The sequence below is a fragment of the Nycticebus coucang genome, chromosome 1 (genome assembly GCF_027406575.1).
Source record: "Nycticebus coucang isolate mNycCou1 chromosome 1, mNycCou1.pri, whole genome shotgun sequence".
NCBI classification, from domain to species: Eukaryota; Metazoa; Chordata; class Mammalia; order Primates; family Lorisidae; genus Nycticebus; species Nycticebus coucang.
This window is the reverse complement of record NC_069780.1, coordinates 28,954,714-29,026,802: the sequence shown is the minus strand read 5'-3', so window position 1 is coordinate 29,026,802 and position 72,089 is coordinate 28,954,714.

Below are 72,089 nucleotides of genomic sequence, written 5' to 3'. Positions count from 1 at the left end.
GTGCCAAAATAGTCCCACACACCCATCTCAGAACTGTGTCACTTTACTCTCAAATTTTGTCACATGGCCACTCCTGAAATGTGTCACAGCATCACATTGCCACTGCAGGACTTTATCACATCATACCCCATGACTATGTCACATTACCATCTCATAACTGTCATGCGGCTATCCTAAAATTGGGTCACATTGCCTCTAGAAGAAAGATAGCTGGGAATGTAGGTGACTGACAGCTTAGCTTCCCTTGTTGGAGGAAAGCTCTCCTAGCAAAAAGAAGAGGGAGAAAATGGGCAAGGAACCGAATATTGCCCACCACAAAAATGCACATGTGTTTACATGTGTGTGTGCGTGCCTATGTACGTGCATGCCTATGTGCTTGCATGTGCATGGAGAACAAGAGCCCAAGAGAGAAATAGAGAAATCACCTTGAGACTCAGAGAACATATTATGTCACAAGTTGGGTTGAATTGCAGAGCATGCAAAGCCTAAATCAGTATTATGAGGAGACTGCATTTGCTGAAAGAAATAAAGAGGCAATGAATGGAGTAAGACAGCAAATGGGTGGCTCTGTTATCCATGTTCCAGTTACTCTGTGCTCAGATGGACCTCTAGTACCATCAGTCCTTGGACTCGCACCCGACCCCAGTGTAGGGCTCCAGGAGTTTCCTCCAATTTGTTCTTTTAATAGGATAGCAGTAAGTTTCCCTACGTTCACCCAGCAGGGAGTGTAGGAAGTGGAAGTGGTCTGTGTTGATCCTCATCACTTATCTCTTATTGCTAACGCAGAATGGCACTGATTCTTCTTTAAAAAAAGATTAAAAATTGTAGGTGGTGGCTAGAATTTTAGCACAGAAATCAAGAAGTGTTATCCAGATGAGGCCCCATCATTGCAATGAGGAGGGAGCTGTGAAACCCACTTTGTTATCAGAGCAACAGCTTGCTGGCTGATACTCAAGATACAGTGTTCTGCTTAACAGTGGTTGGCTTGACATGGGTGATCACAGTTTCTTTAACTTTCTTTGAAAAATCAGGGATTTTAATTGAAACCAGTAGTCTTTACAAGGGTACATGTGAAACTTAGTAAATGTACAATATAAATGTATTAATACAATAACTAAGAAAATGCCAGGAAGGCTATGTTAACCAGTGTGATGAAAATATGTCAAATGGTCTATAAAACCAGTGTATGGTGCCCCACGATCACATTAATGTACACAGCTATGATTTAATTATAAAATAAAATTTAAAAAAAGAAACCAGTAGTCATATTTATTTCTATGATACTCTCTAATTAATTGACCTGAAGTAGTATTTTGACTTAATTTGAAAAAAGTCTAGATTTCTTCAACTCATTTCTCCTTTTACTGAATTTTTAATATTTACACAAAAACATCAGGGATTATTTACAACTGGAATTGGCTTGTGATTATGAAAGAAAATACTTTCAGTTAGCTACACAAAAAGTGTAGACCCATGTTCCAAAGGCTATTAAGAGGCATGGCATGTTTTTGTCTGTTGTGTTACCGCTTCTGTGACCTTTGAAATGGCCACAGAGCTCTCCTAACATGGATGGTAGGGGGCAGTGTTCAAAGAATGGTGCAAGCTGGATGTTGCCTGCAGAATCCAGTGTTTTTGCAAAGCCATCTGAGTACAGTGTTTGAGAAAATTACAGAGCAATAAATGTTCTTGCAAGAAGCAGGGACCAGCCCTCCCTCCCACTGCCTAATTCCAGGCTGCAAGCGCCCACTGTGTTCTCCTTCGTTTCTCTTCAATGACAACCTGACTCTCAAAAGTGTCACTAATAAGCCGGTTTCCAATTAGCTGTGGAGGCTTTTCAGGGCTCTTGGCAATGTTCCCACAGCTTCTGGAGGCTGATGCTGCCTACAAACAAACGGAGTATCATTTCTGCTCTGCACGATCCAAAGGCGAGAGCTGCAGGGAAGGCAACACTCTAGTTTCATTATTCTTTGCTAGCAGGAGAACAGAATACATTGCTTTTAGTGTTCAAAAATGTTGCTTGAGGAAAGAAAAAAATCTAAGTTTTCCTGCCTGCACCAGCTCGCCGTTGCTTATTTGTGCAAGTGCAGGCACATGTCCGGCAGCCGGTGATGTTCTCACGGGCAGGTCCTCAGAAAATCCTGCATGACCATGTGGAGATGGCTGGGGTGTAATAGAGGAAGCCAGGAGTGGAGGATTTGGAAGGAGTCTGCAGTAAGACAGCAGCAGGGCCTGCCATTTAGCTGTCAATGAAACAGTGACGTGGGGGCCCCTCTTGAGGGGCCTTTGTGTGTCTCTGACTAGAGGGCTAAGTGGGAGGGCAGCTGCATTGGAGCACTTCTCAGGGGCCCTAGCAGGCAGCCCCAGTCCTCCTCCGCGAGCCACTTTGCTAGTAAAACACTCATCACTTATTTGTGCTTAGAATGTGCTTAGGACAAAGGAAATCCCTTTATCCTTGGAAGGTATCAGTGCCTGGCTGGTTTGGTGTCTGTGGTCTCTAAATGTTGGATTGAATCTTATGTACTCTCAGAGAATAGCTCGAGCTTCTCAGTCCTCCCTCTCAGTTGGCCATCATGAGTCTTCTTGTAGGCACTCTCATCCTAGGCGCCCAGGTGTTGTACGCAGTAGATCGAAATTACTTCGGTTTCATGGATGGTTTAGATCTACATAGCCAGATCACTGGTAGGGCATAGCTTAAGCCCAAATCTTGTTAACTCTAAATATCATGCTCTTGCTACTATATCGTTTATCATAACCAGGGTTTGACCCTATAAAAGACTTTATCTAAAGTGGGTAATGAGAAGAAAAGGAGGAGAGATTCCTGCCATCAGTTAGGACCCTTGGCACGTGGTTACCCACTTTTTAGAAGGTTGTGAATGTGGAATGGTTTTTATAATGGCTCTTAATTTAATTTGAGTGAAATGAGAGGTAGACATTAGAAGTGAAAATGCGTAATTCCTTAGTAAAGGACTATTTATAGGTTCCTTATTTATTCGTTCATTTTATTCAACACTTATTATGTGCCAAGCATTATGCTAAGGGATCTTAAGTGCTTCATAAATACGTGCTCAAAGCTTTTGTCTTTGCCCATGCTCACTCACCCAGAAGTGGAAAGGTTGACATGAACACCTGTGTGTGTTACTTTTCTTAAATAACATTGTGTATACTCCCAATTATTAAATTATTTGTATGAATACTGTTTTCAGTGTTGACTGGATGTTCCGTGAGGGCAGAGGGCATTTGGTTCTCGTTTGATCTTCCTGATGCGTCCTGGGCAGTGGGTGAACATTTGTGAACTAACTGTCTTGTTACCCTGTGCTAACACACACATGGCCAGGGGTGTGTGTGTGTGTTCTGAGAGATTCCAGAAGGACCCTTGTTTCATTTGACTAGGAGTAACTTCAGGGGAAAAGACATATAATAGGAGGATGGAGGAGGACCCCCCCCCGCCCCGCCTTGCCTGCTTTTTGTTTGATGAATCCTTTAGTAGCTTCATTTTGAGAATAAACAGCAGAATTCAATCCACCTTTGAAAACATGCATGATTTTGCCTTGTTTTGCTATCACCTGTAGAAAGTGAAGAAAAAGCTAATTATGGAACTAGAAAAGGCAAAAAATGGTCGTTTTCCCTTTCATTGCAACCTCAGAAATGGCACCTCAACCTTCTCTTCAGGAAGAGCCATCTGCGTTTATATTCTTTGTACTACACAGCAGCACGTTATGGAGACACAGAAGAAATTAGCAAAGGAGGAAAAAAGGAAAGTAGACTTTCGGCCCTTTGGTAGGCCCTGCTTTTCTCCCTTCATCCTTCCTTCTCATTTTATCATTTGTAGAACTTAATTGGAAAATGGTAAAGGAGAAGTGTAACCATTTACTTGCTCAACATTGACACGGCACATATTCTAGACAAGGCACTGTGGCCCCCAAGGGATTAGCATCTAATAGAGGGCACTGGGCAAGACAGAAGGATTATGGTGCAATCTGAATCTATTAAAGTATTCCCAAGTTGATAGTGATAAGCGGGGTGATGACGATGATGATGACACAGAAACAGCCAGCAAGCAAGAGATGCAGAGAATTCTCACTTGCAGGGACGAGAACATTTGTTGGCAAAAACAAATAACATTTGTACCAGGCTTCGAAGGATGGGCAGGATTTTTACAGTAGTTCTATTAAGAAAGGGACTATTTCATAAAGAAGAAAGAAAATCTAACTTGTTGATTCTAAAGAATTCAAAGAACCTGACACTCTAAAGAGTTAGACTCAAGGAGATCAATCTAAGGTCCTTCAGCCTATCTGTGTGGGCGTTTTCATGGGGGGGTCTTTGATGGCTGGCAGAGCAGTTGGTTGGCCATGCAAATCCAGCTGATAAACGTGATTGAGATGGTGAGCAATGTAGCCTCAAGGAGCCAGAAACATACATTTAGGAGATGTGGCCTAAAAGAGTTCTCTTTTAGTTGTTTGCCCCTTAGGGACATATTGGTACACCTGAAAGAAAGTGGGCTGATATAAGAATAATTTTAAAAGATCAGCTGTTTGTAATGCATGCAGAGATGAGTAAAAAGCAGAGGAGGAAGGGAACGCAGGTTATGAGCTTCTGCAGAAGTGTGTCTCCTCACCTTGAAGAGAATATGTTCTCATGAGTTTGCTCTGCTGCTCCCTCTGGGTGTGTGATCAGCAGTGGGTAGTGGGAACAGGGAGGATGTGTCCACGGTCACTGCACTGTAGAGCCTGGGAGGGTAAATTCCCATGGGACATAAATCAGAGGGGCTCCTGTCAAAGTCTTTCTCATGTGGGAAGTCGACATAGAAAAAACTGGTATGTTCAAAGAAAAATTGGGCAACATAAAAATAATAACAAAACGAATATTACCTTTAGGGTAACATTATTCATGGGGAATGAAAAGTTTTAAATTTGTTCTTTTATATGTAACCATCTCAGTAATGCAAACTAGCTAATTAAATCTCTTTACAATTATCCTGAGATATTTAACACTTCACTTGCCTATCTTATTGTCTTCATAATGAACACTAAGCCAGATCCACAATTATATCGGACAGAGGTACTGAGAGAAATTGTCAGATTGCTTTCTCACATGTAACTTCAGAATTGGTGATTTTTTTTTTTTATTTGGAATGAGGTAGGTATGCTGCTGGATCATGTTATATTGTTTTGTAGAAAAGTCAAGATTTCATTAATCGTTTAGGCAAAATCCTGGGTTCACGAAATTCCTTTCTCTAAGGAAAAGCACTTTCCAGACTTTCCAAATCCTTATATCACCAGGGTGTGGACCATGTAGACAAAGACAGTCTGTATTTACAGAGGCATTAGTTGAGGCACTGCACGATTCAGGGTGTGGTTTTACAAAAATACAATTTCCCAATGCAACTTGAAATTTATATTGCTGTGTTCCTCACTTATGTTGAATTCCATCGCCTTAGGAACAGGAACAGGTGTGAAGAATGTTCACATTTAATTGGCCATGTAATTCGCATAGGAAGTGGGTTTTCAATTCCTGAAGACTCACAGCAGAGTGGGAAGCTGGTGTGGCCTCGCCTTGGAGCATCCTCTCTCCTCTCCCTGCCACCTGGGCCCACCGTGGTGCTTTCCATGTGTTCCTCTGCTGGGATTTCTTTCATTGCCAGAGGGAGCGTCTCTTTGCATTTTCCTACCTATGTTTCATTTATAATAGAAAGAAATACGGCAAGGAGAGGAAGTTTCATTTATTAAATTAACTACTTTTTGCTAGAGGCCTGTCTATGTAGAAATTTTGTTTTGAACCCTAAACAGAAGTAAGTTGTTACCAAGACACATTTGATTCGAATATACTTAACATGGATGCCCTAGACTTACAGGGACTTTGAGAAAGTCCTTTTGAAAATTTGTGTTCAATTTTCAGAGAGGGCACTGTTCTGTTTGCACATAAAGTGAGCTTGAATTAATACTAGATACCTCATCAGGCACTCAAAATGTTGCTACTTTGTTGCAATTCATTTTATATAGCTACCACAAATTTTTAACCCAACTCAAATAAATTGAATAAAGTTTTACAGTGTTATATTAAGCAACTGTCACCCACTCACCAAATTCAGAATTCATCTTGAATGGTTTTTTTCAAAAAGAGCAATTAAGTGAGTTGATCACAAATCTTTATTCATAAATCTCCCAAACTAGTTTTCATGTTTCCAATATAATAAAAGTGGTGGTGTTTTATTTTTGTACTTTATATCAAAAGTCTATGTTTCTCTTGAGATAGAAATTAACTTTGGCCATATCATTCAGTAAACAATATTTCTTATATATTCTTAATGAATTGTAACATAATTACTATAATTTTATGATGATTCCCTTGAAATTTTTTATTGTATACATTTGAGTTATGCTACATGCTCTTTTGACATACATATACATAGTGAAATGACTATTACAGTTAAGCAAATTAATATTTTCTTCCCCCATCATAGTTATATTTATTTTACTTTTTGGTGAGAGGAATACCAAAAGTTTATTCTCCTAGCAATTTTTCAGTATGCAATGCCATATTATTAACTATAGTCCTATGTTGTATGTTAGATCTCTAGACTTATCTATCCCACATTAGTGCAAGTTTGTACCCTCGACCCACATCTTCCCCTTCCCTCCCCTCCCTGGTCCCTGCCCCTGGTAACCACCACTCTACCCTCTGCTTCTGTGTATTCAACTTTTTTTTTTTTTTTTTTTTAGATTCCACATGGAAGTGAGGTCATTTGGTATTTGTCTTTCTGTGTCTGATGTACTTGACTTAGCATAATGCCCACCAGGTACATCTATTTTGTTGCAAATGGCAATATATCCTTTTTTAAAGGCTACATATCCCATTGTGCACTATTTCACAATTTCTTTATCATTCTTTTGACGAACACTTAGTTTGCTTTCTCACCTTGGCCATTAGTAATAATGCCGTAGTGACTCTGGGGTATAGATATCTCTTCCCCATGCTGATTTCCTTTCTTCTGGATCCATACCTAGGAGAGGGATTTCTGAGTCAGGTGGTAGTTCCATTTTCAGTGTTTAAAGGATGTTTACAAGGGCTGCACCAACTTACATTCCCACCAACAGTGCACAGGGGTTCCCTTTTCTCCACACCATCACTCCTCTCATTTTTTTAAACTTCTAACTGAATTCTTACTTTGCTGTTGCTTTTGTTACACAAAACCTTAGAAATAGAATCTAAAAATATTAACGATTTGGAAAGGGTTGTCTAGCTCCCCATCTTCAAAAACTCTCAACCCAGCTGATGTCACTGCTATTCTTTCCTCATTGCTACACTTCTGTATTAGTGGCTGGTCATATAAGTGACGTTTATCAGCCCCTTCACTTATTCTTCATTTATAATTGTGATATTCCGTACCCTTCCCTGTGTTATGTATTAAATTCTTTTTTTCTTCAGGCCTTGCCTTCTTATTCTTCTCTGCACTGCCGCACCCCCACCAATTTGCTTATTTTATTTGGTCATCTTGTCACCATGGTCTTCCCTCCTAAACCTCTTCTTTGTAAAGCAGCTATATTTTAGGTGACTCTATGGAAAGGCTAGCTTCTCTCTTTTTTATCTACTATAGGATTAGCTTTAAGGGGTGATTTGCTTTTTATTAAATCATAGCTGTGTACAATAATGCAATCATGAGGTACAATGTGCTGGTTCCATATACAGTCTGAAATATTTTCACCGAACTGGTTAACATAGCCTTCATGGCATTTTCTTAATTATTGTGTTCAAACCCTTATACCCTACACTTAGTAAACTTCACCTGCACCCTTCCAAGATGCACCGTAGGTGTGGACCAACCAATCGCCCTCCCTCCATCCTCTCTCCCTCTCCCTTCCCCTCCCTTGCCCCCTTTCCCATATTCTTTTACTGAGATTGGGTTGTAGCCTTTGTATGAAAGCTATAAATTAGTTTCATATTAGGGCTGAGTACATTGAGTACTTTTTCTTCCATTCTTTGGATACCTTTCTAAGAAGAATATTTTCCAGCTCCATCCATGTAAACATGAAGGAGGTATAGTCTCTATCTTTCTTTAAGGCTGCATAATATTCCATGGTGTACAAATACCACAATTTATTAATCCATTCGTGAGTCGATGGGCACGTGGGTTTTTCCCATGACTTAGCAATTATGAATTGGGCTGCAATAAACATTCTGGTACAAATATCTTTGTTATAGTGCGATTTTTAGTCTTCTGGATATATACCTAGTAGAGGAATTATAGGATCGAATGGCAGATCTACTTTTAGATCTCTAAGTGTTCTCCAAACATCTTTCCAAAATGACAGTATTAGTTTGCATTCCCACCAGCAGTGTAGAAGTATTCCCTTTTCTCCACATCCACACTAACATCTCTGGTTTTGGGATTTTGTTATGTGGGCTAATCTTACTGGAGTTAGATGATATCTCAAAGTAGTTTTGATTTGCATTTCTCTGATGGTTAAGGATGATGAGCATTTTTTCATGTGTCTGTAGGCCGTGCTCCTGTCTTCTTCAGAGAAGTTTCTCTTCAAGTCCCTTGCCCAGCCTGAGATGGGATCACTTGTTCTTTTCTTGCTAATACGTTTGAGTTTACTGTGGATTCTTGTTATTAACCCTTTGTCGGAGGAATATCCTGCAAATGTCTTCTCCCATTCTGATGGCTGTTTGCTTGCTCTACTTACTGTGCTCTTGGCTGTGCAGAAACTTTTTAGTTTCATCAGGTCCCAGTAGTGTATTTTTGATGCAGTTTCAATTGCCTGGGGGGTCTTACTCAAAAAATATTCGCCCAGGCCAATTCCTTCAAGAGTTTTCTCTGCACTTTCTTCTAGTATTTTTATAGTTTCATATCTTAAGTTTAATCTTTAAAACTTTAATTAAACATTAAATTAAAACATTAAATTAAAAACATTAATTAAACATTAAATCTTTAATCCAGTGAGACCTTTCACCTTTAACTAAGGGGTGATTTTTAAAAAATATATTAGCTTATCTCATTTAGGATGACAGTTCTTAAACTCAGTATTAGAACCATTGGTAGGATGTGACAAGTTGTGAGTTCTGTCAGTGGATTTGCTACTTGATATGGCTAATTAACCATAATTTATGAATAATTTACTCTTTCTTTGGAGCATAATAGATTTAAATTATGGTCTATGGTAATAGCATTGCTACATTTCAATTCATTTTGGAGTTCTGGTGGCATATGGAGAATTGCACAGAATCCTGGGCACAGTCAAGAATTCCTTTGTTTTTCCCACCTCCACTTCTGCCCTTCATAGAAGTATACATGTGGATGACATCTGTCACCACACACAGAGGAAGAAAGAAATTGTTACTTCTTCTTTCATACCTTCATACATTAAGTATCATCTTCACTTTATTGATATCATTATTCTCCATTTGGTTAAAGTCTCCACCAGTAAGCACGCACGTACCAGTTTATGCTGTGGACCTAGCTAGGATTGTTTGGTTCTCTGTAGCAAAATCTAACTCAATGCACACTACTGGTCTCATAGGACTGATGAGAGACTGGAGACTCAGACTTGAACATAGACAGATCTCAAACACCCTGGAAAGCTGTGAGGCAGGAGTCATTTCATCAAATCATCTTAGATTCTCCAGAATTCTGCTTTGTGTGCTAGTGATATATTTACCCCAAATATTCTGTTTATCATTTCTCTGTCTTTCCTACCTATAGACTTCTGTCATCTGATATTTTATTTTTATATTGTCAAGATTGAAACTACTTACATTGGCATTTTCTAATTATTGCCTATAGGTTGTTCCAAATAGAAATTAATACAAAATTGTTTGCATTATTTCACTATTTTGAGGTATAGGATTACTTATAGAAAATGTACTTTCGGCTTGGTGCCCATAGCACAGTGGTTACAGTGCCAGCCACGTCCACCAAGGCTGGCAGGTTCGAGCCTGGCCCGGGCCAGCTAAACAACAATGACAACTGCAACAAAAAAAATAGCCGTTGTGGCATATGACTGTAGTCCCAGCTACTTGGGAGGCTGAGGTAAGAGAATTGCTTAAGTTTGAAGTTGCTGTAAGCTGGGATGCCATGGCACTCTACCAAGGGTGGTATAGTGAGACTCTGTCTCAAAAAAAAAAAAAAAAAAGAAGAAAAAGAAAATGTACTTTAATTACATAAGCTTTATGCAGCTTCTAATTTCCCTTTGTGTTTCTTATACTGTTTAAAATTATCACAGCCTCCGTATTTTCAGTTCTGTATTTCAGACAGGTGTACTATTGACTTACCTTTCCCTCTTCCTTTTAATCCCCCCATGGGTTCCTCTCACCCTTTCTCTGGTATAGACTGGGCTTTTCTGCATTGGTGCTAATATTTCTGGAATCTAAATCTTCCTTAATCTTGGTCCATTCCATTCTTTCACTTTGTGGGTCCTCAGGTAATTTCCTTGGAAGAAAGTATATATAAGGTAAAATGGCTGAGTCTGTGCATGTTTGAAGATGGTCTTATTTTTCCCTCCCACCTGGGAAGGAACAGGTGCTATGAGCAGGTGACCCGCACCTATTTAACATAAAGCATTTCACAAAGAATACCAATATCAGTCATGGTAACTAACGGCCTATTAAGAGCAGGGGCGTTCCATAATTATGTGGAAGTACAGACGATTGAGAAAGCCGTAAACACACCCAACATCCCTGGTTCCAGCTCGCAGGAATAACTATTGCTTCCATACCCGTTATTAAGCTTCAGACTCACCTGTTTCACTTTTCCAGACTTCTAGATGAAAATTATTAATAACTCTAATCATGAGATCATTCCTACCTCCTGACAGCGTGCAAACCCCTACTTTCTTGAATTCTTCCCAAAATCATTCTTTACAGAGTTGCCCATGGCTTCCCATGGGCTGGGATCTTTCATGCTGCTGCTGATATCAATTAATACAAATCTGGTTCAACTTTGGTATTTCTTTGATGGTCCTGACGGGCGGATACTAATATATCTTCTTGATAATTTAGTGGATATAGGATTCTAGGATAAAAATGCCACTGTTCAGAACTTTTAAGTTACTGCCGTGCTGTTAGTTTCAGTCTTTCTGATGAGAAGTCTGGTGCCAGTCTGGTTTTTGTTCAATGATGTGTGTTCAGCTTGTTTGAAAGCTTGAGGGAGAATAACATTAGGCAATGTTTATTGAATACTCATCATGTGTCAGGCATTAAACAATGCAGTCTTCACACCTTAGTGTATTTAATCCTCACAGAAGCCAAGTAAGAGAGCTACTAACTTTCTTACATAAATGAAGTACATGGATCAAGGTCACACAGCTAGTTTGTGGCAGAGCTGGACTTCAGCCCAGACCTGTTCTACTCTTAATCCTCAGGGCTGCACAATTATGCTAATGATACTTTGGGATTGTCCCATGAGCATTCTGGCATAAAGATTTACTTAGTGAAAAACTGAAGCTACTGATTAAAATCAGGATTTGAAATTACATATGGGTTTCATTGGCAGGCTATTCCCAACTTATAAATGGTCTCAGTTTTAAAACTTGGTCATGTTTAGCTGAATGTAATTCAACCCTGGGAAAAGGAAGCCAACATTAAATCCAGAGAGAGTAAAATTTGATGAGCTTCTCTCTGCAAAAGAAAGTTGAAATCATTTGAAACACTGAATTTTTGACTAGCATCCTGGACCATAACAAAAATTTGCATTATAAATAACTAGAAATTTCATTTAGAATGAGCTAAGAAACTCTGCATTATTTTTTTTTTTTTTGTATTTGAAACGCAAATATTTGGTCCTAACAAATGAAAATGCAAAATAAATCAAAGCTGATAGTTCACAATTAAAATATACAAGGTCCATGTAAATTAAGATGGGGTTAGAAAATGGATGATTGCCAAAACTTGACCATGTAAATTAAGGTGGAGTTGGAAAATGGATGATGGCCTAAACTTGACCATGTAAATTAAGGTGGAGATGGAAAATGGATGACTGCCTAAACTTGACCTTTAATGGCAATATCTCTGCCTTACATTATGGTTTCCAGTCATCTATCAGATCATGCAAACAAAGCCTGAAAAACTCATCAACTCATCAAAGTCTTAGAGAAATTAATTTATTTCTTTTTTCATTCCAAATTCCTTGGGTAGACTAGTTTTCTGTGCATCCATGAAAACACAAAACAAACAAAAAAATCAAGTGACCAGACGGAAACTGCTATGTTGAAATCATGTTTCTGCAGATCTTAGAGTTTAAAAGAGTAATGACTTTCCAACAGAGATGACCAGTGCTATTCTTGGCTTAATTATGAGCAGAAAGGACATAGGCCTGGGAATATGATTCCTAGTACAGAGAATGTGGAACTGTTTATTGGCTTAGAGCACCATTCATTTCTGGAGAGTGCTTACTCCAGAAACTATAGATCAATTACACCTTCTATCTTTAAAGGGTCCTTTTCCATGATTGGTTATGATAACCCTTGCTGGTTTCCAGACTAGGATACTGTTGCAGAAAATGGTGTGTGTTTGTATGTGGAGTATGTGTGTGTATGTCTGTTTCTGTGTGTGGAGAAAGAGAGAGAGATTGATTGATTTCCTGAGTGCCTGCTCCTATTTCACGGTTGGCTGACAGCTCTAGTGCTTGCTGTGAGTGACTGTAGGTGCAGGCAGAGGTGAAGATCAGGGCATATTTGCGAGCATTGATTTGCGATGTTCTCTAGGGGGTTGTGGGAGCTCAGCATCAGTGCTAGTACAGCCAGCAGCTTCTGATAATCCTTGTCTGAGCACACACGCAGATTAATAAAACAAAACTATAAATCTCTGCTACAATCACAAGAAGACCAATCAGCCCCATTTTATATAACATATACTTTTGTGGGGACACGAAAGTCCTGAAGATGTCAAGACAATGTAGCAAGCAGCCTGTGAATCTCACACTGTTCTGTTCTGTAGGAGGGAAAGGGTTTTCTTCTCCTAGGAAGAAAAGAAAAAAGTTCCCTCATTATCATTTCTACTGGGTCCTCTAGGTGTCTGCATTACTAGGTTTTCTTTTGTTTTCCCGCAGACCTCTTGGGATTTAGAAGAGAGAAGACATGGTTTCTTTGAGAGCCAAATCTCTAGATATTTCGAGTATGTTACAGCTCAATTTTACTAGCAAATTCTGAAGTAATATTGTTAGAGATTATAAGCGTACCCCAAGGGCCCTTCAGACTACAAAACGAGGCTGGCTAAAAGGAAGCCATTTTGCTTTCAGCTTGTTCTGTCTTTAAAGTTTAGAATTAAGCTGCTGCTTACTTACCCAGCTGTGGAGCACAAGATTAGAAAATGACCTTGAAGAAAAACAAATCAAGAGTCCAAAATAGGCCAACCACAGATGGCTGATGACAAGACCCACCGGAAGACCCATTTGCTTATAACCATCCAGCAAGTCATGATGACTTGCACAAAGCTTGATTTCTGCCACCACCTCCCTTTACCCTTTCCCTTTACAAGCTTCTCACTAGGCAGGGAAACGTGATATGGGTTCTGAGACAATAGTGTGCCATCTCCTCGGGCTGCTGGCACTTGACTAAGCCACCTTTCCTTCACCAACACTTACCTGTCATGTTTGGTTGTTGGGTGGTGAGCAGCCACACCTGCTGAGGGTTGTGGGGAGAGGGAGGAATGAAGGCACAGCCCTGGAATTGACTGCAAGGAGACAAAAGTCCTGTTTAGTGGTTGGGCGCAGTGGCTCATGCCTGTAATCCTAGTGCTCTGGGAGGCCAAGCCAGCTGGATCATCTGAGCTCAGGAGTTCAGGACCAGCCTGAGCAAGAGTAAGACCTCATCTCTACTAAAAAATAGAAAAACTAGGTGGACATTTTGGTGGGCATCTGTAGTCCCAGCTACTTGAGGAGGCTGAGGAAGGAGGATTATGTTAGCCTAAGAGTTTGAGGTTACTGTGAGCTGTGATGTCACAGCATTCAACCCCAGTGTGACAGAGTGAGACTGTGTCTAAAAAAAAAAGAAAGTCTTGTTCAGTTTTTCCTGACAAAAATGTCAATATGCCAGAAAGAAAAAAAAATCACACATAGAACTGCACATCCTACTACTGATTAAACTTCAGATTCTACTCATTTTATTTGCCATTATTAACATGACTTTTCATGACCAAAATCAGGACCAAAAGCCAACAAACTAAAAATTGACAGAATGGACATTTCCTGAAAAAAATACTCAATATTTTTTTCGAAATTACAAAGTCATTATTATTGCATGGAATAGAATTATAGGCTAAAATATCCTGCCAAAAATTCATTACTGTTGCCTGTGAAGTCAAAGTGAAGTCAAGGTGATGAGGGAGATACTTTCTAACGCACCATGCAGCCATATCACAGCTAGTGAGACATGGTGCATTTTGGTCAATTCTTGATTCAGCTGCTGTTATGCTGTCATCACAGACTATTGGAAAAATTTCTTTAGACTCATCTTGAAAAAGCAACCTTTAATTTCTGGGACAAGATGCCACCAGTAATCTTACCTGCCCTGTCTTTATTTATATTTATTTATTTTATTTTATTTTTTCCTGCAGTTTTTGGCCGGGGCTGGGTTTGAACCCACCACCTCCAGCATATGGGGGTGGCGCCGCACACCTGCACTGTCTTTATATAATTTCCCCTTTTAATGTAGATGATTTATCCATTAAACTCTACTAGTGGTACTATAGCAAAGAAATCAGGAAAATCAGCTAACATCAAAATCAGGTATAATGCCAACTTTGTCATAAACTAACAGCTTTAATTTTTATGTTGATAAAACAGGGGTTTTAGTTATATTTACTAATACCTCATGGGGTTGTTGTGAGTATTTACTAAGATTATATTACATAGTTAAATTATGTGTGACATAAATGAATTGCCAAATAAATAAATTGTGGCTCATCCCTCCATCTATGTGAGTGGGTTTTAAGGACAATACAGGGAATAGTTGAAATTTCAATTTTGGCTTAAGTAGATTCAGATTTTATTAACTCAAAGCTTGGTTAAAACCGTCAGTGCAACCTTTAAAAACGTAGCACATATCTGTGTGTAGTTACTTATAGAGACCCCTGAAAGTAGACCATTTACTTCTAACACCTAAATTCACAACTTTTCAAAACCTGCAAGTTAAAACAGAGTGCCATCCCCTCTCTACTACAAACTAATGTTCTTTGTAAACAGAGAAACTTGTTTTATTAAGGAGATTCAAATTCTCTCAAGCTCTTGCCATATTTAATATTTGACCTTTTGTCAGTTCCTAGAAGACCAACAATAAAAGCAGCTCCCACATATATACAGAGGATTAAAATGCTTTTGGAGCTTTCTTTTCAAATTTGAAAAGTCCTGGCAATACTTCTAGAATGGGTAGATTATAGCCACTGAGGTATCTCAATGGCTATAAATTTTCCTGTTTGATTTTCTTCCCAGCATCTCAAAGATTTCACAGAAAGTGTACAGCTCCTATTACCCTACAAAGCCAGAAGTGATTTCAAGACTAGGCAGGGAGCTATTTGGAGGCCTGACACACAACAGGTGCCCCTTAAATGTTTATTGAATCCATGCAGCTTCTTGAACCTTTCAATGTCTCCCCTCTAGAAAATGTTGCTATTTCCAATCATATATGACATATCCTATTGAAATTTTGTTTCTTTGGCATGTAATTTGGATAAAATATAACTTTTCTACCAGCAACTTCCTGGCAGTGTGTTTCCATGTGACCCACAGGCTCCAGTCATAAAGGGCATGTAAAAGTTCTGGTAACAAAATTCTCTGTGACTCATTAGAAGCCTGAGGCCTTGCCTCAGTGGTTAGAATTCACTAGAACTGGACAAGATGAAGGTGTATTTGCAAGTAACAACCTCCCACCCCACCAAACACCACTGCAGAGTGTCTTTTCTCCTTTATAGATGCTGTTAAATTCTAAGCTTTGCAATGCGAGCACCCTCTTGCTTCTGAGTGAAACCTATAAGAGAAAATTGGATTTTATTGAAGTATGAGGTATTCTAACATTCATTGCTTCTGTCTCACTTGAAAAACAGCTCCCTCAATGCTCAGAGATATATTAATATTCCTCCTCGGTAAGTTCTTTGGGTCGCAACTAAGCCAAGAATGAAACTCACTGAAAGTTGTAACTAACAGAAGATCTTTGTCATAAATGCCAGAAAATTATTATGGGGAAAAGCTACATTTCATCAGCATCTTTCAAATGTTGTTTCTTTTCATACTTTTTTCCCTAAAGTAAAGAAGAATTTCATTTCTAGACTGCAGTAAGCCCTGTACTTGCTCGGCCTAGGCTGAAACATGGAGTTTAGCCAAAAAGTTTACAAAGATCTTGCAACTTTTTACTTGGGAAGGTAACATGGGAATGATCTGAGATTTAGGGACATTACATAACAACAAATTATGACTTTATTGCTTTGGAGGTTTACATTACTTTGTCACATTTCAAGTAGTGACAACTTTTGAAATATGTCCAGAATCTTGATGTTTACATTTCAATGAATAAATGTTTGCAAAATATAGAGCCTGATCCTCTTTTTTCGAAATCCTCAGTTGCCCCTGACATTTGTCTAGCATTTTCTTGTTTTCTTTAGTTGTCACTTTCTCATAGTTTACATTTTATTAGCACTAAATAAATCCATGAGAAGAAAATGACAGAAATGAATAAGGACTTAGATAGTTATATAGTTCTTGACAATGTTAAGATTACCAATTTAAATGTGTTAAGTCAGCAATCTTCTCATTGTAAATTGACCCTATCACTTGTGGGTTCCTACAATAAAGTTGTCCAGCTAATAATTTAATATTTACTAAACCTCATGGTACTCTAAACAGGTACTGAAGAAACAAGTCTTTTTTTTTTTAATTTTATTTTTAATTTTTTATATGTAGAAATTTATAGAATACAAAACAAGTTTTTTTAATTTTATTTTTAATTTTTTATTTGTATAAATTTATAGGATACAAGTATAATTTTGTTACATGCATAGATTGTGTAGTAGTACAGTCAGAGCTGTTAGGGTGTCCATCACCTGAATAAAGTACATGGCCCCCATTAAGTCCATCATCCACCCCTTCATCCACCCCTCACGCTCTGAGTCTCTAACATCTGTTATTTTACATTCTACATGCATATGTACATGTTCTCTCCAAGTTTTAAGTGAAAACATAAAGTATTAGTCTTTCTGTGTCTGAGCTGTTTCACTGAAGATAGTGAGCTCTAGTTCTATTCATGTTGCTGCCAAAAATACTATTTCATTCTTCTTTTTATGGCTGGGTAGTATTCCACTATGTATAGAAATCATTTTGTTTATATAATCATTCAGTGATTGACACTTTGGTTGAAAAGAAAGTCATTTATAAGTCAGTTCCTTGTATGGATTGTGTGGAAATATCAGTGTGTGTGTGTGCGTGCGTGTGAGTGTGTGTGTGTATAAACATGCACTCATACAGTGAATTGTCTGGAGGAATATTTGTCCCATTAACACAAAGAAAGCATAACCAATTTCTTCCCTTAATACAAAGAAAAATGACATTATCTTTCATTTTGTGAAGGAACCTATGAACTCTTTCCCTAATACTTTGCATATAATGTTAACAACAACAACAACAAAAATAAAAAAACAACCAAACAAAAAAAGAACATCCCACCTAAATTCTTTACATTGTATTGGACTCGATAAATGTATCTGAGGAGAGATTTCTAAATTATACCTACAAAACAGAAATGTTTCATTTATAACTATTAATATTTTATTAATCACTCTTAAGACCTGGTGAAAGAGCATATGTTATGCAGAGTATGCTATTAATTCTTTTTTTTTCTTTTCACTGTAAAATAAATCAATTTTAGCCTCTCTCAGAGAACTCAAGGCCTTCTTATATTCCAGTAAGATGTATTGATTCTTTCTTCATATGATTTTTCACATACATATATTTTTCTGATTTTTACTGTATCATTATTGCATAAATTTTTTTTTCTTGAGACACAGTCTCACTTTGTTGCCCTCAGTAGAGTGCCATGGCATCACAGCTTACAGCAACCTCCAACTCTTGGGCTCAAGTGATTCTCTTGCCTCAGCCTCCTGAGTAACTGGGACTATAGGAGCCCACCACAACGCCTAGCTGTTTTTCAGCTGGCCCGGTCTGGGTTCGAACCGACCAGCCCTGATGCATGTGGCCCATGAGCTACAGGTGCTGCCCATTTGTCTAAGTTTTTAATACTTCAACTCTTGACTGTTTTATAACCTCTCATCTGATCCCTGTGACTCCCATCCTTTCTCCAATCTATCCTCAAAAATTATGGCCAAATGCCTTTTTTTTCCTGAAAGACTAAGCCCATTATAGCACATCTTCCAAACAAAATAAAATACCAACAAGCAAATCTCTTCATGGCTACAGGATAAAGTTCAGACTTCTCCAAAGTTCCCTCAAAATATGTCCATATTGGTTTTCCCAACTTAGTTATTTGGAACATTAACTTTCTCATCAATTTAGTCTTGTTTTCATTTTTCCCATTGGTCCCCCAATTTGTCTGCATGTCAAAATTTGTACATCTTGTAGTTTTACTTCTTGTTTTTCCTCTGGTCTCATTGAATAGTTGCCAGAATTTTCTGCAAGGCTTTTTCCTAGGCGTTCCTGTGATAGGGCCATGGTATTGCTATAAGACAGAGAGTAAATGAGCTTTGTCAAAAAAAGCGTAAATGAGGAAAGAATAACATTTCCCATACAGAAAAGGCTGAAGTTATAGTTAGTCTTCGTGATGAAGAAATGGAGACAGAGATGACATTTAACCTGCAGAATGAACGCAAAGGCTTAGCAGACCAAGAACATGCAGAAGAAAAGTTGGTGGGGGGGGCCTAATTTGTTAGAGCTGCCTTAACAAAGGACCACAAACCAAGTGGCTTAAACAGCATATTTATTGTTGCCCAGTTCTGGAAGCTGGAAGTATGATGTGGAAGGCTTGGTAGGCTCGGCTTCTTCTAGGGACTGTGAGGAAAGCTTTTGTCCAGGCCTCTCCCCTTCTCTTGTAGATGGTGGTCTTCTTGGCTTCTTCTGGGAGTGTGAGGAAAGCGTTTGTCCAGGCCTCTCCCCTTCTCTTGTTGATGGTGGTCTTCTTGGCTTCTTCTGGGGAGTGTGGGGAAAGCATTTGTCCAGGCCTCGCCCCTTCTCTTGTAGATGGTGGTCTTCTTGGCTTCTTCTGGGGAGTGTGAGGAAAGCGTTTGTCCAGGCCTCTCCCCTTCTCTTGTAGATGGTGGTCTTCTTGGCTTCTTCTGGGGAGTGTGGGGAAAGCGTTTGTCCAGGCCTCGCCCCTTCTCTTGTAGATGGTGGTCTTATATGTCTCTTCACTTCCTTTCCCCTCTGTGTGGGTCTGGATCTGTGTCCAAATTTCTCCCTTTTATAAGGATATCAGTCATATTGGCTTCTGGCCCACCCTCATTACCTCATTTTAAATTGATTTTTTTCCTGTAAAGATTCTATCCTTAAATAAGGTCACATTCTGAAGTACCAGAGTTTATAGCAACCCAACATCAAGGGGATCAAAATTCAGCCCATACCAGAAGGGGAATTGGCTGTGGCTGGGAGATCTAGTGGGAATTGACATAACTAACTTAAGTTTAAATGCCGTGTGAGCTTAAAGGTAGGGCTAGTATAAATATTTATTAGTAAGTATTAGAAGCAGTTTGATGCAAACTGTGATTAATTAGGTTATAGCCAATCTGATGTCGTGGTAAGGCATGCTCATGTAATCAGAACTGCATGTAAACTGATGCTCAGATAGATATGGATTTGAAGGCTAGAGCTTCCATTTGCCAGCAATGTGACATTAACCTCTTTCTGTTACAGTTTCCTTATCTGTAGAATGGGAATAACAATACTTAGTCACAGGGATGTTCTACATATGCAATGAAAACCAGTTGAGAAGAAAATACCTGGAACATAGCAGGTGCTCAACAAAATATCGTTCTCTACTACATTTGTGCCAGAATCCTCTGGAAACATTAAATAGCAATGACTAGAATCACGATCACAATGGTCTAGTTAATCTGGTGTGGATCTTTTCTCTTCTCAGGAAAAAGGGGCAAACATCTGCAACGCCTTTAGCTGGCCTTATTGGATTGCCTCTTCTTCCAAGGGAGCAGTGCAGTGGGGCAATCAATAGGCATTACCATACTTAATTCTGAAAACAAACACGTGATCGAGACACCACAATTGTGATAGCATCATTATCATTTCAGTTTTACAAGTGAAAAACTAAGCCCAAAGAAGTTATTTGCTGAAGTAAGCTGCAAGGTCTACTTCAAACATTGACAACCTCCTTGGGACACGCATTTTGATATTTGTCATTCTAAATGCCCAACATGGCATGTGTACCTGCTTCTGTAAACAGGAAAACTGTGGTTCTCAGTTGAAAGATATTCTAGGGAAATATGTTATAAATTAAAAAATGGAGAAAGTGATGCATCCCTCACCCTAAATAATTTCTATTTTTTTGATCAGCTCTGATCTTCTATGCTGATTTATAATGTCAACCACTGTTGCAAAAAGCAGTAATTGTAGACATTTCCTGCTCCTGGATGTTTATGCAACAGCTGACTTTGTCACCACCTTGTTTCCTACCAGTAAATAAAGTAGCACAGGCCCTGCAGAGGAGACAAGGAGTAGGACCAGATGAGTAGTATTCCCTTGTAGCTGCAGACAGCTGTGTGGTGAGGCAGGGATATGAACATACGTAACAGAGGATTCTATGGTGCAGAAAATGGGGCATAAAGGGTCTCTACCCTTTGTCGGAACTAATAGCACCTTTCGCTGTCCTGAGTAACATAAATATTCTTCTTGATTTTCCTCTCATGGGCACACCAAGTAGAAACAGAGAGAAGCTGACAGAACACTGTATCAGGTTACAGGCATCTAGCACAGAGTAGATAAAAACCAATACAAGATAAAACATTCAAAACTGTGTCAAGCCCATAGAAATGCTATATTTATGAAAATAATGATAATTGAACATATATACATCATGGGTAGAGCAGTGTGATACATGTACCATCCTGCAAACAAGAGTTAGAGAAGGAAAAAAAAAAGGGCTCTATGGATTTTTTTTTTCTGTTGATGTATAACAAAATATCACAAACGTAGTGGCTTAAAATAACACTCATTTATATTTCACATTTTCTATAGGTAAGATGTCTGGTCACTACACAAATAGGCTCTCTTCTTAGAATCTTACCAGGCTGAAATCTAGGTGTCGGCTGGGCTGTGGTCTCAGGAAGTTAATTTCAAGGTCATTTAGGTTGTTAGGAGAATTCGATACTTTGTGGTTGTAGGACTGAGGTTCCTGCCTTCTTTCTAGCTGTTAGCTAGAGTCTGTTCTTGGTTCCTATGAGTTGTTTTCAGGTCCTGAAGAATCTCTTTAGCTTGCCAGAACTGAGTCTTGGTGTAATGTAACATAATCACCCCGTGACTGTACCATCACGATCCCAATTCTGCCTATACTCAGGGTGAGGAGATTATTAGACAGGGTGTATACACCACGGGCAGGAATGTTGCAGGCGGAGAGTAACTTAGAATTCTGAATATCATGAAAGCTTTATGAAAAGAAATACTAGACTGTCATTAAAGGACAATAAAACAGCAATGAGGTCTTCTTTTTAAAACTCTTCCCCAAAACCAAAAATCAAAAATTTCTTTGTGTATAAATCCTATAAATTTGTGGAGACTGTAAGAAACTGTAGGAGGTGAGGGTTAAGAGTGGTTGAAAGTGGTGAGTAAATGAATGACTGTTGTGATTATTGTCATAGGAAAATTCAATCTTTTGTTCTTAAAATTTACATTTTCCTCTAATATCCACAGTTCATGGTATGCTCATGACTTTTGTCGGCAGCAGAGTTTCTATAGAAGTTTAATTTTAATTAAAAAGATGTGAGTGAGGTGGGAAGAAAGAAGGGTGACACGAGGCCCCTTTTGCAGGTGCCGTCTTGGCAGATGTGGCCACAGAGCCCTATGTGGAGAGCACCCTTTCCCCATCTCTCCGGGGTTGAGCTCTGGGCTGTGTTCATACTCTATTCTTTCTCAGGGGAAGAGCAAGATCAGTCCCATATGAATATGGAAATTCTCTCCCTGTTCTCCAGGAGGAGGAGTCCAGGTGACAAGGCATATGGCTGTTTTCTGGAGCCTTATCACACACTGTAACTATACTTGGTGCCACTCTGTGGAGCAGTGGGAAATCACCTTTAAATAGATCTGGCAATGTTGTTTCTCTGCGACCTACCTTGGAACAGTATACTAGATTGGACAATTAAGTTCACAAACTCATCCTAGAAAAAGTGCTACATACCTCATGGCTGAGTATAACTACAGTCACCAGATGGTCAAAGGAGAGTCCTTTGAAGGAGTCTGTAGTGATATTCGACAATGAGGTATGTAGTACTTTTTCTGGATGAGTTTGCAAACTTAGTTGTCTGACCTCATAGGTGAAGCAGCTCTGCTCATCCTGTTTTCTTTTCTCTCCTCAGTAATGAAAATGCTTGCTCTCACCAGTCTCTCACAACACCAACACACTATTTCCTCTCCCTCATGTTGGTTCACCCAGCAGTGGTGGCTCCTCAGCTGGGGTGTCAGAGGATATTCCTATCCTCATGTGCAGGCTCCATGAACCGCTGATGCATCACTTATGTATGAATCTGACCATGGAAGGTGTGTTTCTCAGGCTTCTCAGCCACCAGGGTTCGTATTTCATATTTCAGGGTTCTACTTCCCAATAGGCCCAGCCCTTTAAGTCATAACAGATGTTGTATAACAGACATAGGACCTAATGTCTGTTGGGAGGTCAACCCCTTCATTGAGAGAGGTCATGAACCCAATTCTATGGTGAAAGGTAATTATTATTGGGCTAAGAAGATGCTATTGGGGGACAATTTTACTCTCTGAAAATATTAAAATGATTTCCTCCTAAGTAATATGAAAAGCTTAAAATTTACGCATATTTAAAAAAATATATAGTCCTATCAATGTTCCTGTTTCTTATCTATTGATATATAATAACTCATACGAAAACTTAAACAACTTACGTGCCTTAAAACAAGAACAGCATTTACTTTTACTTTTCCCATGGGTCTATAATTTGGACAGGGCTTGGTAGGGACAGTTTGTTTCTATCCCACTGGGCATCAATGGAGGTGGCTGGAAGGCTGGGGTTTGGAATTGTCTGAATTTCATTCACATTTCAGGTGTCTGGTTTGGGAATAATGAAACATCTGGAGGCTGGAACAGCTCAAACTCCAGGGGTCTCTCCGTCCTTGTATGGTCTGTCCACCTGGTTTTTCTAGCATGCTTGCTTCAGGGTAGCTGCATATCTTACTTGCTAGCTCAGACTAGCAGAGACAAGGAAAGAGGGAAAGAGAGTGCTTATGTGCATGGGGGAGCCTGTATAGCCTTTCCTGCCAGCCTCAGAGCTAGGCCATACAGCATCATGTCTGCACATTCTGTTGTTGAGCTGATCATACAGGCTGACCAGTTGCAAAGGGAGAAGAAATTGGCTTCATGCCTTGATCAGAAGAGAGGAAAGGAAAGTGCAGCCAGCAGTCTTATTATTGGATTTAGGCAGGTGTAAGCATGGAAATCTCCTGAAGGAGCAGATTAGAGGGAAGGACTGGAATCTAAGTCACAAACTGAGGAATGGGGCCTTATGAATTAGTGGAAAGTGCGCTGGGGTTAGAGTGTAAATATCTGAGTGTGAGGAACAATGCTCTGCCACCCCAAAGGTAAGGTCATAAGAATGTCACTAAACCTCAATCAATGAAGCTCAGATTCTGCACCTGTGAAGTAATAATGCTTACTCCTTAGTATTGATGTGAAGACAAAATAATGTACATATAAAAGTGCCTGTTCACTATGAAGTGCTATAAACATGTTAGTGTAACCCGAATGTCAGAGTCTTGGCATCTTTAGTACTCTAGGATTTGAGGGTTACTCTCAAAATTTTTCAAAAACTATCTCAAGCTCTATGGAGAAAAGAATTAACATGGCAGGCCTGCATCTTCTACCCTTAGAAAGTCTGCTTGCAAGGCTGGTCTGTGACTGGTGTTGGCAACTTGGATTAATTGTGTCAAAACTGTGCAAATTGTGTAGTTTATGCTGACACCCATCTTCCTTCTGCAAGTCTAGAAGTTTGATAGATGCTAGGCAAAAGGTCCCTACATATCCGGCCTCCAATAAAAACCCTGGACCCTGAGTCTCTAGTGAACTTCCCTGGTAGGCAGTATTTTATGCATATTCTCATGGCTTGTTGCTGGAGCAATTGAGTATATCCTGTGTGATTCCACTGCAAGAGGTCTCTAGGGAGTTTGGTTTCCTTTAAACTTTACCCCATGTTCCTTTTTCTTTGCTGATTTTACTTTGCATCTTTTGTTGTAATAAGTCATAGCTGTGAGCACACTATCTGCTGAATATTATAAACCCTTCTAGCAAAACATAGAACCTAGATGTGGTGTTAGGGCCCCCGACATAGGCTCCTAGCCTATAATTAGGAAGAATCTAAATTCCCAGGGGGATCCTTTTATCACCTAGTCACATATTGCCCCAGTTTCCTTCTCCTATCCATGTTTTTGTTCCTTTCTGCATCTTTTTGCTTGAACTTCCCTCTTCTTTAAAAAAAAAAAAAATTATCAAAAAGAGAAGTGGTTGTAAAGTGGAAGTCTGTGCTCACATAATTAGTTCTATATATCATTTGCTATCAGAAGACAATGGGCAGAATAGAGTTTTTTTTTAAAGGTTTGCAGTAATGCATCCCAGCACACAGGGTAACGTGCCCTATTTATTAGACATCTCAGGTCCTAAGAATCCCTCAGTCATTATCACCACCAAAAGTATTTTTCTGACCATTGTGTCCTTTATAGACATTACCTATATCCACCCCTTTCTCCTTTTTGTGCTCTCTGCACCTGACTTTTCTTGTCCCTCAGCAATGCCCCAAGTGCCTCCAGTTTCCTATTTGGGTATGCAGAGCAATTGAACTTGCTTTTTTATCTGTCCTAGATCCTGCAGACCCTGCCAGGGACACACACTGGTGAGTCACCAAAATAGCAAGCTATGATGATTTTTCCTAAGTCAACAACTATTGAAGTGAAAATTTTATTTTTCCCACTTGACTGATTTTGAATACATATATTACATTTTAAGAAAGAAAAAAAAAACCTATTCAATCTGTAATACTCAAGGTACATTTGACTTCTGCAATTATAAGAGGTGACTTGTATTCATCTTTTATGATTGGTATATATTAAGTATTACAATTTTAATATAGTTTTTCTTTTCTTAAAATGTGTATACATTTTCTCATCCTCTGTATATGTCATATCTACCAATTTTTCAGAATGACTTGAACACATATTTGGTGTAGCAAATTAATATCGCCGATTTTATAGTTCCTGTTCTTTTCTTGCCTTTGGTTGTAATTTGATGAATTTCATTATTTTTCCTTTAAAGAAATTTGGGGGAATAGGAATTTTTTTTCTGTTTTCCTCCTTCTTTCAATATCAATATTTTGAGCAGCCTTTGCCAAATTCCAGAATGTCCTTCTACCCCACAACCTGTTGTCCTTCTATTTTTTCCCATTTATTTTATTTTTTTATTCTACCCACTGCAGTGTAGAGTGAAGAGGAACCCAACATTTATCTAATATCTTTCTCATTTATCTATAAGTCCATACTCTGTGTGTATTTATATCACCTCATTTAATGTTCAAAACAGCCCAAGAGGAATGGGCATTATTCTCCATATTACATATATGGAAACCAAGACTGAGAAGTTAATAAACTTGGCAATCACCATGTAGACTAGCATGAAGGGCAGAGGGATTTATACTTTAGGTCTTCCTGATTCTAAGATACCTGCTCTTTTCACTAACCCATGGTAAATGGGAAAAGCACAGAACTATGCTAAATAGTCTTTTCTATTTCTTTAAACACTGATGGAATATGATGTTTTTATTCATGAGACATCCTTATCTGCAAATCTGAGCAGTTCTTTTTCCCCTTAAAAGTTATCTTTGGACAAAGTTTTTGTAAGATGTTACATCTCTATTTGCAGTTTTATTTTACGTGTGAAAAAGTAAAGTCTTATGCATTAACATACCATTTTCCTCCACTGCACTTAATGTTCAATTAGAGCAATTAACTCATCAAGATGTGACTTGTTGCGTATAATGTTGGCACTGTCTTTACCATGGATGTCACCAGTGTGCTTAGCCTTCTCACAGAAGCACTGAATTTGGCTTAGGTATTTTTAGCCCATCTTTGGATTTTTTTTTTTTTTCAACCATATACTGTGGTGAGGTGGGAAGACAGATTCACAGTTCAGCTCTGAGGAGATGGGACTTGTGGTAATGAGCCTTTTGAAAATAACAAACCTGATGTTCTCTTTGAATGTGTAAATATTCCCTGGATATGCCTTGGGAAGGTTGCAGAGCAGAGAAAATCATTTTGCCCTCTGCCAGGGTTCCTTCCCTTGGCTTCAGTTGGTTAAGGCTTATGCAGAAGGGAGACAGTCAGAGCTTGGAAGAATTCTGCTTTCTGACTTTGGATCTGTGAAAATTAATTACATAAGCTATATCGACTGCTGCATAAACCAAAGAATGAAGAGAAAGCAGGGGCACCTGGCAGGTCTGAAGGGACCCCGAGTCTGGCAGAGCCAGGCAGGGAGCAGCGCTTCTAAGTGAGTCAGAAGGAGGGCAGGGATGATATCTGAGGGTATCATTAACACAGGCTGTAATTATTTTATGTATAGGTCAGCTTCCATCACTTAAAGAGTGTGAAAATCATCTCTGTTGGTTTGTATTACTGTGAACTTACTAGGATCTTTGAGAATTTATACACTCAGAACTGCCATAGTTTTATGAGGGCTTTGGAGTTAAGAAGCCAATCTTAGTATGGCCTTAAGAGGCCAATACCTCATCATATTCTGCTTTTGCTAAGTCACTTAACTTCACTGATCCTTAGGAATCTCATCAATAAAATCATCTCAGTGCCTATATTCCTAGGACATGGAAAGTGTACATTTAAGAGCACTTTTTATCAGTAATGTGCCATGCAAGTGTTCATTGTTATTATACGAGTTGTTTTCCTCCTAGAATAGAGTCTCTGTTCAACTAGGTAGAATTAGGCCTTCCCTAATTCCTTTAGCTTCTGGTAAAGAGGAGGCTCCATGAATCTTCTGAGCAGTTGCCACCGTGAGCATGCACTTTGAGAATATTTCCTGCTCTGCCTAATCTTAAGCTTGATTCTCAATTAGAGGTGTGAGAGTTCCAAGGAGAGTTTATAAGACCATTACCAATTTCATTACAGACTCTGAATGTACAAGTCACTGGTTCAATATCCCATAGAGAGAGAAGTAAAACTGACAACAGACTTCAGAAAATCAATGACAGTTCTTGAGGCAAAATTGTTTCCTTAATAAATTGGCACTGCAGCAGGTCACATGATAGACAGCCGTGGGAAACGCCCAGGGCTTGCCAATGTGCTGATTCACTAGTTTTCTAAAACAGTCCAGTTCAAGTGTTTCTAGATTTTAGCCTTGTCCCCTTCTAGTATTTACTATTCTGCATAATTTTGTGGGTGGCTAAAGTCCAGCCACTCTGGTTTTCTCATAGAGAAGCTTGATGCCTGTACAGTTTAATGATTGAAAGCATAGGCTTGGGAGACCTGGAATATTTGGTTCCAATTATAAGCTGTCTGTCCTCAGTAAACTACTTAACCTCTTAAGGGAATCAATTAAGGTCAGATTAGCTACTGTAACAAATACATGTCAGAAACTTAAGGCAATAGGGATTTACTTCTCACTTACATAAAATACAAAATGGTTGTTCCCATTCTGCTGGTGAGTTTCCTCTAAGGGAAGATAAGCCTAGGCTTCTTCCATCCTGTAGCTCCTCCATCTCCAACATAATAATTCTCAGATTGTCACAGGAGAGAAGAAAGCATGGGGAAGACACATGCTGAGGAGTAATGGGCTGAGCATGGAAGTATTGAAATCCTTTCCTCACACATTCCACTCCACTTAGTTCCATGGCCACACCGAGGCACAAGGGTGGCCACACATCCCATCTCTAGCTAGGTACACAGAAAAATAGAAAATAGATTTGGTGATTAGATTAAAGAGGAAGATTAAACATACAGACTGTTTCAAAAGAGTTCTGAGGAATGTGCATGATAATGTATGAGAATGTGGCACAGAGTTAATGCTTAATTAAATTTTCATAGAATAATTTCCAACACTAAAAATCTAGATTAAAATTTTTCACAGTGTTCCAGTTGCCATGGGGGAAGTTCAGCATTTCATAGGCACTAATACAGAGATAATAAGAGAAGCTCAGCTTTATTAGACATACCAGATGGCAACTTCTGTAGTAACATTTACAAGCATTTTCTCATTTAATACTCATAAAAACTCTCCCAGTTAGATGTATGCTATTATTGTGCTCATTCATATTAAGAAGAGGGTTAGAGAGGTTTAGGAACTTGTGCAGGAGCCACCCAGCCATGAGTTGGGTATCAGCGCTCTCATTGCTGACTCTGGACTGGACTGCCTCCTCATATGCTCAGAGTGTAGGGAAATTTGCTTACTTCCTGGTTGAGTAATATCATAGCCAGAGATGTTTCAAGTTAATCACAGCTATCCAGATATATTTCTAATATCTCTGTGCAGGAAAGGTAGAAAGTAGACATAGGCTTTAGTTTCCAGGAATCCACAAGCTGCAATAACATAAACAGAATCATGTTATTGAGAACATGCTTCAAACATACGCATCATATATAAAGTGTGGTAAATTAATTCAGTGTTCCTTCTGCTCTGCCATTTTCTTCTTTCTCCCCCCCCCCCAATTTAAGTAGAAAGTTAGTTCTCACTAAGTTGCTTCAGCAATTTCTAGAAATCAGAAATAGATTCCTAAACTCTTAGGCTCTTTTGTTCCAAAAACACTTTGTGAATGAACCTAAGTGAGGATAGATTAAAATGTTTGGGACAAAATTATAAAGAAGCTAGAGTCCACTCAGACTAGAAAAATTCCTGTGAGCTGGGAAGAGGTGTGGGAATTAGGTGATGGGAATGAAAATGTTAGTGGTTCCCAAAGAGAGGAACTGTTTACTCTCTTACCTGTCTGTTTACTAGGTGGACTTCTCGGGAGGCAGCTAGACACAGAGCTTGTCAGGAGACCATAATCTCACAAACATTTCTTCTATCTCGAGTTTAGTATAGAACTAATACATGGAAGTGCTTCTCAGCTATAATGTGCATACCATTCACCTGGAAATCTGACCAAAATGCAATCACTAATTCATGAAGTCTGGGTTGTACCCTGAGATTTTACATTTCTACCAAGCTCCCAGGGAGTAAGAAAGCTGCACACTTAAAATAGCAATGGCATTGATTGTCGCTGGACTTGAAGGGGTCACATGAGCAGGAATGAGCACTCAACAATTGCATCATGCTCTGTAGACTGTTCAAATATTCACTGAGTAAATAATCATCCATCACCTCATTTAAGAGCTCAGGGCAAGGTGCCTTCCTTTGGCACTTGGTTCCCCTTATCAGCAGCCAGCACCATGCCAGTGGCATCCAACAGAGGTCAAGTTCATTAGAATCTTGAGACTTTGCTTCATCCCAATCTGATTTATCCCAGATGGATACCATTAGGATGGCTTCCAAGACACTCTCAAACCCAGGCAAAGGAGCATAGAGCCTTAAATCCCTGTGAGGTAGTGGATGGGGAAGTCCCCCATATTAATACTTACAAACAGATCGTCAAACCATGGTAGCTAATACATTTATAATGAGCACCAAGAATAAAATATTGGTTCTTAAACACAGCAGACTTGGGTTTACCTTATGGCCTAGCCAACTTGCTGGGTTTGTAATTTTAAGAAATGTCTTCAATATTCCAAAATTTCATTTTCTTCACTGGTAAAATAAGGCTTTCTGTGAGGAGTAAATGAGAGAATATTTTAGGTTCTTTGTACATGTTATGAGTGACAATTGAGTCAAATGACTCAGAGAAGGAAGAAGGTGGGTAATACCCAAGGTCTTATTAAAATAGTTTAGAAGAGGAGTTTTCAAAAATGGCAGCGTTTAATTTCAGGGGTATGTTCAGGCAGTTTAGTTCCCAAGATATAGAGCTCTTTTCATGCCTAATGATACTCAGGGATGTTGGTATAACAGCCTTAAAGGGGGTCAGCTACAGGCCTCTTTCTCCATTGGTGATCCATTAATTTCTCATTTTTGCCTTTGGGCCACTTATCTATAAAGCAAATTCGTTTTTACTTCTACTATGCAGTTCAAAGTCAAGGCTATTTCCCATAGTGACCTTGATCTAAAGGGAAGTAATTACTTGACATCAAGGCTTTATTAGGCTTCAGATTTAAATCAGATCTAGATACAAATATGATAGTGTCTCTTGACTCTCAGGGATACATTTCTTTGATTCTGTTCTTCCTTTGTTTCTGGGGCATTCCAGTACTTTGCTTAAGAGATCCCACCACATGTGGTTTGGTGAAGATGCATTTTGTGATAGATGCATAATCACTGGTATTTTAAAGAAAGCTTTCACAATTTTATCTTTACATAATGGGGTTAAGAAGGTGGCTGCAGGGACTGGGGCAGTAGCAAAGATGTCTGCAGCGGGGACACAGTGACCCAGTACTTCTGACAGAGGACAGGGTTCTTTTTTTCTGAGCATGCATAAGACACTTGTACCAACAAAATTAGTGACCAGGCAAATTAAACTTTCTCATGTCATGCTAGGGATGAGAATACTTTGAACATTTTCATTTATAACAACAGTAGCAGCTAGATCAGTGATGAACATTTATCAAGTGTTGGTCATGGTCTAGGCACCATGCCAAATCCTTTAAAGGCAATAACTACTTCAACACTCACAAAATTCTTGCAGAGGTAGCCCTAAAACCATATTACTTTTTTCTCCATGAGACATTTGCTAAATCCCTCATTGCCATACAATTTTAGCTTACAAACTCCAGTTAATGTGTATTCAGTACTTTCCAGGTGAGAAGCTTTATGCTAAGGCATTGACTCTCTTATCTTTCCTAGAATCCACTGAACTGTAAGCTCTGTGACGTTAGATATTTTTATCTTTATTTCCACTGTTTGTACCATTATCCCTGATAAAAGTTTGAGACATAGATCAGATACTCAATATATATTTTCTGAAGGAATGAATCTCATAATATCTTTCTTATTTTACAAGATGAAACGAGTTAAAAATTAGATAGAGTAAAACTTCATAGCTAGTAAGGAGTAAAAAAGGTCTGACTTCAGTTCTTCATGTTTAATCACAATTGCATACGCTTAGTTCTGTTATCCCTGTGGTTATGTGTACAATTATGATATATAAAACTCCAAATGACCAGAAGTGCTGAAATGATGCCTGCATGGCTGACTGATGTGACCAACAACTTTGCTGTTTAGCTGTGATTTTTTTCCCTTGAGAGCTTGTGTTTTGAGTGATGTTTTGAAGGAGGAAGGGTATGATTCTATGAAAAAGGAAGAGCAAAGACATTCCTGGGAGGAAAAAGTGGGCTCAAATTCAGCAACTGGACTTGACCTCTGGGGTGATAAGCAAGCTTGTGTAAACCAGAGACAATTTAAAATGTGAGTAGAGATGGAGAAGCTTAACTGCAGATGGATAGGCCAGTAAGAAGCCTTCTTGTTAAGAATTTAGAATGAGAATACAGAATGATTGAAGTCCTTTGTAGGCTTTTAGGGAGGGAAACAATATCAACACAATACATTTCAGAAGTTTCTGTGGTGCTGAAGGTAGACATATCAATTAGAAGGATTTGTGGAGACCCAAACTCAGGGTGATTAAAATCTTCACTGCAGTTGTGTCTTAAAAATGAAAATGATTGTCTGAGAAGTATTTTGGAAAAAACTGTAGAACTTTCCCTTGGATTGAATGTTGAGTGTGAAAAGCAGAGTACTTTCTTGGCTTTAATGTAATATCAGCATTTTGTTGTCTAAGACATGCTGGAGAGAACATATTCCTCAGTGAGGGTTAAATGAATAGGAGGAAAACAATTTGACCAGTTGTGGTCCCAAAACTGGCATGCACAACGGGAGGAATGAGGGGAGTTTGCAGGTTGTTTTTGGGGAAAGGGCTGAGTACAGTGTTTAATTAGTTTCAATGATTGCAGTCAATTCACTGGAGGCCCCGCTCCACTGCTGCCTTACCCTTAACCACCTTGCGTACTTACTGATTTTACCTAACTGGATTTGAAATGCATCTGAATTTGCAACCTCTGTCTGAGAGATTTTCTGAGGTCCTATTTTTGCAAATTTACAATGCTGTGCTTCTAGATGGTAGGAGAATTATAGAAATTGCCTTTGCCTTTCATCCTGTGGCGGCGTGGTTGCACAGCTCCCACACACAGCTCTTGCAATTATGCAAACTTTTGGGAGCAGAAAAAAATAGTGTTGTTTCTATGTCAATGTGTGGGCTACAGATGGAACACGAGGATTCTCTTGAAATGCAAGCTGGAAAGGAAGACGCAGGAAAGTGATAAATCTCTGCTGATGAGGTCTTAGTCAAGAGCAATTTTAGTGAGTATCTACTCCAGTGAACAGAGGAACATGACAATAAAGTTAGAGAACAGGATTTGATGTGGTTTATGAAGAAAGGTGGCACACTGATGATCAGCTGTGCTCTCTGTGCCTCTCAGACAAACTCAGTAAAGTACCTGAGTTTGAGAAGGCTAATGTTCAGGAGAGGGTCAAGACAAATCATATATGTTTCTTCATTTTAGCTTATATTTTCATTTAAATGGTCATGCCTTTCTCAGTTGAAGTGATGTACAGTCGGCAGCTGCTAATGACTTATAAAATCTAGACTGTCTAAAGGCGTAACCAGATGGAGGACAGGTGCAGAAAAACCAACATAAATGAAAAGCTGACTCAAGAAAGCTTTCAGGCCAGTCAAGGGAACATAGCCAACATTTTTTTCTCTCAGTGCACAATGCAGATGGAGTTTTTTTTCAAGATTAATTTGTTAAAGTATATCTCTACTGGAAAAAGTCTTGAATGCTAACTATGCATCCTCTCTTTACATGCCTGGAGAAGAACACCTGATTTCCTTTCCAAGAAAACAAATGCAAAAGCTACTTTTTTTCCCATGTAAAACTTAGCACATCTTTAAGTACATTTTGTAGAATTTAAGCCACCCCCTCCTGCCTCCTTCTGTGCTACATTGCAGCTTTTGTTGGGTGGTGCTGGAGCTCCTTATTTTAACCCTTGCTTTTTGTCCTTTCTATACAACAACGTGAAACCACATTTTCTAACGCCAAGTGTTATGTTCACAGAGACTCCGCAGCTTCAGAAATGCTGGATTGGTAAGGTGGAAACCTTATATTCAAAGGGTATAATTATTTTGTACCAAGGCAACAACATAGGAATATACAATTTAATCAAAATTCTTTCTGAGTACTCTATTTAGCTACTCAACTTTCTAGCACTCTGAATGCTATAGCCTCAGTATTGTCTCAGCATCAAGGAAATGTAATGGGGAGCCCAATTATAGCCTACTTTCTGAGACTACAAACACATACTTTATCCAAGAAGAAAAGGGGAACGTAGGAGACCTTTCATTTGAAGATGTTTTAAATGGTAGTATCTTAATTGGTGGATCGCATACACTTTTATTTTCAAAATACAATCAACACATACTGAGTACCTACCATGTATCCAATGTCATGATTAGTGCTTTTGCCTTTGTGAAATAATTATTCCCTCAATAGTCCTTTGGAGGTAGATAGCACTAGTATTGTTCTCATTTTAAAAATGAAAAACTGATGCTTATAGAATTTGCCTAAATTACACAGTTAACAAATGGCAGAATGAGGACTTAAGCTCCAACTCTAATATTTATTCTGTGACATACTGAGAAACCATTCTTTCAAAATGCCAGAAGTTTGAAAGAATTTTCTAGCAACCTCCTGTTGAATAATTTTAGTGCACTAGATTTCTAACAACTTTAATAGTTTCCTTAGTTGTGTATTCTTCTGAGGGTATATGAGTGTTGCAGAGTTTGAGGAGTCAACTGTTTTGTGAAACAAAATATTTAATGTTTTTTGGAAACATTTCTTCTCCATCCTCGTCTACTCTTGATCTAAAGACGTCAGCTTTATTAAATAAAATACTTTTTAAATTCAAGTAATATCTGTTGATTTATTTCCAAATCAAACGTAACCAATGTAGTTTACCTTATGCATTGACTATTACAGACTTTTTGTCTAGATGCTTGAATCTGCTTTTTCCCAAAGTACTTTATATGTTGCCGTCATATTAATCTTTTAAGAAAACCCTATTGCCCTCATTTTACTCTTTCATGCAAAAATTTTAATGGTAAAAGATTATCCCCCTCTGAGAGTTCCCATCCCTTCCCAGTTCTCCTACTTATCAAAAAGATTTTTGCCATTGTTTGTTTGTTTGTTTGGTTGGTTTTTCCTTTCTTCACCTCCTAAAAAAGTTTTTAATTTAGATCTAACTGGAATGATAAAATGTTGCATCATTGTTTTCACTGACCTCTAACTAAAATTAGGCATTTTCCTAGCCAGGTATTGTGGTGGGCACCTGTAGTCCCAGCTACTTGGGATGCTGAGGCAAGGGTAATTACAAGAGTTTGAGGTTACTATTAGACTCTGTCTCAAAAAAAAAAAAAAAAAAGCATTTTCAGTTATGAACATAAGTGGCAACAAACCACTAAATATTATTCATCTATGGAGCTTTTCAGCAAGAAAAATCATGGATATTTATATATCATATTTTGGTTGTTGGAGAAATCTCAAATATTGTTTATACTAATCACAACTTTATAGCTTTTATCAATTCTATCACTAGATTTTATTGCTTAATGTTAATAAAGAACATATTTTACTATAACATAATTTTGTTTTCAATATTTTGATAACATTTTCATATATTTGTTTTCCTTTATGGTCTTATATATTTTATTTTAGGTATTTAGAATAAGAAGCCAGGTACACAGGCTTAACCAAACTGGCTGAGTGTTCAATGGCATAAAAAATGGTTAAATCTCCTATTGTAAGGAGGGTCCAATCTTCCCTAGGGTCCTCAAGATTGTATAAAGCAATATAAAGCACAGTGGATATACTAATGGAAGAGAAAAAACAGAAAAAGGAGGAGGAAGGCAGGGCCAGTGGGAGGAAGATAAAACTACATGTCCAGTGTGTCTGGGTTGAGGAGGAGAACTAGCTGGTGAAAGTTCAGGGCTAAGGAGAAAGTATGGGAGATAAGGAACAGGAGAGAAGAGAAAAGGAGATTTTAGAAGTATCAGTTTTGTTGCAAATGAAAACCCTTTTAATGCTCTTAGAAAAATATAAAGAACAGAATTTCTTAATTTGAATTTTTAACTTTTTTGTTTGCTTCTGAACTATCTTCTTTGAATATATACTGCTCAGAACTGGGCTATGAGAGCACTGAGATTTAAACAGGTTACATTTTGAGTTGTTTGCCAGTGAAGTCCTTTAGGAAAAAGTCAAATTCATTAGACTGACATCAAAGGCCACCAAATTGTATTGACCTCCCCTCAGCTTCCATCATCAGCCCCCCATGTGAGCCAAGCAACTTTTTACTGTCCTTTGACCATTCCCAGTCATAGCCTACTCAGATGCCTCTGCCTCATTTCAACCCTATCCACATCCTTCCCAGTAATCTAGGCATGGCTTTTCTTCGACCACCATAAACACTTCTGCAGTTAGTATATACAGGTAGTCAGCAGAATTAATCTGGGAAGGATCAGAGAATAAAGATTAGACTTTGTGAGTCTAAGCAAGTCTCTGTTGCAACTATTCAACTCTGCCCTTCTACTACAGAAGCATCCATAGAAAATATGTAAATGAATGAGTGTTGCTCTTTTCCAATAAAATTTTATTTACAAAAAAATATGATGGGCCAGATTTGACCCATGGTTTATAGTTTACTGATCTCTGCTCCAGATCACACCAATCTCTTTCTCTCTGAACTTCACTAATAGCTATTTTTGTAACCACACATTCATTTCTGTTACCACTTTACACTATTAGTTATATTTTTTACTATAAGCTCCTTCAGGGAATATTTTGTAGTTGAATCCTATAGATAAAGAAAGAAGTAAATAAATTGTACCATGGCAGTGAGATAAAATTTGTTAGAACTACACATGTTCATATAAATATTTCAAAGTCCCCACCTGTCAATAACTCAGTTTCAATCACATGTAATTGCTAGTATGAGAAATTAACCCAAAAATTGCCAGAAAACATTTAGAGCTTTTCAAAAACACTGGTATTCTTGCTCTTTTTTTTTAATTTTATTTTTTTATTGTTAAATCATAGCTGTGTACATTAGCGCAATCAAGGGGTACAATGTGCTGGTTTCATATACAATCTGAAATATTCTCATCAAACTGTTCAACGTAGCCTTCATGGCATTTTCTTAGTTATTGTATGTAGACATTTGTATTCTGCATTTAGTAGGTTTCACCTGTACCCATTCTAAGATGCACCATAGGTGGGGCCCCACCCATTATCCTCCCTCCACCCTAACCTCCCCCCTCCCTTCCCCTTCCTTGGCCCTTTCCCCATAGTCTTGTGCTATAGTTGGGTTATAGCCTTCATATGAAAGCTATAAACTAGCTTCATAGTAGAGCTGAGTACATTGGATACTTTATCTTCCATTCTTGAGGAACTTTGCTAAGTATCTCAAGATATATTCCAGCTCCATCCATGTAAACATGAAAGAGGTAAAGTCTCCATCTTTCTTTAAGGCTGCATAATATTCCATGGTGTACATGTTCCACAATTTGCTAGTCCATTCGTGGATTGATGGTCACTTGGGCTTCTTCCATGACTAGCAATTATGAATTGGGTGGCAATAAACATTCTGGTACAGATGTCTTCTGGGTATATACCTGGTAAAGGAATTATAAGATTGAATGTGTCACACTTTATGGGGGCAAGACATGATTGCAAGAGGGACTTTACCTAACAATTGCAATCAGTGTAACCTGGCTTATTGTACCCTCAATGAATCCCCAACAATAAAAAAAAAAAGATCGGGGCGGCGCCTGTGGCTCAAGGAGTAGGGCGCCGGTCCCATATGCCAGAGGTGGCAGGTTCAAACCTAGCCCCGGCCAAAAACCAAAAAAAAAGATCGAATGGTAGGTCTATTTTTAGATCTCTAAGTTTTCTCCAAACATCCTTCCAAAAGGAATGTATTAGTGTGCATTCCCACCCTAGAAGCAGAAGTGTGCCTTTTTGTCCACATCCATGCCAACATCTCTGGTTTTGGGATTTTGTTATGTGGGCTACTCTTAATGGGGTTAGGTGATGTCTCAAAGTAATTTTGATTTGCATTTCTCTGATGATTAAGGATGATGAGCTTTTTTTCATGTGTTTGTAGATCATGCGTCTGTCTTCTTTAGAGAAGTTTCTCTTCAAGTCCTTTGCCCACCCTGAGATGGGATAACTTGTTCTTTTCTTGCTAATATGTTTGAGTTCTCTGTGGATTCTGGTTATTAAACTTTTATCAGAGGTATGACCTACAAATATTTTCTCCCATTCTGAGGGCTGTCTGCTTGCTTTACTTACTATGTTCTTGGCTGTGCAGAAGCTTTTTAGTTTGATCAGGTACCCGTAGTATATTTTTGACACTGCTTCAATTGCCTGAGGAGTCCTCCTCATAAAATATTCACCCAGGCTGATTCCTTCAAGAGTTTTCCCTGCACTTTCTTCAAGTATTTTTATAGTTTCATGTCTTAAGTTTAAATCTTTAATCCAGTGAGAGTCTATCTTAGTTAATGGTGAACAGTGTGGGTCCAGTTTCAGTCTTTTATAGATCACCAGCCAGTTCACCCAGCACCATTTGTTAAATAGGGAATCTTTCCCCCACTGAATGTTATTAATTGGCTTGTCAAAGATCAAATAACGGTAAGTAGCTGGATTCATCTCTTGGTTCTCTCTTCTGTTCCAGACATCTACTTCTCTGTTTTTGTGCCAGTACCATGCTGTTTTGATCACTATCGGTTTATAGTACAGTCTCAGGTCTGGTAGTGTGATTCATACTTTGCTTTATTTCTGAGTAATGTTTTGGCTATTTGAGGTTTTTTATGATTCCATATAAAATGAAGTATTATTTTTTCAAGATCTTTAAAATATGACAATGGAGCTTTAATAGGAATTGCATTAAAATTATATATTGCTTTGAGTAGTATAGACATTTTAAAAATGTTGATTCTTCCCAGCCATGAGCATGGTATGCTTTTCCATTTGTTAACATCTTCGGCTATTTCTTTTCTTAAAGTTTCATAGTTCTCTTTGTAGAGTTCTTTCATGTCCTTTGTTAGATAAACTCCCAAATATTTCATCTTCTTTGGCACTACTGTGAAAGGAATAGAGTCTTTGACTGTTTTTTTGTCTTGGCTATTGTTGGTATATATAAAGGCTACAGATTTATGGGTGTTTATTTTTTAGCCTGAGACATTGCTGTATTCCTTGATCACTTCTAAAAGTTTTTTAGTAGAATCCCTAGGGTTTTCCAGATATACTATCATATCATCTGCGAAGAGTGAAAGTTTGATCTCTTCTGACCCTTTGTGGATACCCTTGATTGCCTTTTCTTCCCTAATTGCAATGGCCAGAACTTCTATTACAATGTTTATGAGCAATGCAGACAATGGGCAACCTTGCCTAGTTCCTGATCTAAGTGAAAATGATTTCAATTTAACACCATTCAATATGATATTGGCTGTGGGTTTGTTGTAGATAGCCTCTATTAGATTAAGAAATGTCCCTTCTATACCAATTTTCTTTCTTTTTTTTTTAAATTTTTTTTTGTAGAGACAGAGTCTCACTTTACCACCCTCGGTAGAGTGCCATGACGTCACAGGATTCACAGCAACCACTAATTCTTGGGCTCAAGTGATTCTCTTGCCTCAGCCTCCCCAGCAGCTGGGACTACAGGCGTGCGCCACAACGCCCGGCTATTTTTTGGATGCAGTTCGGCCAAGGCCAGGTTTGAACCTGCTATCCTCGGTATGTGGGGCTGGCGCCCTAGTCACTGAGCCACAGGTGCCACCCCTATACCAATTTTCTGAAGTGTTCTGATCATGAAGGGATGCTGGATATTATCAAAAGCTTTTTCTGCATCAATTGAGAGAATCATATGGCCCTTATTTTTTTAGTTTGTTTATGTGCTGAATTACATTTATAGATTCACGTATATTGAACCAGCCTTGAGACCCTGGGATAAATCCCACTTGGTCGTGGTATATAATTTTTTTGATGTATTGTTGGATTCTGTTAGTTAGGATCTTATTGAATATTTTTGCATCAATATTCATTAGTGATATTGGTCTACAATTTTCTTTTCTTGTTGGGTCTTTCCCTGGTTTAGGGATCAAGGTGATGTTTGCTTCATAGAATGTGTTGGGTAGTATTCCTTCTTTTTCTATATTTTGGAAGAGGTTTAGTAATATAGGTACTAGTTCTTCTTTAAAGGTTTGGTAGAATTCTGACATAAAGCCATCTGGTCCTGGGCTTTTATTTTTAGGGAGATTTTGTATAGTTGATTCTATTTCAGAACTTGATATAGGCCTGTTCAACATTTCCACTTCATTCTGCCTAAGTCTTGATAGGTGGTGTACTTCCAAGTATTGGTCGATTTCTTTCAGATTTTCATATTTCTGAGAGTAAAGTTTCTTATAACATTCATTAAGGATTTTTTGAATTTCCGAAGGGTCTGTTGTTATTTCATCTTTACCATTTCTGATTGATGAGATTAGAGATTTTACTCTTTTTTTCCTGGTTAGGTTGGCCAAAGGTTTATCTATTTTATTGATCTTTTCAAAAAACCAACTTTTTGATTTATTGGTCTGTTGTATAATTCTTTTGTTTTCAATTTCATTTAATTCTGCTCTGATTTTGGTTATTTCTTTTCTTCTGCTGGGTTTGGGGTTGGAATGTTCTTCCTTCTCCAGTTGCTTGTGATGTCCCATTAAGCTATTAACTTCCTCTCTTTCCGTCTTCTCGAGGAAGGCTTGCAGTGCTATAAATTTCCCTCTTAGGACTGCCTTTGCAATATCCCAGAGGTTTTGATAATTCGTGTCTTCATTGTTGTTTTGTTCCAAAAATTTGGTGATTTCCCTCTTAATCTCGTCTATAACCCATCTATCCTTCAGCATAAGGTTATTTAGCTTCCATGTTTTTGTATGGGTATGCAGATTCCTGTTGTTATTGAGTTCAACTTTTATTCCATGATGGTCTGAGAAGATGCAAGGAATAATTTCTATTTTTTTTTAAATGTACTGAGGTTAGATTTATGGCCTAGGATGTGGTCAATTTTGGAGTATGTTCCGTGGGCTGATGAGAAGAATGTGTATTCAGTTTTGTTTGGATGAAATGTTCTGTAGGTGTCTGTTAAATCCAGGTGTTGAATGGTTAAGTTTAAATCTAGAATTTCTTTGCTTAGCATCTTTTTGGAGAATCTATCCAGCTCTGCTAAAGGGGTATTAAAATCTCCAACTACTATGGAACTGGAGGAAATCAAGTTGCTCGTGTCTGTTAGAGTTTCTCTTATAAATTGAGGTGCATTCTGGTTGGGTGCATAAATATTAATAATTGAAATCTCATCATATTGAGTATTACCTTTAACAAAAATGAAGTGTCAGGGACTCTACTACAAAACTCCTAGAAGTGATCAAGGAATACAGCAGCATCTCAGGTTACAAAATCAACATTCACAAATCAGTAGCCTTTATATACACCAACAACAGTCAAATTGAAAAAGCAGTTAAGGACTCTATCCCATTCACAGTAGTGCCAAAGAAGATGAAATATTTGGGAATTTAGCTAACAAAAGACGTGAAAGATCTCTATAAAGAGAACTATGAAACTCTAAGAAAAGAAATAGCTGAAAATGTTAACAAATGGAAAAACATACCATGCTCATGGCTGGGAAGAATCAACATTATCAAAATGTCCATACTACCCAAAGCAATATATAATTTCAACGCACTCCCTATTAAAGCTCCACTGTCATATTTTAAAGATCTGGAAAAAACATTACTTCGTTTTATATGGAATCAGAAAAAACCTCAAATAGCCAAGACATTACTCAGAAATAAAAACAAAACAGGAGGAATCACACTACCAAACCTCAGACTTTACTACAAATCGATAGTGATCAAAACAGCATGGTATTGGCACAAAAACAGAGGAGTAGATATCTGGAACAGAATAGAGAACCAAGAGATGAATCCAGCTACTTACCACTATTTGATTTTTGACAAGCCAATTAAAAACATTCAGTGGGGAAAAGATTCCCTATTTAACAAATGGTGCTGGGTGAACTGGCTGGCAACCTGCAGAAGACTGAAATTGGACCCACACCTTTCACCATTAACTAAGATAGACTCTCATTGGATTAAAGATTTAAACTTAAGACATGAAACTATAAAAATACTAGAGGAGAATGCAGGGAAAACCCTTGAAGAAATTGGTCTGGGTGGGTATTTCATGAAGAGAATCCCCCGGGCAATTGAAGCAGCTTCAAAAATACACTACTGGGACTTGATCAAACTAAAAAGCTTCTGCACAGCTAAGAACACAGTAAGCAGAGCAAGCAGACAGCCCTCAGAATGGGAGAAGATATTTTCAGGGTATATCTCTGACAAAGGTTTAATAACCAGAATCCACAGAGAACTCAAACGCATCAGCAAGAAAAAAACAAGGGATCCCATCGCAGGCTGGGCAAGGGATTTGAAGAGAAACTTCTCTGAAGAAGACAGGCGCACGGCCTTCAGACATATGAAAAAATGCTCATCATCTTTAATCATCAGAGAAATGCAAATCAAAACTACTTTGAGATATCATCTAACTCCAATGAGACTAGCCTATATCACAAAATCTCAAGACCAGAGATGTTGGCGTGGATGTGGAGAAAAGGGAACACTTCTGCACTGCTGGTGGGAATGCAAATTAATACATTCCTTTTGGAAAGATATATGGAGAACACTCAGATCTAAAAATAGATCTGCCATTCAACCCTGTAATTCCTCTGCTGGGCATATACCCAGAAGACCAAAAATCACAACATAACAAAGATATTTGTACCAGAATGTTTATTGCAGCCCAATTCATAATAGCTAAGTCATGGAAAAAGCCCAAGTACCCATCGATGCACGAATGGATTAATAAATTGTGGTATATGTATACCATGGAATACTATGCAGCCTTAAAGAAAGATGGAGACTTTACCTCTTTCATGTTTACATGGATGGAGCTGGAACATATTCTTCTTAGTAAAGTATCCCAAGAATGTACGAAAAAGTACCCAATGTACACAGCCCTACTATGAAACTAATTTGGGACTCTCACATGAAAGCTATAACCCAGCTACAACTTAACAATAGGGGGAAGTGGGAAAGGGGGGGTGGGTCGAGGGAGGGGGATCGGTGGGATCACACCTCTGGTGCATATTACAGGGGTATTTGCAAAACTTGGTAAATGTAGAATGTAAATGTTTTGGCACAGTAACTGAGATAACACCGGAAAGGCTATGTTAACCACTGTGATAAAAATGTGTCAAATGGTTTATGAAGCGAGTGTATGATGCCCCATGATCATATCAATGTGTACAGTTATGATTTAATAAAAAAAATAAAAAATAAAAAATAAAAACTTAAAAACAAAACAAAACAAAACAAAAAATATGAAGTGTCCATCCTTATCCTTCCTTATTTTGGTTGGTTTAAAGCCTATTGTATCTGCAAATAGGATTGCAATGCCTGCTTTTTTTCTGCTTTCCATTTGCCTGGAGTATAGATGGCCATCCCTTCACCTTGAGTCTATATTTGTCTTTTAATGTAAGGTGAGATTCTTGTATGCAGCGGATATCTGGCTTGAGTTTTTGTATCCAGTCAGCCAATCTGTGCCTCTTTAGAGGACAATTTAAACCATTTACATTAATTGAGAATATTGATAAGCCTTTTGAAAGTCCGGTGGACGTTTTTGATCCTTTTGTGACTGTGGAAGTTGGAATTTGATCAAAATTTTCTGGGTGGGTTTACTTTTGTGGTGGAGGATTACACTGGTCTTTATTGAGGATAGGTTTGAGAATATCCTGGAAAGCTGGTTTAGTTATGGCAAATTTCTTCAACATGTGAATGTCATTATAGTATTTAATTTCTCCATCATAAATGAAACTCAGTTTAGCTGGGTACAGGATCCTGGGTTGAAAGTTACTTTGTTTTAGGAGATTAAAAGTCAATGACCATCCTCTTCTAGCTTGAAAGTTTTCAGCAGAGAGATCTGCAGTTATTCTAATATTCTTCCTTTTGTAGGTAATGGTTTTCTTTTGTCTGGCTGCTTTCAGAATTTTCTCCTTCATTAACTTTAGTGAAATTGATTATGATGTGTCTGGGAATGTCTTCTTTGTGTTGAGTCATGCTGGAGTTCTGAAACTGTCTGCTATCTGAATTTCAGAATCTCTTTGCATGTCTGGAAATTTTTCTTTCATAATCTCATGGAGGAGAGACTCTGTCCCTTGTGAAGCCTCTTTATCGCTCTCAGGAATCCCTATAAGACGAATATTGGTTTTCATCAAATTATCCCAGAGCTCTCTGAGAGAGTGATCTGTTTTTGCCCTCCATTTCTCTTCCTCTTTGAGAGTTTGGGAACATTCGAAGGCTTTGACTTCAATGTCAGAAATCCTTTCTTCTGCTTGCTCCATTCTGTTACTGAGGGATTCTACTGGGTTTCTCAGATCTTTGAGGGCTGCAACTTCTTGTCTCAATGTGTCAAAATCTTTGGTCGTTTGGTATTTGAATTTGTTGAATTCTTGAGACATCTTTTGGGTTACTGCTTGCAATTATAAATCGATATTATTTGCTATCCAGATTCTGAATTCAATTTGTGACATCTCAGCTATTGGTTTATGCATGGGAACTTGTGCTGTGTGTGTCCCATTGTCCCTTGGGAGGAGTTGATCTACTCTGATTATTCATATTGCCAGAGTATTTCCCTTGATTTTGCCTCATGATTGTTTTTCACTGTTGCCTCTGGCCATCCTCAGAGTTGGGGAGGTGTCTCTCCAAGATTAGACCCCAGTGGTATCACTCTATTGTTGCTGGATCTTTGTAGAGAGTGATCCTGTGTAACTTCTCCAGGTCTGCCCCAGCCAGGTAGTTCTGGTTGTGGGATCTAGCAACAGGGTGAGGGTGGTGCACATGGTTATGGGAGTGCCTGGCACCCAGTGACTTTGGCACAGAGGGCCCAAAGCTCCAGCAGTTTCTGGCCAGGAGAAGGGCTCCCTGCAGAGGCAGGTAGGGTTCCGGAGGGCATGCGGCTACCAGAGGCCCTGGCCAGATGAGCAGGCTGGTGTGGAGGCAGGGAGAGTACAGGAGGGAGCACGTGGGGTTGTGCAGCTCCCGGAGTTCCTGGTCTCTGTGTGCAGAGGCCCCGTGGGCGCGGGTTGTGGGTCTTGAGTCATGGTGCTGCACATACAGAAGTCCGGGGAAGACACGGGTCACAGTTGCAGTGCAGCTCTTACCAGGGTCTGGGCGGTGCCGATGTCGGGTCGCAGTTCACGGCGCAGCTCTTCCGGAGGTCCAGCCGGCCAAAAGTTACATATTTTAAACTGGAGGAAAGTTGCAGAAATTTCCCTCAAGTGGCATCACCACTTTGGCTCAGGTATCAGTAGTAACAGCAATCAAAATTAAAACTGGTTTGAGGGCTCCTGGAAACAGAGGTCTGTCTCCCTGTAAGGTGCTGGATGTACTTTGTGGTTGAGGCTGCAGGCCACCCTGAGAGCATGTTTTTCTGTTCTTTATATCTTATTTTTAAAACTAATTAAACTGAATTATCAGAAACTGAATGTTTCACTAACATGTTTGAGTGAATTTCACTGGAAGACTTATTATATTTGTTATAAGTGCTGATTACTTTCTAGAAAGTTGAAATTTGGGAATTATAAGCTTAAGCTTGAGACCCAGCTTTATCAAGTAACTGTATAGCACTGAATAAATCACTGAACATTCAGATCTTTACTTTTCTGTAATAACAGGATAATGCATGTATTTACTACCCTACAATAAAAATGGACAAGAAATGTGAAAGCAGTTTGTAATGAGAAATTAATACAAATGTCACTTGATGATGTTATAATTACATTAGAGTTTTTTGTTTAATATATTATGTTTATGTCTATTATATTGTATATTTATACTTGTAAATATAAAAATATATTATCACTAAATTTGTAAATAACTACTTCAAGAATAGTGTTCAGGGGAGCTCTAGCCTCATTGCCTTAGCATTCTGGAAATACTTGTTTTAAGTTAAAGGAAAAAGTTGGAGGTAAATGAAAAATAATCAAGGTCAAATCAATATTTCTCTCCCATGCCACTCAAGATTTAATTAGATTCAAGAAACAGTGAAAAATATAACCTAAGGTCTATGGCAAGGGATCTAAATTTAACAGACCATATGGAAACATGTACCAGAAATACAGAAAGAATATTCTTGGAGTGCTGGGTAGAGAACAGATCGATTCAGGAGATCATTCTGAGAGAGGTAGGCCAAGACTGAAAACAGGCCCACCCCTGGCAGTAACAAAGTATGAGGGGCTGGAAAAAGAATTCAACAAATTAAGCTTTTCTTGCTTATTACATTTTCAGAAGAGGGAGACACGCTTGGGTGGGCAAGACCTGGTCAGCAGCATAATAACTGGCAGGGGCAGGAGGCTGCCACTCAACCCTTCCATATTTTGATGGAGACAGTCTGATACGATGAGAAGAGTGAGCCTTTGGACCCAGGCAATTAGTTGTTCAAGTCTCAGATTTGTCCTATTATTAGTTGGGTGATAGTAATTGTCTTTAAACCTCATGTTCTTCATCTGTAGAATATTGTGAATAAAGTACCTATGACAAACAGATAGTGTTAAATAAACATTAGTTCTTAAGACAATCTGTACCTTGATTAAAGGCAGTAAAACAGTATATCCAACTTGATTGGCTGATTTGGTGAAAATTCCTCAGATTTTGTTACTGACATTTCATTTGTGAGAAGACGTCAGGTGGATGACTGAGCATTGTGTGTAACTGGGAGAAATTGGATGGGATAAGAACATTTAGATTTTTAAAAAGCTCTTAGTATTTTTAATTATAGGTTGGCAAGACTGATTTCCTGTTTTTAGGTAAGTATACCTATTAGAAAATGTGGAAAGTTATGCATATCAATTGAAACATATCAAATTCCCTTCACACATTTCACATAATGGCTTTGCTATGGCAGCCATTTCCTGGATGCAATGTAAATTGAAATTTTGAAAGCCTGGTGTGAGTGTTTGTGTTATGTAATAATTTTCCATCTGTTAACTTAGAATTATATACATAGATTTTCTTTCCATTTTTCTTTCCTGTCTCCTAGACACTGACTATAAATAGACTTATTAGGATTTGCTTCTATATTTGTTTCCTGAAGTTTTTTAAACCCACTTCCTTTCGCTGTGGCATTATTTTACATCCTATAAACTTAACCATTAACTTAAAATCATTAGTTTATTTTCTTAAACACATCTCTGTGTGATGTTGTCCTGGTTTGGAGCACGTATGTTGTTCTGTATATAAAATAACATATGAATGGTCATTCCGTATGTTAATCATATTGAGATGTTTTGATTTAAGACAATAACTCTGCTTTAAACACAATGGAAGATACTAAGGAACATTATACACATCACAGAATCATAGGGATAACTGGAGAAAAAGGCTGTATGAATTCAGAAGCAATAATAGAACTTCATTTCTAAACTGGCATGATGTAGTTGCTGCTGCTACCATCAACTTCAAAACAATGCCAGCACACTGGAAAAATTGATGTCTGGTTTCCTGCTTTTAGTAGCTCAATTCTAAATCAACATCTCAGCAAGTATGTCTGATTGATGGAATTTAAGGTGCATGTCTTTAGCCTACCTTTAAGGGAGCCTTTTTTAAAAAAATTTTAACTTAAAGAAGTGGCATTCAAAAATATAGGAACCAAGGAAAATGTGGAGAGGTACTAAAAGATTTAGGAGAGCCCTGACTTATATGAGTCCACTGCACTTTACCCAGTCTTCTTAAAAACAGTGTAGAATATTGCTTTAAAATTTTCTTTGAAGGCTGACAAAACTCTTCTTTATATACCTTTGTTTCCACTTTTATGACTCACATAAATTATCTTTATGTAAACATATCCAAAATTGAATCCTCAACCTTGCCTACTCTACCTTTATCCACTGTCTTTCCTACCATTGTTCTTTATCTCAGTAAATGGCATTGTTATTTACTGTGAGTCATCCTTGTTATTTCTTTCTTTTATTTTTCTTCTCAATCCAATTGTGAAGTTATACTGACTCAAATTTTGAAATATGTCTCAAATGTACCCACTGCACTGTCCATCTGCATTGCCACAGCTCCAGTTCAAGTTAACACTGTCTCTCACCAGGACTATTGTGGTAATTTCCTAATTTACTTCTGTACTTTTACCTCATGTTTTTGCTAAGATCACCCCTTCACCAAAGAAAATGAATTCCTTGTACTATGTGCTTATAATATGGCAACCCATATTTTTCCGTATAGAACTTATCACAATTGTATTTTTCTATACTGGTAATTCAACTCTTGTTTTTGTATATCTTATGATATCTGTCTTTCCCACTAGATTGTAAACTTTTTGACAGGGGGGAACTCTGATTGTTTGTTGATAAGTCCCTTATGTATAACACAGAGCCTTGATAAATATTAAAGAATGTATAAATGGGGTTGACATTATATAATAACTTTACATAAGATTACATAAGTTTTTCAGTGGTTTCTCTCCATGGCTTATGTCCTAAAGAATCTGTGCTCAGTGCTTGATCTTTTAAGGGAATAACACCCTTTAAAAATATGAACATCTAGAAAATAGCCACAAAAAAAGAAAGAAAAAAAAACTTACTTATTCAAGCTGGACCAATACATGGACTTTGTTCCTGAATACACCTCCATGTCTAGTTAAACCAGAATTAACTACAATGGAAATCTTACTCGTTTTTTTTTTTTTTTTTCATTTTTATATTGAATATTTACTATGTACTAGGTAGGCATGGCACCTGAAGCTGGGGATTCAAAAGTGACTTAAATCTTAAATTACAATCTAACGAGGAAAGGAAATTTAACAATTTCTTTGTAGGATTATCTGATAAATAATCTTTTTCTAATGGAGAGGAAGTAAGACTTAATAATAGAATGATAAAATTTTCTGGCAGATTGTTCAAGTTAACACTGTCTCTCAATTTGAATAATTATAATTTCACATGGAAAAAGGTTAAAGAAAGGCATTGCAAACTACAATAATAGAAGGAGTAGAAGTATGAGTGTCCAAGAGGATGAAGATGGCTGTTTCTCCTACACAATGACTGGTAACTCAGAAAACAAAATATCAGCTATCCCTCAGGTCAGATGAGGGTAAATGGCTAGACAACTCTGTGCTACAGAGACTGCTCTTCACCTATTAACAATTGGTCCTATGCTTTGGCTCACTTAGTGTTTATAGTTTTGTAATTCTCTGTTCATTATTGCTTACTTCACCCCCATGGTGATACTCTACAGACATTATAATACAATTGGCCAAAGAGAAGATGACATTTGCAGTGTTAAACATAAATTGTCTCCTTCCTAGCAAGACCCATCAGTCGTGCATGCTGCTCCCCCCGCCCCCTAGCCCCCCGTACAGACTCTTTAGGAGCACCCATTGTAAGTTTTAATCTCATCTCCTTTTCTTCACTCACTAGCACTTGACAACAGGAGGAATATTGAATGTGGAATTAGAGAAACCAAGTAGAAATCAGGCTTGGCTATACTCATAGTTTAAGAAATGCTACTTCTTCTCTCTTAGGTGGTTTCTTCAATTGAAAAATGAAGAAAGGAACACTTCCTTACATGAAACAGCATAAGTAAAAGTGCACATAGCAAGACAGTCAATATATGTTCCTTAATTTCATGCTTCCCTTTATAGGTATAGCAACTCTATTATAACCTAAGTAATCCACCTGGCAGACTACACTGTCCCAAAGCTATTGCTACTATCACCTCCCAAACTATGTCCATCACCTGCTCCTCAAGAGGAAGCCAATTCACTGAGACAGTAGAATTTATGGCTGGGCAAATGTTTACTATTGCAGGTGTTATGTGAGGAGACAGGAGGATTTCTCAAATCCATCTCCATGAAGATTTTGGAGAAAGTATTTTAAAAGATATTTTGTTGTGCAAAAACCCAGGCAATTGGATCTACTAATTGGCTGGGTTCAGGGTGGAACCATAGGGGTATAGAAATTGTCTTTTTTGTCGAGTGGGTTTCGGGGTGGGGGTCGTGGTACCAATTAGTTCCTCGGTGTGAGCCACTGGTCTGGATGAATCAGCTTTTCTACTAGAATACAGGGCCTGGAAGATATCTCAAAAAACTAGTAAGGTTTCACAAGGGTAATATTGTCTACTAGGAAAGTTAAGAATTTTTATGACCAGCAGCTATGTGACTCCTGAGTAGCAATTATAGGAAAGCAAACAAGGTGACAGTAGTTGGTTATATTATTATCTTTAGCTATGCCTTTGCAAAGTTTAGGCCCTGTCCACAGTTCTCTCCTTGCACTGCTTTCTTATCACAATCTGTAAAGGGTGGTTTCACTACTACCCCCTAGGTTAAAACTATCAGCTGTGCTTTAAGAGTTAACATAACCTCAGTATTCTTAGGTCTGCTGAACCTCTGAAAGCCAGGGTGCTATAGAGAAATCACAGCCATAGTTTTCTGAAAATGCCTTATTTTTCAATCAGCAACATGAACTTGAAGGATAGAGATGAGGTGAAGTTTGTATTTCTCCAGTTGTATGTATCTTGTGAGACAGGTGCTTAATAATGTCAATAAATGGCATTTATATGCACATCTTCTTATCTCTGCTCCAATCCTAGGCAAATGCCTTCTGCTTTAGCTATGAATTATTATAGTGTACCAAGCTCCTTAATCAGGCTGTGTTTGCCCTCATCAGGAAAATTATGCAAGCAAATTCCTCTTTCTTCCTTCTTTTGTACTCTCACTCTCTCCCATCCTTCCCACCCCTTTCCCCAGACTATTTCTTTCAAGTTTATTCTTCTGACTGCTAGGCATCTATGTCCTGCTGCTCCTTTTGTGTAGAAAGCATTAAGCCTTTCTTCCATTTGCCTTAAGATGCTTTAAGAATCATGTCAATAGGATGTAATTAAAAAAGACAAGAACAGCAGGGAAAATGCCAGACAATTACTAGGAGACACAGGGTAAAAACAAGGTTGAGACAAACTAGTTTATATGAAAAGAAATTCTGATTACCACCATAGTTATTATTGGTATTTAACACTTACTGAGTACCAACATGGAGTTACACAATGTACAGAACATAGAATTAGACTGTTTTCTAGCCAGGAAATAATATTTACAGAGCCACGAGATTGTTACAAAGCTCCTAGTCTCAGCTGATAATTTTCATGAGGAGGGTTAAAGGTTTTTTGATCCTAGGTAGATCTTGGGAGTTCTAATGAGAGGATAAATAGATAATGAATTTGAAAATGAGAATTGCTTACAGTGAGCACTCAATACAAATTAGTTACTCAGAGTGGAAGGCAGTCTTAATTCACAGTAGCCTTAGATAACAGGAGTGAAGTTGTGGGCCTGCTTAAGAATGTTGTTTCCCATATATAAATAAAGCTGAACTCTTCAAATTATGCCTTGATTTTGTGAAGTCCCTGCAAAGTACTGTAACTTAATTTTCCTTGGGAAACTGCTTAGGCATATTCATAGAATTTGATTAATACTATAAAATGTAAATATTTAACCCTAGGTAGGTCAAAATATCAGAAGTCCCTGGAAGGCAAAAATGTATCATCTGTGTAGATACCACACCTCAAAGAGTTTCTGGTAGGAGGCGGAGCAAGATGGCAGCCGAGTAACAGCTTCCTTGCATCTGGGCACCGTGAATCTGGGGAGATAGGACTCCAGGCACATCTGGCTGGTGGGATCTGCCTATCATCACCCCTGAGAGGAGACAGGGAGTCAGCGAGAGACTTCTGGACCCCAAGAGGAGGACTAAAACAGTGGAAAACCTGCAAGTGGTCGCGTGTGTTCAATCCGTCTAAACCCGCATGCAACTTCCACAGGCATGAGAACTTAAAGAGCAAGAGGAAGTGAAAGGAAAATTAGGGCAAGGAAACAGATAAAAGAAATCACTCATGAGGAAGAATCAGCAGAAAACTCCAGGCAACATGAAGAACCAGTCCAGAACAACCCCGCCAAGGGACCATGAGGTAGCTACTGCAGAGGATTCCACCTATACAGAAATGTTAGGAATGACAGAAAGGGAATTTAGAATACACATGTTGAAAACAATGAAAGAAATGATGGAAGCAATGAAGGAAACTGCTAATAAAGTGGAAATTAACCAAAAGGAAATTCAAAAACAGAATCAAATAAGAGATGAACGATATGAAGAATATAAAAAGAATATAGCAGAGCTGAAGGAAATGAAACAGTCAATCAGGGAACTTAAAGATGCAATGGAAAGTATCAGCAACAGGTTAGACCATGCAGAAGAAAGAATTTCAGAGGTAGAAGACAAAGTTCTTGAGATAACTCAGACAGTAAAAGAGGCAGAAAAGAAGAGAGAGAAAGCAGAACGTTCACTGTCAGAATTATGGGACTTTATGAAGCGTTCCAACATACGAGTTATAGGAATTCCAGAAGGGGAAGAAGAATGCCCCAGAGGAATGGAAGCCATACTAGAGAATATTCTAAAAGAAAATTTCCAAAATATCACCAAAGATTCTGACACACTGCTTTCAGAGGGCTATCGGACCCCAGGTCGCTTCAACTCTAACAGAGCTTCTCCAAGACACATTGTGATGAACCTGTCCAAAGTCAAGACCAAAGAAAAGACTCTGCAAGCTGCCAGGAGTAAGCGCCAGTTGACCTACAGGGGCAAATCCATCAGAGTGACCGCAGACTTCTCTAATGAAACTTTCCAAGCAAGAAGACAATGGTCATCTACCTTTAACCAACTTAAACAGAACAATTTCCAGCCCAGAATTCTGTAGCCTGCTAAGCTAAGCTTCAAAGTTGACAGAGAAATCAAGTCATTTACGGATATACAAACATGGAGGAAATTTGCCACAACAAGACCAGCTCTACAGGAAATACTTCAACCTGTTCTGCACACTGACCACCACAATGGATCAGCAGCAAAGTAAGAACTCAGAAATTAAAGGACAGAACCTAACCTCCACACTGATGCAAAAGATAAAACTAAGCAATGGACTCTCACAAAATAAGACAAATAGAATACTACCACACTTATCAATTATCTCAATAAATGTTAATGGCTTGAATTCCCCACTGAAGAGACATAGATTGGTTGACTGGATTAAAAAACACAAGCCATCCATTTGCTGTCTGCAAGAAACACACCTGGCTTCAAAAGACAAATTAAAGCTCCGAGTCAAGGGTTGGAAGACAATTTTTCAGGCAAATGGAATTCAGAAGAAAAGAGGAGTTGCAATCTTATTTCCAGATACATGTGGATTTAAAGCAACTAAAGTCAAAAAAGACTAAGATGGTCACTTTATATTGGTCAAGGGAAAAATACAACAAGAAGACATTTCAATTCTAAATATCTATGCACCCAATTTAAATGCTCCCAGATTCTTGAAACAGACCTTACTCAGTCTGAGCAATATGATATCTGATAACACCATAATAACAGGGGACCTTAACACTCCTCTTACAGAGCTGGACAGATCCTCTAAACAGAAATTAAACAAGGATATAAGAGATTTAAATGAGACCCTAGAACAACTGTGCTTGATAGATGCATATGGAACACTCCATCCCAAAGATAAAGAATATACATTCTTCTCATCACCCCATGGAACATTCTCCAAAATTGATCATATCCTGGGACACAAAACAAATATCAACAGAATCAAAAGAATTGAAATTTTACCTTGTATATTCTCAGACCATAAGGCACTAAAGGTGAAACTCAACTCTAAAAAAATGCTCGACCCCACCCAAAGGCATGGAAATTAAACAATCTTCTGTTGAATAACAGATGGGTGAAGGAAGAAATAAAACAAGAAATCATTAACTTCCTTGAGCATAACAACAATGAAGACACAAGCTACCAAAACCTGTGGGATACTGCAAAAGCAGTTTTGAGAGGAAAATTCATCGCTTTAGATGCCTACATTCGAAAAACAGAAAGAGAGCACATCAACAATCTCACAAGAGATCTTATGGAATTGGAAAAAAGAAGAACAATCTAAGCCTAAACTCAGTAGAAGAAAAGAAATCTCCAAAATCAAATCAGAGATCAATGAAATTGAAAACAAAAGAATCATTCAGAAAATTAATGAAACAAGGAGTTGGTTTTTTGAAAAAATAAATAAAATAGATAAACCATTGGCCAGACTAACGAGGAATAGAAAAGTAAAATCTCTAGTAACCTCAATCAGAAATGATAAAGGGGAAATAACAACTAATCCCACAGAGATACAAGAGATCATCTCTGAATACTACCAGAAACTCTATGCCCAGAAATTTGACAATTTGAAAGAAATGGATCAATATTTGGAATCACGCCCTCTCCCTCGACTCAGCCAGGATGAAATAGAGCTCCTGAACAGACCAATTTCAAGCACTGAGATCAAAGAAACAATAAAAAAGCTTCCAACCAAAAAATGCCCTGGTCCAGATGGCTTCACTCCAGAATTCTATCAAACCTTCAAGGAAGAGCTTATTCCTGTATTGCAGAAATTATTCCAAAAAATTGAGGAAGAAGGAATCTTCCGCAACACATTCTATGAAGCAAACATCACCCTGATACCAAAACCAGGAAAAGACCCAAACAAAAAGGAGAATTTCAGACCAATCTCGCTCATGAATATAGACGGAAAAATTCTCAACAAAATCCTAGCCAACAGATTACAGCTTATCATCAAAAAAGTCATTCATCATGATCAAGTAGGCTTCATCCCAGGGATGCAAGGCTGGTTTAACATACGCAAGTCTATAAACGTTATCCACCATATTAACAGAGGCAAAAATAAAGATCACATGATCCTCTCAATAGATGCAGAAAAAGCATTTGATAAAATCCAGCATCCTTTTCTAATTAGAACACTGAAGAGTATAGGCATAGGTGGCACATTTCTAAAACTGATTGAAGCTATGTATGACAAACCCACAGCCAATATTTTACTGAATGGAGTAAAACTCAAAGCTTTTCCTCTTAGAACTGGAACCAGACAAGGTTGTCCTCTGTCACCTTTACTATTCAACGTAGTGCTGGAAGTTCTAGCCAATACAATTAGGCAAGACAAGGACATAAAGGGAATCCAAATGGGAGCAGAGGAGGTCAAACTCTCCCTCTTTGCTGACGACATGATCTTATACTTAGAGAACCCCAAAGACTCAACCACAAGACTCCTAGAAGTCATCAAAAAATACAGTAATGTTTCAGGATATAAAATCAATGTCCACAAGTCAGTAGCCATTGTGTACACCAATAACAGTCAAGATGAGAAGCTAATTAAGGACACAACTCCCTTCCCATAGTTTCAAAGAAAATGAAGTACCTAGGAGTATACCTAACGAAGGAGGTGAAGGACCTCTATAAAGAAAACTATGAACTCCTCAGAAAGGAAATAGCAGAGGATATTAACAAATGGAAGAACATACCATGCTCATGGATGGGAAGAATCAACATTGTTAAAATGTCTATACTTCCCAAAGCAATCTACCTATTCAATGCCATTCCTATCAAAATACCAACATCGTACTTTCAAGATTTGGAAAAAATGATTCTGCATTTTGTATGGAACCGGAAAAAACCCCGTATAGCTAAGGCATTTCTCTGTAACAAAAATAAAGCTGGGGGCATCAGCATACCAGATTTTAGTCTGTACTACAAAGCCATAGTGCTCAAGACAGCATGGTACTGGCATAAAAACAGAGACATAGACACTTGGAATCGAATTGAAAACCAAGAAATGAAACTAACATCTTACAACCACCTAATCTTTGATAAACCAAACAAGAACATACCTTGGGGGAAAGACTCCCTATTCAATAAATGGTGTTGGGAGAACTGGATGTCTACATGTAAAAGACTGCAACTGGACCCACACCTTTCCCCACTCACAAAAATTGATTCAAGATGGATAAAGGACTTAAACTTAAGGCTTGCCTCAGCGGGGTTGACTCCCGTCCACTTGGTGATGGAGTTTGTACCTTTTGTTTGTATACTTGTGGTCGCAGCTTGCCTCAGGGGTCCAGACTGTTAGGCGATTGTTCAAGGGGTGTAGACAGTGCTGGGCTGCAGCCTGTCGGGGCAGACTCTGGGGTACGGGTGCGGAGAGAGGATGATTGGCCGGAGGTGAGCTACACCGGAGCAGCCGTTGCCTGAGCCATAAAGCAGCGGCCCTCTTTTGCTAGCAATACGGCTCACTACAGAATATTCTGAAGCCACACCCCCTGTCTCCCTGGGCAACCAGAGACTCTGAGTTTGCCTGAGGCAACTCCAACTTGCAAACCAGGGAAACTCCCAGGGTGGGGCTGACCCAGAGGTCCGATTTACTAAACTTAAGACGCACCTGGCCCTCAGGGGATCGTCAGCCTATAGTCAATACAAGAGCAAAGACAAGCTGATTTGGAGCTCAATTCAGCTTCTCTTCTGCAGGGGAACCGCAGAGTTGTTCTGTTCTGTTCTGTCAGTAACATTAATCAGGGGCGAGACTGGACCTGAGTGAAAACCCCTCAACCTTCATCAAGTGCCCGAGGTTGTCAGGCCTCACCTCCTCCTGCTGAAGAGAGGCAGAGCGCAGTGGCCTGGCAGAATTCCTTGTGATTCAGGCAGGTACAAACTCTTGGAGTACCGATTTACTACAGGCAACTGGGTCAGCCAACTGCAGGACTATCAGTGACTGGATGTGAAGTGGTGCAAGGTGGGGAAGGAGGCAGCAACCTTCCCAGACTGATTTATTGGCTCGGTGGCTTCTCCTGACTCCACGCAGCACTGGAGCAAGCCACACCGGAGTAGTCACCAGACCCCTGTGATCCAGTTCCCAGAGACCTCTTAAACTCTCTCACCCAAGACAGGTGCAGACTGAGGCAATTGATTTGGACCTTTTTGAACTGAACCAATCCCCTGAGGACAAATCAGGTGGTGCCCTGGGTGCACGGTGGTAGGAAGGTTTGATTTTTCTTTTCCAATTGTTTGCCGGTGGTGGGTGGGGTGACTTAATTGCTGATATTTCTCCACAGCTGAGACTTCAATCTGGAGTATCTGTTTCACTAGGATGGAACAGAAACCAGCTGAGAACAAGACAGAACCACTTAGCCCAACCACACCAGACAGGGCCCCAGTTTCTTAGGCCACAACACTGTACAGGCCCTCGACAATGCCCCAGGGGAAAAAAACAGAGGGAGTAAAATAACCATGCGGCGGAATCAGCGGAAAAACTCTGGTAACATGAATAACCAGAATAGATCAACCCCCCCAAGGAAAGATATGGCAGATGCAATTGAAGATCCCATTCATAAACAGAATGGCTGAGATGTCAGAAATCGAACTCAGAATTTGGATTGCAGACAAGATTAACAAAGTGGAATTAGGAATTCGAGGAGAAATTCAAAAGTTGTCCCAAGAATTTAATGAATTTAAAGACAAAACCACCAGACTTAGACACACTGAAGCAAGAATTTGTAGCCCTCAAAGATATGAAAAATACAGTAGAATCCCTCAGCAACAGAATGGAGCAAGCAGAAGAAAGGATTTCTGACATTGAAGATAAAGCCTTTGAATGCTCCCAAACTCTCAAAGAGGAAGAGAAATGGAGAGCAAAATCGGATCATTCTCTCCAAGAGCTCTGGTATAATTTGAAGACAGCGAATATCCGAATCATAGGGGTTCCAGAAACAGATGAAGTGGCCTCGCTGGGCACAGAGGTGCTTCTGCATGAAATTATGAAAGAGAATTTTCCAGACATGCCTAGAGATTCTGAAATTCAGATAGCAGACAGCTTCAGAACCCCAGCACGACTCGACCCCAATAAGACATCCCCCAGGCATATCATAATTAACTTCACTAAAGTTAATATGAAGGGGAAAATCCTCAAAGCTGCCAGGAGTAAGAAAACCATTACCTTCAAAGGGAAGGATATTAGAATGACTGCAGATCTCTCTGCTGAAACTTTCAAGCCAGAAGAGGGTGATCACCGACTTTTAATCTCCTAAAGCAAAATAACTTTCAACCCCGGATCTTGTATCCAGCTAAACTGAGTTTCATTTATGATGGAGAAATTAAATACTTTAAAGACATTCATATGTTGAAGACATTTGCCATAGCAAAACCAGCTCTTCAGGATATTCTCAGACCTATCCTCCATAATGACCAACCCAATCCTATACCACAAAAGTAAACTCACTCAGAAACTTCGGATCAAACTCCAATTTCCACAACGGCGAAAGGATTAAAAATGCCCACTGGACTTTTGAAAAACTCAATACCCAAAACTTCACCAGACTTATCAATATTCTCCATTAATGTGAACGGCTTAAACTGTCCTCTAAAGAGGCATATGTTAGCTGACTGGATACAAAAATTCAGGCCAGATATCTGTTGCATACAAGAGTCACATCTTAACTTAAAAGACAAATACAGACTCAGGGTGAAAGGATGGTCATCCATATTTCAGGCAAATGGTAGTCAGAGAAAAGCAGGTGTTGCAATTTTATTTGCAGATACAATAGGCTTTAAACCAACAAAAGTAATGAAGGACAAGAATGGTCACTTCATATTTGTTAACGGTAATACTCAATATGATGAGATCTCAATTATTAATATCTATGCACCCCACCAGAATGCACCTCAATTTATAAGAGAAACTCTAACAGATATGAGCAACTTGATTTCCTGCAGCTCCATAATTGTCAGAGATTTCAACACTCCTTTGGCAGTGTTGGATCGATCCTCCAACAAGAAGCTGAGCAAAGAAATCTTAGATTTAAACCTAACTATCCAAGATTTGGATTTAGCAGACATCTACAGAACATTTCATCCCAACAAAACTGAATACACATACTTCTCATCAGCCCATGGAACTTACTCCAAAATCGATCACATCTTAGGTCACAAGTCTAACCTCAGTAAATTTAAAGGAATACAAATTATGCCATGCATCTTCTCGGACCACCATGGAATAAAACTTGAGCTGAGTAACAACAGGAATCTGCATAATCATACAAAACCATGGAAGTTAAATAACCTTATGCTGAATGATAGCTGGGTCAGAGATGAGATTAAGAAAGAAATCGCCAGTTTTTTGGAACAAAACAACAATGAAGACACGAACTATCAGAACCTCTGGGACACCACAAAGGCAGTTCTAAGAGGGAAATTTATAGCACTGTAAGCCTTCCTCAAGAGAACGGAAAGAGAGGAAGTTAACAACTTAATGGGACATCTCAAGCAACTGGAAAAGGAAGAACATTCCAACCCCAAACCCAGTAGAAGAAAAGATATAACCAAAATTAGAGCAGAATTAAATGAAATTGAAAACAAAAGAATAATACAACAGATAAATAAATCAAAAAGCTGGTTTTTCGAAAAGCTCAATAAAATAGATAAACCTTTGGCCAACCTAATCAGGAAAAAAAGAGTAAAATCTCTAATCTCATCAATCAGAAACAACAAAGATGAAATAACAACATTTCTGATTTCCTCAGAAATCAAAAAAATCATTAATGAATATTACAAGAAACTTTATTCTCAGAAATATGAAAATCTGAAGGAAATTGACCAATACTTGGAAGCACGTCACCTTCCAAGACTTAGCCAGAATCAAGTGGAAATGTTGAACAGGCCCATATCAAGTTCGGAAATAGCATCAACCATACAAAACCTCCCTAAAAAGAAAAGCCCGGGACCAGATGGTTTCACGTCTGAATTCTACCAAACCTTTAAAGAGGAATTGGTACCTATATTACTCAACCTGTTCCAAAAGGTAGAAAAAGAAGGAAGACTACCCAACACGTTCTATGAAGCAAACATCACCCTGATCCCCAAACAAGGAAAAGACCCAACAAGAAAAGAAAATTATAGACTGATATCACTAATTAATATAGATGCAAAAATATTGAACAAGATCCTAACAAACAGAATCCAGCAAGACATCAAACAAAATATACATCATGACCAAGTCGGTTTTATCCCAGGGTCTCAAGGCTGGTTCAATATACGTAAATCTATAAATGTAATCCAGCACATAAACAAATTAAAAAACAAAGACCATATGATTCTCTCAATCGATACAGAAAAAGCTTTTGATAATATCCAGTATCTCTTCATGATCAGAACACTTAAGAAAATCGGTATAGAAGGGACATTTCTTATACTGATAGAGGCCATCTACAGCAAACCCATGGACAATATCATATTGAATGGAGTTAAATTGGAATCATTTCCACTCAGATCAGGAACCAGACAAGGCTGCCCATTGTCTCCATTGCTTTTTAACATTGTAATGGAAGTTTTAGCCACTGCAATTAGGGAAGAAAAGGTGATCAAGGGTATCCATATAGGGTCAGAAGAGATCAAACTTTTGCTCTTCGCAGATGTTATGATAGTATATCTGGAAAACACTAGGGACTCTACTACAAAACTTTTAGAAGTGAGCAAGGAATACAGCAGCATCTCAGGTTACAAAATCAACATTCATAAATTTATATATACCAACAACAATCAAGTTGAAAAAACAGTTAAGGACTCTATCCCATTCACAGTTGTGCCAAAGAAGATGAAATATTTGGGAATTTATCTAACAAAGGACGTGAAAGATCTCTATAAATAGAACTATGAAACTCTAAGAAAAGAAATAGCTGAAAATATTAACAAATGGAAAAACATACCATGCTCATGGCTGGGAAGAATTAATATTGTTAAAATATCTATACTATCCAAAGCAATATATAATTTCAATGCAACCCCTATTAAAGCTCCACTGTCATACTTTAAAGATCTTGAAAAAACAATACTTCATTTTATATGGAATGAGAAAAAACCTCGAATAGCCAAGACATTACTCAGAAATAAAAACAAAGCAGGAGGAATTACGCTACCAGACCTCGGACTATACTACAAATCAATAGTGATCAAAACAGCATGGTATTGGCACAAAAAACAGTGAAGTAGCTGTCTGGAACAGAATAGAGAACCAAGAGATGAATCCAGCTACTTACCATTATTTAATCTTTGACAAGCCAATTAAAAACATTCAGTGGGGAAAAGATTCCCTATTTAACAAATGGTGCTGGGTGAACTGGCTGGCAACCTGTAGAAAACTGAAACTAGACCCACACCTTTCACCATTAACTAAGATAGACTCTCACTGGATCAAAGATTTAAACTTAAGACATGAAACTATAAAAATACTAGAGGAGACTGCAGGGAAAACCCTTGAAGAAATCGGGCTGGGAGAGTATTTTATGAGGAGGACCCCCTGGGCAATTGAAGCAGCTTCAAAAATACACTACTGGGACTTGATCAAACTAAAAAGCTTCTGCACAGCCAAGAACACAGTAAGTAAAGCAAGAAAACAGCCCACAGAATGGGAGAAGATATTTGCAGGTTATGTCTCTGACAAAGGTTTAATAACCAGAATCCACAGAGAACTCAAACGCATTAGCAAGAATAGAACAAGGGATCCCATCGCAGACTGAGCAAGGGATTTGAAGAGAAACTTCTCTGAGAAGACAGGCGCGCGGCCTTCAGACATATAAAAAAATGCTCATCATCTTTAATCATCAGAGAAATGCAAATCAAAACTACTTTGAGATACCATCTAACTCCAGTGAGACTAGCGTATATCACAAAATCCCAAGACCTGAGATGTTGGTGCGGATGTGGAGAAAAGGGCACACTTTTGCACTGCTGGTGTGAATGCAAATTAATACATTCCTTTTGGAAAGAGATATGGAGAACACTTAGAGATCTAAAAATAGATCTGCCATTCAATCCTGTAATCCCTCTACTGGGCATATACCCAGAAGATCAAAAATCACATCATAACAAAGATATTTGTACCAGAATGTTTATTGCAGCTCATTTCATAATTGCTAAGTCATGGAAGAAGCCCAAGTGCCCATCTATCCACGAATGGATTAATAAATTGTGGTACATGTACACCATGGAATATTATGCAGCCTTAAAGAAAGATGGAGACTTTACCTCTTTCATGTTTACATGGATGGAGCTGGAACATATTCTTCTTAGTAAAGTATCTCAAGAATGGAAGAAAAAGTACCCAATGTACTCAGTCCTACTATGAAACTAATTTAGGGTTTTCACATGAAAGCTATAACCCAGTTATAACCTAAGAATAGGGGGAAGGGGGAAAGAGAGGGGAGGGAGGGGGAAGGTGGGTAGAGGGAAGGGGATTGGTGGGATTACACCAGCGGTGCATCTTACAAGGGTGTATGTGAAACTTGGTAAACAGTCTGTAAAGCTAGTGAATGATGCCCCATGATCATATCAATGTACACAGCTATGATTTAATAAAAATAAATAAATAAATAAAATTAAAATCAAACTACCAAAAACTTGGGTTTTGAATTTTTTATACAGAAAACTAGACAAAAAAAGGCTGTTAGCCATGCTAAGCTGTGATGATGTGTGCCATAAAACAACCAATACTTGGATGTGGCAATTATTTGGTACACAAGAGTCAAAAAATCATCTCTTTGTATTGCTTGCTATCAGCTCAACCCTTGTTAATTCACATTTATCTGATTACTTTCAGAATTGAACCTATAAGTACATTTTCAGATAATTAAAATTTACTCTTTGAAGTTCTGAAAGTATTCGATAGATATCTTTCTGAAATATGTATACCCCTCCTTTCCTTGTGAAGCAGAACATATTCTGTTAAGTTTTGATCCGCAAATTCTCAGACTTGTATTGGAAAATTGGAGCGGATTTAGAAAATAACTTTGCACAAGCTTCACAGCCCAGGACACAAATCCTGAGCCTGTTGCCTGCCCTGCAGGAAAGTAGACATCTGAGAATTCAAAATTCCAGTATGGTTATTTTTATGTGGTTTTCAAGGATGGTTGTCCAGGTAGGACCCTAGAAGATATTTTATTTTAAAAGTGTCCTTTAAAACTTGACTTAATATTATGCAGCCTTAAAAAAAGATGGAGACTTTACCTCTTTCATGTTTACATGGATGGAGCTGGAACATATTCTTCTTAGTAAAGTATCTCAAGAATGAAAGAAAAAGTATCCAATGTACTCAGCCCTCCTATGAAACTAATTTATGGCTTTCATATGAAAGCTATAACTCAGTTATAACTTAAAAATATGGGGAAGGGGAGAGGGAGGGGAAGGAGGGGCGGTTGGGCAGAGGGAGGGTGATTGGTGGGATTATACCTACAGTGCATGTTACAAGGGTACATGTGAAACTTATTAAATGTAGAATATAAATGTCTTAACACAATAACTAAGAAAATGCCAGGAAGGCTATGTTAACTAGTGTGATTAGTGTGATGAAAATATGTCAAATGGTCTATAAGACCAGTGTATGGTGCCCCATGTACATTAATGTACACAGCTATGATTTAATAATAAAATAAGAAAAAGTAAAAAAACACTTGACTTACATGTTTTAAAACAATGTTGCTTTTGTTTGTATTCTTGTCCCAGGATCAGTAGAAGGTAGGTAGGATTATACTGAGGCTCTCACCATAGACATCCTCAAGATGGGTATGATTACTCATCTATGTCATTCTAAGACACCACCTTCCTCTCTTCCCACCTTTGAATGACTCCAAAGTGACTGGGAAAAGCTGGATGTTAGTCTAGCACAAACCATCTCTACCCTGAACATATTTAAAATCAAGTGATTGAATGGTACTACTTCTCTAGTTCTGCAGAGAATATTCTGTTGGTAATGAATAACCTTTGGGCAACTTTCATTAGGAAAGGCGTAACTTAGGAAAAAAAAACAGTTTACACAGTAAAATCCATATTGTTAATCACAAAGATTTGTTATTTTTGTATGTTCATTTCCTTGCTTTAGAACAAATTTGAACGTGTATGCTTGCTATTCATGTGAAAACAGGATAAAGTGACTGGTTTCTTTCTCTGTTTCTGCATAGAAATAAAGAGGTACCTAGTTGAGTAGATGGAACTGAGTGTCCTATTAGCGTTTGTGACACGATTTACCCTGAGCTTTGCCTCTTCCGTTTTCTTCCCACACTCGCTGAAACACTCATTGGTAGTTAGCTGTAGATGTGTAAAGGTAGACTTAGCCAAGGAGCATATTTCTCCCACTGGATGGCTTGCCTTAGAGATATCGGCTCTTTAAACTGTCCCTAAGATTAAATTTCAAGCCAAGCAATCTCTTCCTCCAATCATTATCCCCTCCCAATATGATTCTTTCCCTCCAATCGGGATCTGACTTTTCAATCCCTTTTCTGAACCTGAGTTATAGCTTGAAATTTCTCCTTTCAATTCGAAAACTTGCAAAACCTCCCAGTTACTTCCTTTACTTTTCAACAACACCTTCTCAGATTATTATTTGCCAATGATGTAATGTGAAGGGATAGAAAATATACTACTTTAAATGTAGTTTGGTGAAGATTAAACATTACTAATGAGCTATAAAGTAAACATTAGAAAGGGAATTGGAAGAACAATTTTCATAGAAAATGAACATGTGTGAAAGTTATTTTTTTTTTTGCATTAGTTTCCACTGCTGCAGTATTTTGATTATTTGCCAGACTGTGTGAATAATTAGTGGGCTTAAAAGGCAAATATGTTGATTCAGTTGTCTGTGAGAAATAAATTTATTGTGCACGGGTTATTTCTTCTTATATTACTACATAAAGCAAACATAGCCCAACTGAATAAAATATTGCTAAGATCTACCACAAGGTAGTCCTAGACTCAGAGAATCATAGATGATGTTTAGCTTTTAAATCTATAGCTAATTAATTATTGTGACAGGCTTACATAATAGTTTGCCTTCTATAGCAGAGAAATTTAGGTGATGGACATGAAATAAAAGCCAATTTAATTTTAAAAAACTCTCTGCCTTCCACACAATTAGGACACATATAAGGTTTTTGTTTCCCTTGCTTTGACAAATGTAGAAGTCATAGTGTTGATTGAAGACCCACAGCTATAATTATCGCAGAGATCATTCAGCAGTCCCAAAGGTTGCTGTTGACACCATTGTGCTCACTCACGAATGCCTCAGGTGAACAGTTCACTCTTCCTTCAGCTGAACTACTAGCCTGAGCCCTGCGGGGCACTGTAAGGCACACTTGCCCATGGCTGATTCTCAGTAAAGCCTAGCGAACGTAATAAAATAAACCCTGAGCACTCCCAGGGCACTTGGCCTCATGTCCTGATCATGAACATTTTCAGTTTGTTTGACCATGGCTTTGCATTCAGACATTAAGATGAGCTTTGAGGTTGGAAATTCTATTTCAGAGTCAGCCATGTAATTATTAACCAAAAGACTGGAGAGGGCAAGAATACCCTTACAGTTTGCATTGCTTTTGCTACAGATAATGGTAGGGTTTGACTAAAACATTAGGAAAACATAAAGCAGTAACGGTAAAGGAATGGACTTGAAAGACAAAAACAAGAATTGTGTCATCATTAAAAGTAGCACACTCTGATTTAGAGAGTGATGTGAGATTCAAAGGTCAGTTGGTGGCACATATTGGATATAACACTGTTGAAGGCAGGCCATCTGAGCTTGGGTTCAGACTCTGCGAACTGCGGCTGGCTGACCTTGGCCACGTCACTTAGCACCCCTGTACCTTTGTGTGTCTTCAGTATGCATGACAAATGTGTATAATAACACTAATGAGGCAGATTTATTGTAGGGTAAAATGAAACAAGGTTCAGCACTCACAACAGCCTAAATGAATAGTGAGCAGAAGTTATTAATTTCTCATTAATATAATAGTAGTGATAAAGTTCAGAAAATAACCCTTTATCAAAATTTATATAAATTTTCTGTCCCTACATCTGAGAAGGTCATTCAAATGCATGCAGAATAAAGACTACCTATTACATTTCTGATAGAAACATCGTATTTCAAAGCTTATGCCATTATAGGTAGTCTTATGGGAGAGTAATCTACCCAGAAACTTAGGTTAGCCAAAAACTCGTTTCTGTGGGTATTTTAATCTTTTAAGTCATTAATCATCTCAGTAGATGAGAAGCTTGTTGAAAATTTATTATGTTAATGGATATGTTTTTGCTTAGTCTGGCAATTTGGGGCAGTTTCAGAGAACAATGAAATTTTAGAGATCGTGAAAATAATAATACATTCATGGACTGGAGCTCCATTGAGTAACCTTTAATAAAAATCTGGGCAACAGCTTGTCAAACAAACTTGAAATCCTATCAGAGAACAGGGGACATGAGCTTTAGGGCTTACTTCCTTTGCCACTCAGCCAAAAGCTTTATTTGTCGTTCTCACAATAGTAAGTGCACGGCATGAGCATGACCTTTGCTTGTTGTACATTTGGTAACATGTTTTCTATTCATCTTTTTTTCTCTTGTGGTTACCTATCTTCCATCTCTTCTGACTTCAGAGTCTTGTCTGTCTATGAAGAGCTACAGTTTTCATTCCTGCTTCCAGCACCCTCAGCTTTCCTCCTCTGTCATCATCTCTGGACACCTGTGACACAGTGTTGACAGTAAACACCTGAAACTGGGATCTGAGATACATTATTCCTTGGTAATATCTCAAGTTTCATCCTGCAATAGTTTATTACATAGAACTAGAGAAGCAGGATTATTGGCTAATATTTATATTCTAACTCCTGACAGGATTATTTACTCCTGGCATCTCAACTTGTAAATACACAGAGAAGAGTAAATGATATAACCAAACTGTCTTATCATTTCAAGGAGTTGCTGGTGGAAAGGGAGGTAGAGAAAAATGAAAGCATTACTTTAGTAGGCCAGGCACAGTGGCTCACGTCTGTAATCCTAGCGCTCGGAGATGCCGAAGTGGGTGGATTGCTTAAGCTCAGGAGTTCAAAACCAGCCTGAGCCAGAGTGAGACCCCATCTCTACTAAAAATAGAAAAATTCGTCAGGCATTGTGGTGGGTGCCTGTAGTTCCACCTACTCGGGAGGCTGAGGCAAGGGGATCGCTTGAGCCCAGGAATTTGAGGTTGCCGTGAGCTAAGATGTCATAGCATTCTACCAAGGGTGATAAAATGGAGACTGTCATAGGAAAAAGGGTAAAAAAGCATTACTGTAGTAAATCACACGGTAACTATGGGACATTTGTTACCATGTAGCATATTTACTGATACATGCCCAGTAAAGGCACAACTCTAGGGCAGTGAAATGTCTTTAGGCTCTTGTCCAGTTTGTTTAGCAGTTTAAACATGATTTATTGACTTCTTATACTTTTTTTGTTGTTGTTGTTTAGCAGGCCTAGGCTGGGTTTGAACCCACCAGCCCCAGTGCATGTGGGCAGTACCCTAACCACTGAGCTATAGGCGCCCAGCCTCTAGGGCTCTTTTTCAAACTTGATGGATTCCCATCTTCTTTTTAACTTTTGTTGATTGTCAGAATTATAAGCATAGGAAACACAATATTGCTAAATTACTTCCCTGTGACCACCTACAACAAGGCAAAGGCTTTAGGAATAAAACTGAGGAAAGACTCTTGATGCTAAGTTTCTTTCACTAATATTAAGCACACGTCCTCTCTATTGACTGTACAAAAGGCATATCTGGTATTGCTAAATCAACCATATGTTTACCAGGCAGAAAACGTGCAGCACAATTCCTCTCCTTCTGCTGACAGTGAGTGGAGTGCTACAGTTTTGGAACAGAAAGATTCAAAATGCCGTGAAGTTCTTGCAGATATACCAGGTTTGGAGCCCCAGAGGGTTGAAGAGAAGAAAGCGCTATGGTTAATCGGTCTTAGTAAGCAGCACGAACTGACCTTTCACCCTATCGTTAAGGTACATCCTATGGAAATAGGGACCAATATGGAGATGCAAAGCTTTTAAAAATACATATATTATTGTGATTGATTTGTGCCGCAACTGACTCCTTATTCAACTCATCCCTTTTAGTAAAAATAAAATAATAAGTGGCAGGGAGGCTGTGAGAAGCCACTGATTATAGGGTATGGTAACAATAATACCCCAGTTAGAGTCTGGTGGTTTGTTAGAACAGGGAAAACCCTTAGCTTTGCTTTGAGCTATTAATTAACCAACCAGTCATTAACTGCTGCTAACAATTGATTTGGAAGGAATTACTGCTTAAATAGCAGGAGGTATTTAGGAGGAAAATAAATTAAAACAAAGAACTGCTGGATGCTGAGGAAAAAAATAAGAGTTCTTGAAATATAGAGAATAGCTTCGAGGGCTCTGTAATTATCAAGTGATAAACAATTCTTGAGAAGCACATTATTTTATTTTACTTTTTCCAGAAATAGGGACAGTATGTCTTATAATCAAGGATCCCACTGTCTTTACTAATTGAATCATACAAAATGAAATGATGTTATCACAAGCGTAACTGAAGTACTAAATTGTCGTTGTAGCATGTTACTAAAAACATTTACATGGGTCACAACTACAGTATCTTGGCAATGCATTATGGAAATTTAGTTTACAAAGCCAACTTATAAGTAAACAAAACAGCAACAGTGCATCTATTGTCCATGAGCAGAATCACTTTCTATCTGTCCTGGAACTAGTTTATATTCAAAGCAATACCCTCTCCTGATAATTCTCCTTTTTCATTTCCTTAAGAATAGGGTTTGTATGAGTTACTGATTTGGTGCAAAGGTGCAATGAGAAAACTAATAGTCACCAAAAGAAACTAAAGAAAATCTTTAATATTTTTTGTGAATTATTTTTCTTTTACTGAAGTTTATTTAGGAATTACCATACAAATAATCTCAATAACATTTTAAAAATTAAAACCAAATGTTCCTGCTTTAGATTTCAATTATATTTATTGGATATCTGCTATATATGAGAAACCCAGGAAGACTTTATTGTTGCCTGAATTGCTAGTAGATCAAGATCTTATACGCAGTTTTAACCTCAGGGTTAAATGTCAGGGATTCCTAAACTTCAAGATGCTTGTTTTGTTCAGTTACTATATGTATAAGAAAAATGGGCCAATGAAATTTAGTTGTATGAGAATTTAAGTGGGTAATTTTTTTTTTTTTTTTTGAGATAGAGTCCCACTTTGTGCCTTTGGTAGAGTGCCAGAGCATCATAGGTCAAAACAACCTCAGACTCCTGGGCTCAAACAGTCCTCTGTCTCAGCCTCCCAAGTATCTGGGACTCAGGTGCCTGCCATGATTCCAAGCTATAAGTGGGTAATCTTTATAGAAAGCTCTTAAAGTGATTTCATTGAAGGGCATCCTTCCTTAGTAGCATTTTGGAAATTTGTGGGGGGGGGGCTGTTTTTGTATCACAGTATGTGAGTGGTGGTTCTATTGACATTTAGCAGACAGAGATCTAGGGATATAAATATAAACATATTTTGTATATTTTAACATATACCAAATTTTTCAGGAATGCAAACACTGCAAATAAAAGAAGATTGACTCTGTCTTGTTCAGAAATTTACCAAAAGTGAGCTACTATTTTAGAAACTCATGTGACTGACCACAATGCTATTTGTAGTATTGGAGGTGCTAATACACACACCTGTGTCAGTTCGCATTTGAGGCCGTCACAGTCCAATAATTCACGTCCTCATGTTTCATGGCACCAGGTTAATTGAAACCTGTTCATATGAAAGCTTTATCCTTGCTTTGTACAATATGCTCAGTTTCAGTTAACACAGTACCGCACGGAATGAGGGCTGCCAGTAATGAAAAATATTTAAAAATTTGAGATTTCCTTAATAGATTAACTTAAAACTAAGTATTGTTAAATGAGCACGCAGAAAAAAATCCAAGAGAACCACTAAATTTCATTAAAACTTGTAAAATTTAATCATTTTTCCATCATTCACTCTTTAAATGTTAAAGTAAAATTGTTACAATGTTTGAATTTGTTAGATTAGAGTCCCTCTTGTAGTTGTGTCTTGAACCCAAGAAGTATACCATATACTCTTACTTTGTGCCCATTAGGTAGGAGCACACTAATCCCTCTCCCTCCTCCCATCTTCTTTCCTTGTTTCCCCTCCTCAAACTTGAATTGAATTAAGTTTTTCTCTTATGTGGGTGTGTATTAGATCATCTACTGGCTTCATATTAGTATTAAGTGCATTGGATTCTTGCTTTTCCATTCTTGTGATCCTTTACTAAGAAGAATGTTCTTCACCTCCATCCAGGTCAATGTAAAAGATGTAAAGTCTCCATCTTTTATGGCTGAATAGTATTCCATGATATACATTATACCATAGTTTGTTAATCCATTCCCAGGTTGGTGAACATTTAGGTTGTTTCCACGTCTTGGCAATTGTAAATTGAGCTGCGATAAACAATCTAGTATAAATGTCCTTATGATAAAAGAAGTTTTTTTATTCTGGGTAGATGCCTAGCAATGGGATTGCAGGGTCAAATGGGAGGTCTAATTTAAGTGTTCTGAGGACTCTCCATACTTCTTTCCAAAGAGGCTGTATTAGTTTGCAGTCTTACCAACAGGGTAAGAGTGTTTCCTTATCTCCACATCCACACCAGCACCTGCAACTTTGGGACTTTGTGATGTAGGCTATTCTCACAGGGGTAGGTGATACATTTAGATAGCATATTTGAATATTTAAAAACCCCAAAAGGCAAACTTTAGACCTGATAGAATTAATAAAATAATATAATAAGGGTCTCAAAAAATACTACAGTAGATAAGAGAGTTGAAAAAATTGATCCCCTCTCCTCCATATAGGCTCTTTTAGCATCTATTTGACCCCAGCCCCACCTCATGACTATGCACAGTGAAGCACGCCTAGTCTGACATCAGGTAAAATGGAGTATTTAGAGAAATTAAGCCAAGAGATATGAAGATTATTATGTCAATTTAGGGTTGGAGGGAAGACTGTACCAAGCCACTGAAAGCATCTCAAACCAACTCTAACCACAAGCTGAATAGTTTCACGATGAGTAGAAATTTCGAGGAAGCAGAAAGAACCAACAAGAAGAGAAAGAGAATAGAGAACTGAGCAGGCAGTTGCCCTGTGATCTCACTGAAAGGAGCTTCTTATTTAAGAACTTGGGACAAAACATTCCAGGAAGAATGAGAGCAAATATCCAGGTTCTGAGAGTGAGCAAACTTGGTAGATACGAAACACAGGAAGAAGGGCAGAGAGGTGAGAGCAGCCTGAGTCGGGCACGGAGCTGACTCCAGATAAGGTCAGAGAAGCAGCAGCCAGGCCTCTTCAGGCTGGTGGGGCGTGGAGAGAAGTTGGGGTTCCCTTATCGGGAAGAACATCCCAGCTCTGTTCTGTCTTCCTGGGACGCCATTCCTGTTGGCCTCGTTGGATTAAATTTTACCTTCTATACGAAGTTCATAGACATGAGCCTCCAGCTATCTGTGTATAAAGCCTGAATCAGTTCTTTAAACATATGTTTTATTTTCCTAAGGATATTAGGTTTAGAAATTGGGAGTCATGAATCTTTATATGCTCTACAGACACTAGCAAGCTGTTCTGAACATGGTGCACAGTCAATATTTGTTGGCTCAATAAAGGGGATAGCCATTAAACATTTCCAGGTCACTGAGCAAGTTTCCTAACTATGATCCCTCTGTGGACATCTTAAACCCACATAATGTGGCACAAAATTGTTAACTGGGACTTCTTGTTGTCTAGTTGCCTTCTTGGTCAAACTAATGACTGTGGATTAACAAATCTTTTGTTAATGGTTTGTACATTTGAATGGCTGGAAATGAGAGCACCATATTATAAATCTAGGCAAAGTCACACAGCCATGTAAATAACGCTTAATGAGCCTTCACTGTAGGAGAAAGATTGTACTTCATTCTTTATAAACATTTCTTGTTTCATCTTCAAACAACAGTAAGAAGTCACAACTAGTAGTCAGGTTGGTTAAACTCTGAGCTCATGCACTTAATTAGCAGGCTAAAATTGCTCCAATTTGGTGGAAGGTGATTTTCTTTTTCCTTTTGCTCTCAAGCCTCTGACACATCCAGCAACTTCCCCTGTAAACTGTACTTTACAGGTGGGTGAGATTCTGTTTCTCCTTGGATATTTATGAAGCTAAAGGATTCAAACTTGTAGAAATAAATTTCATGAGAAGACTTGTTCTTCCTATAGCACCTTTCTGATCTTCAATTTTTTTCCTGATATTGACTAAAAAAATTTTAGCACACTTATCTGTGTTTAGTATTTACAAGTGAAGTACATATTAGCAAACCAAGCTGTTTCATTGTTCTGTATTTATAAGAAAAGATTTAGAAAAGTTGTATATATTTCTACTTGAGAAGAAAAATCATTTGCAAGGTCTTCTAAATTCTTTGACCATGGGTATTATTTGGTTTTTGCCTATATATGAGGTCCAGATTAAGATTAAATATTTGAATATTTGATGACAACTGGATTAATGATATTTAAAAGCTATCCATATGGGGGGCCCCATAATTTGTAAACTTATTTTTGTTTTTGCAAATGGTAACAATAAGCAGGATTTGCAAGAATATTGGAGGTATAGAGTAATAGTTTATTTCATGAACAATAAAAATAATACATCAAACAAAAAAATCTCTTTAGAAGCTTCTTCACGTTAGGGGCAGCTCCACCAGATTGCAATTAATCTTACCTGCAGTCTAACTTCATTCATGATTTAACTATGGTTTTTTACAAATGATAATCTTATCTAACTGAATTATGATTTCTTTTTTTTTTTTTTTTTTTTTTTTTTTTGTAGAGACAGAGTCTCACTGTACCGCCCTCGGGTAGAGTGCCGTGGCGTCACACGGC